At 46.0% G+C, this 67,308-nt stretch overlaps 1 protein-coding gene across 2 annotated transcripts; it reads right to left on the bottom strand.

The window, feature by feature from the left end:
- Window positions 1-18,770: 18,770 nt before the first annotated feature.
- Window positions 18,771-46,890, bottom strand: LOC115481687 (cytochrome b561). Of its 2 annotated transcripts, none has more exons than XM_030221012.1 (6): window positions 46,757-46,890; window positions 38,851-39,096; window positions 35,536-35,634; window positions 35,349-35,452; window positions 22,640-22,797; window positions 18,771-19,773 (listed from the first exon to the last, which is right to left on the bottom strand). In XM_030221012.1, exons 2-6 carry the CDS (start codon window positions 39,053-39,055, stop codon window positions 19,578-19,580), a joined length of 762 nt encoding a protein of 253 aa, XP_030076872.1. In that variant the 5' UTR covers window positions 39,056-39,096; window positions 46,757-46,890; the 3' UTR covers window positions 18,771-19,577. The 2 variants fall into 2 exon arrangements, with proteins under 2 accessions (XP_030076872.1, XP_030076871.1); XM_030221011.1 differs by having other exon boundaries at window positions 46,740-46,889.
- Between the last annotated feature and the right edge of the window lie 20,418 nt (window positions 46,891-67,308).

Here is a 67,308-nt window from a genome sequence, read left to right as displayed (position 1 = left end):
GGATCCTGTTTGAAAATACACGAGATGGATCGTTCTGACTTGGATGGCCTTTTGAAAATGCCCCTCCACATCTCCTCCTGATCTCATTTTCATTGTTCAGTAGCAAATTCTAAACAAATTTGAGGAAGTACTTTTCCATTCAATAAACAATCAAGCTGTGCTCTGAGGATGCAGTGAAGAAATCTAACATAGCCAAGATTAAAAGGGGTTTGGACAAATTTCTAGAGGAAAAGTCCATAAACAGTTATTAGCCAAGTAGACTTAGACAGCTGCCAGTGAACTGCAGCAATCGATCTGCTCTTTAGAGTCTGCCAATTACTTTCCAGTGTTGTGGACTAACCAGTGACAGAGAGAAGATTCTGGACTTCATGGATATTAGGTGTGACCTAGTATGGTGCATCTTATATTCCCATCACCATCAGACTCAAAACCAGCTATGAGGTGAGGGATAGCTGAGCATGGTATATGGGCTGGAGGAAAGGATGGTGTAAGATCAGAGGAGAGGACATAACATGGGTGGGAAGGTAATGATGACAGATTTGGTGTGGTGCATAAGCCAAAGGGGACTGGCACAGTTCTTACCTACCACTAGCTTGCTCAGTTGGGGGGAATGTGAGGGTGACAGGAGAACACGTTAGAGAGTCACCTGGGCTTGTAAGAGGGGACCATCTGGAGAGGGAGGAGTGATTTTAGGAGGGAAATACTCCTCATCCCTGTTAATTATTTTAGTCAGCTGGATTTATGTGAATTTAGGCACTAAAATGATATTTCTAAAACTAATAAGTTGCGTGTTAAGGTATGAAATTGATCTGAATATGTGCACAAGGACACGAACACAAGCTCTGTTCTCAGAGATGGCTGGCTTTTGTTGTTTTTCACCCAGGACACACAAATGTAGAAAACCTTTTAAACATTATTTTTTCACACCAATTGATGAGTTCTGCGTTTTTGAATTGTCTCTTTTTGCTGGCACCTCTCCCAGTTCTTGATACCAGGACAGCATTAAAGAGTAGGCAAACTATGCTCGTGTCTAGAAGGGGCTCTCAGATGTGCTAATTCAGTGTCTCCCAAGGCAGATTGTAACCCTAAGAGCTACCACTACCTGTAGAGGCCCGTCTGTCCTCTACCTCTTGTAGTTTGTCTTCCAGTGGGGTTTTTCATCTTCTTCTTCTTTTCTATATCTCTAATACCACCAGGTTTTTAACAGTTTACAATAAGTTTTTTTAAAAATGGCCATATATTGGGCAGAATAATACAAACCCAAATAACCGGCACTGAACTAATTCTAAACAAATCTCTTAAGATGGGTTTTCACATTTTTCTTAAATTGAGAGTAAGATGACTGTACAGAAAAACAAATATTAAAAAATCATGCCAAAATGTAAATGCATGAACTGCTAAAAATCTATCCTTAATAGTTGGAAAAAGTAAATTATGGCACATTGTTCTGTCTCTAGTTTTAGAGATAAAATCTACATGAGCTAGCAAATAGCTTGGCCATTCACCATTCAGAATTTTGTATAAAAGGCAGAACCTAATCCTTGCCTCAACAGGCCAACCAATGCAATTCAATGAGGTATAAAGAAATTTGCTCCTGCTTCTGTAAAGAAAAAAAAAATCAATCTTATTGCAATGTTCTGAATTGTTTGCACATGCCAGATAATTTGGTTAGGTACACCCAATTAGATAAAGTTGCAGTAATCCAATTTGGACAAAAGGAGCACCCGTACAACTAATCTAAACTGTTCAAATTCAAAGAACCTTCTGCATCTTAAATTTTGCTTAAGAAAGCACTCGTTGTCCGAGCATTAATTTGAGAATCAAGAGAGAACTTTTGGTGAACGTGAACCCCTAATATCTTTATGACAGGGAATAGTTTTTATTTTGACCAACTAGTATATGGTCCACTTGAGGGTCATGATTTTTGTCAAGAAGTAGAAATTTGGTCTTATCAGTATTTAACTTCAGATGGTATCGTAACATCTATGAACAGCTGATGAAATCAGTTATAGATGAATATATTGGAATCAAAACAGTGATATTGTCAAAGTAACTACCTTCTTTGGTTACCTTCAACCCCAGAGAGTGTAAAAAAAAATATATATTAAATAACGTAGATAAAAATGGGGATCCTTGTGGGACTCCACAAGGATTTGTCTAGCTACTCAATAGCTCCTTTTTTTTTCCCACTCTATACGACCTAGACACCAGAAAACCTCAAAGCCATGTCAGAACATTACCATCAATACCCATGTGACTAAGTTCAGAAAGCATAATATCATAGTCCACCAAATCAAAAGCTGATGAAAGATCAAATTGTAAAATCAGACCCTTACCATTATCTGCTGCTTCATCCTCTGGCCATTTTCTTCTGCATTCAGAATAGGTGGGGATCCCACTTGTGAGTGCTTTAAAATGTATTTGTTACAATAGGATCCCAATGTGATTGTTTGCTCAGGGTCCACCACAGAGTCAGTCCTGCCCAGCTTGATATATTAAAGCAAACGCACAGGGACAGGGCTTATGGCTTCATTAACCATTCCACTCCCAGAATCCTATCAATAAGCTGGCTGCTGGAATCCAGTATGGCTGCTGAAGGAAGGTTGAGGCCAGTATGCTAGTCACACACTGATTAGGGTAAGCCAATAGCAAGGCAGCAGATTGAATTTGAAATCTCCCCAGGGTCTGGCACCCACCATGATTTGCAGCTGCTGCCTCCCTTACCCTACCCCCCCCAACCAAGTCTACATCTTTGTGCCCAGGCAATTTACCTATATAATTAATTTTTGTGAATCGATCTGTATGTGCTGGGGGTTTATTTACAAACAAACCACAGAAACTTGAGTTCATGGCTCAGTAGCAACTTGAATGCCCCCAATATGAGGCATGTACCACCCCCTTCCCCACATACACATATCCATCTTCATGTATACTGACTCACCTCCTGAACTGGGCAGGGGCGTAGCCAGACACCTAATTTTGGGTGGGCCTGGGACCAAAATGGGTGGGCAGAGGAATCTTGCCCCATCCCACAGGTGATTTGGTCTCTCCTTCTCTCACCTGCATGCCATATGGTGTCTCAAACATCCCCCCCCCCCCCCCGCATACCTTTTAAATAGCAGATTTTCAGTCAGCGAGCAGCAGCTAATACATACTGCTCATGTTGCCCTCCACAAGCTTCCCACTGATGCAACTTCCTGTTTCCGCATAGGTGGGAATACTTCAGAGGGAAGGCTGTGGGGCCGAAGCAAGCAGTATGTATCAGTCACTGCTTGCTGCGGGCGAAGATCTGCTATTTACAAGATATGCAGGAGGGACAATTGTTGGGAGTTTTCAGTTGGTGGGGCTTGGGAATCCCTACCAGCCACATCATAGGTGTGCTACTACTGGGTGGGCCTGAATCCTAAGTGGGTGGGCTTGGGCCCACCCTTGGCTATGCCACTGGCACTGGGTGCCCAATATTAACAAATAATTTACTAAAAAGCATTAATGTGTTATTGTGGACATTAATGCTTATCCATTATTGGCAGCAGAAACACATGGTCTCTCTCTGCAGCCCTGCTAAGACCAAAGGAAGGGCATGTGGTCTGGAGGCCTCTCCCCTGCCAACAGTTCATGACTCTTCAAATGGTACCAGCTGAGTCAAGGTTCTGTGCAGGGCAAAAGGAAGCCTTAGGTCAGCTGACATTATTTAAAAAACTGGAGCATCCTGGGGAGTACCCCTATCATAAGTACATAAGTACATAAGTACATAAGTAGTGCCATACTGGGGAAAGACCAAAGGTCCATCTAGCCCAGCATCCTGTCACCGACAGTGGCCAATCCAGGTCAAGGGCACCTGGCACGCTCCCCAAACGTAAAAACATTCCAGACAAGTTATACCTAAAAATGCGGAATTTTTCCAAGTCCATTTAATAGCGGTCTATGGACTTGTCCTTTAGGAATCTATCTAACCCCTTTTTAAACTCCGTCAAGCTAACCGCCCGTACCACGTTCTCCGGCAACGAATTCCAGAGTCTAATTACACGTTGGGTGAAGAAAAATTTTCTCCGATTCGTTTTAAATTTACCACACTGTAGCTTCAACTCATGCCCTCTAGTCCTAGTATTTTTGGATAGCGTGAACAGTCGCTTCACATCCACCCGATCCATTCCACTCATTATTTTATACACTTCTATCATATCTCCCCTCAGCCGTCTCTTCTCCAAGCTGAAAAGCCCTAGCCTTCTCAGCCTCTCTTCATAGGAAAGTCGTCCCATCCCCACTATCATTTTCGTCGCCCCTTCGCTGTACCTTTTCCAATTCTACTATATCTTTTTTGAGATACGGAGACCAGTACTGAACACAATACTCCAGGTGCGGTCGCACCATGGAGCGATACAACGGCATTATAACATCCGCACACCTGGACTCCATACCCTTCCTAATAACACCCAACATTCTATTCGCTTTCCTAGCCGCAGCAGCACACTGAGCAGAAGGTTTCAGCGTATCATCGACGACGACACCCAGATCCCTTTCTTGATCCGTAACTCCTAACGCGGAACCTTGCAAGACGTAGCTATAATTCGGGTTCCTCTTACCCACATGCATCACTTTGCATTTGTCAACATTGAACTTCATCTGCCACTTGCACGCCCATTCTCCCAGTCTCGCAAGGTCCTCCTGTAATCGTTCACATTCCTCCTGCGACTTGACGACCCTGAATAATTTTGTGTCATCGGCGAATTTAATTACCTCACTAGTTATTCCCATCTCTAGGTCATTTATAAATACATTAAAAAGCAACGGACCCAGCACAGACCCCTGCGGGACCCCACTAACTACCCTCCTCCACTGAGAATACTGGCCACGCAATCCTACTCTCTGCTTCCTATCTTTCAACCAGTTCTTAATCCATAATAATACCCTACCTCCGATTCCATGACTCTGCAATTTCTTCAGGAGTCTTTCGTGCGGCACTTTGTCAAACGCCTTCTGAAAATCCAGATATACAATATCAACCGGCTCCCCATTGTCCACATGTTTGCTTACCCCCTCAAAAAATGCATTAGATTGGTGAGGCAAGACTTCCCTTCACTAAATCCGTGCTGACTTTGTCTCATCAGTCCATGTTTTTGTATATGCTCTGCAATTTTATTCTTAATAATAGCCTCCACCATCTTGCCCGGCACCGACGTCAGACTCACCGGTCTATAATTTCCCGGATCTCCTCTGGAACCCTTCTTAAAAATCGGAGTAACATTGGCTACCCTCCAGTCTTCCGGTACTACACTCGATTTTAGGGACAGATTGCATATTTCTAACAGTAGCTCCGCAAGTTCATTTTTTAGTTCTATTAATACTCTGGGATGAATACCATCAGGTCCCGGTGATTTACTACTCTTCAGCTTGCTGATCTGACCCATTACATCCTCCAAGGTTACAGAGAATTTGTTTAGTTTCTCCGACTCCCCCACTTCAAATATTCTTTCCGGCACCGGTGTCCCCCCCAAATCCTCCTCGGTGAAGACCGAAGCAAAGAATTCATTTAATTTCTCCGCTACGGCTTTGTCCTCCTTGATCGCCCCTTTAACACCATTTTCGTCCAGCGGCCCAACCGACTCTTTGGCCGGTTTCCTGCTTTTAATGTATCTAAAAAATTTTTTACTATGTATTTTTGCTTCCAACGCTAATTTCTTCTCAAAGTCCTTTTTTGCCCTCCTTATCTCCGCTTTGCATTTGGCTTGGCATTCCTTATGATCTATCCTGTTACTTTCAGTTGGTTCTCTTCTCCACTTTCTGAAGGATTGTTTTTTGGCTCTAATGATTTCCTTTATCTTACTGTTTAGCCACGCCGGCTGACGTTTAGTCTTTTTTCCCTTTTTTCTAATACGTGGAATATATTTGTCCTGAACCTCCAGGATGGTGTTTTTAAACAGCATCCACGCCTGATGCAAGTTTTTTACTCTGCGAGCTGCTCCTTTCAGTCTTTTTTTCACCATTTTTCTCATTTTGTCGTAATCACCTTTTCTATAGTTAAACGCTAGCGTACTTGATTTCCTAGTTTCACTTCCTTCAATGCCAATATCAAAACCGATCATATTATGATCACTGTTATCAAGCGGCCCTCGTATCGTTACCCCATGCACTAGATCAGGAGCACCACTAAGGACTAAGTCTAGTATTTTTCCTTCTCTTGTCGGCTCCTGAACTAGCTGTTCCATGAAGCTGTCCTTGATTTCATCAAGAAATCTTATGTCCCTTGCGTGTACAGATGTTACATTAACCCAGTCTATATGCGGGTAATTGAAATCCCCCATTATTATTGTATTGCCCAGTTTGTTTGCGTCCCTGATTTCCTTTAACATTTCCGCATCCGTCTGTTCGTCCTGGCCAGGCGGACGGTAGTACACTCCTATCACTATCCTTTTCCCCTTTGCACATGGAATTTCAATCCACAGTGATTCCAAGGAGTGTTTTGTTTCCTGCAGAATTTTCAATCTATTTGATTCAAGGCTCTCGTTAATATACAATGCTACCCCTCCACCAATCCGATTCACCCTATCACTACGATATAATTTGTACCCCGGTATGACAGTGTCCCACTGGTTATCCTCCTTCCACCAGGTCTCAGAGATGCCTATTATATCTAATTTTTCATTTAGTGCAATATATTCCAACTCCCCCATCTTATTTCTTAGGCTCCTGGCATTCGCATATAGACATTTCAAACTATGTTTGTTGTTCCTAAGTACATCATGCTTAGTACTTGACAGTATTAATTGGCAATCTTTTGTCTGATTTTTATTGTTATTTAAAGATACCCGATCTACTACAATCTCTTTTGCAACCTCACTATCAGGATACTCTATCTTCCCTGTTATGGTGATATCTTTGAAAGATACCTTATCCCGAACCATGCTCTTTTGAGCGACTGTCGGCCTTCCCCCCATTTCTAGTTTAAAAGCTGCTCTATCTCCTTCTTAAACGCCGATGCCAGCAGCCTGGTCCCACTCTGGTTAAGATGGAGCCCATCCTTTCGGAATAGGCTCCCCCTTCCCCAGAATGTTGCCCAGTTCCTAACAAATCTAAAGCCCTCCTCCCTGCACCATCGTCTCATCCACGCATTGAGACTCTGGAGCTCTGCCTGTCTCTTGGGCCCTGCGCGTGGCACAGGTAGCATTTCAGAAAATGCTACCCTGGAGGATCTGGATTTCAGCTTTCTACCTAAGAGCCTAAATTTTGCTTCCAGAACCTCTCTCCCACATTTTCCTATGTCATTAGTACCCACATGTACCAAGACAGCCGTCTCCTCCCCAGCACTATATAAAATCCTATCTAGGTGACGCGTGAGGTCCGCCACCTTCGCACCAGGCAGGCAAGTCACCAGGCGATCCTCACGTCCACCAGCCACCCAGCTATCTATATGCCTAATAATCGAATCACCAAGTACAACAGCTGTCCTAACCTTTCCCTCCCGGGCAACATTTGGAGATATATCCTCGGTGCGAAAGGATAATACATCCCCTGGTGGGCAGGTCCTGGCTACAGGAGTACTTCCTACTTCATCAGGGTGATGCTCTCCTTCTAGGAGACCTCCCTCCTCCAAGGTAGCACAGGGGCTACCTGACTGGAGGTGGGACTTCTCTACAACATCCCTGTAGGTCTCCTCTATGTACCTCTCTGTCTCCCTCAGCTCCATCAAGTCTGCTACTCTAGCCTCAAGAGAACGGACACGTTCTCTGAGAGCTAGGAGCTCTTTGCATCGGGCACACACATATGACACCTCACCAATTGGGAGATAATCATACATGTGACACTCAATGCAAAAGACTGGATAGCACCCCTCTCGCTGCTGGACTGCTGACTCCATCTTAGTGTTTTTTGAGTTTTTCCGTAATTTAAAACTTGCTAAAGTATTAAGGATATCAGCCTATCACTAACTTACAGTTCCTCCTTTAAACCCCAATCTTCAAGTTCCGAAAGCACAAGCAAAATTTGTTCACTTACCAGAGAAATATCCTCTTCTCCCAGAACTTATTAGAAGGAAAGCCCTGGGTAACTGTGGCGAAGGCCCTGGGAAGGTCGGGGTGGATTTGGGAGTCACCCCGGATGCAGCTGTGAGGATATGCAGAACGCTGCAAGTCCTCCACAGCACCTGGTAGGAGCACTGTGCACCTTGAGCAGAGGCCCCGAGTGGATCGGAACGGACCTGGGAGTCACTCCGGCGAAGGCTCCGAGGATATGCAGATGAGCTGCAAGTCCTCCACGGCACCTGAGAAGGCAACCGGTGGGAGAGCTGGGCACCTCTCAACCAAGAAAAGGCTTACCAGGGGTTAGGCCGAAGCCAGCATTCCTCCCCCTGAGGGTCACCTGATCCTGGCTAAGAAGTACCTGAAGCCAAGGTGATACTCATGGGGTTCCTTCTGTTCATGGCTGGCCCTTTAACAGACCTGGCCAGCAGAGAAGACGCAGTAGTACAGGGGTGAATTTCTCTCTCTCAAATACCACCACCTAAAAAAGTTGTAGTTAGCTTTTCATGTTAAATGAAAGGTCTGTTACTATATAGACTTTACCATATGCCCCATTACATTTAAATGGCCTGCTTACCATATATTAAGCAGCTCATTTAACTTTTAACAAGTCAATGTTATTCACATGCACAGTCAAGCAAAACAGGGCCCTTAAGAAAGAAGGTTTATCTGTCAAAAATAAGTGATGTGCAGCAACATTACCAGTGTATGATTTCCTCCCCATCCCAAGCAGAGACGCAACCACTTAGCTTACTGCTGAAAATATTTATTGTAACATCACAGAAGCATTCAGTCAACATCACAAAAATGGCTGTACTGAGAGGTGCTGTCAACTGTACAGACAGGTTCCAGCCTTGGGGGACACTTCAGGAATGAAAAGCTCACTGTGGCAACATTCTTTAGCATAAGGCCTCTAGTACTGTTTGAGAGGCAATTCATGGCTCACCGTTCACCAGGAGACTTGGCCATACTCAGGCAGAATACACAGCAAGCACTGTGTAATAAGGGCAGACAGGGCAAGGTTTCTCACCCTTACCTTGATAAGGGAAAGGGGATGGGATCTGATATACCACCTTTCTGTAGTTACAAAGCCGTCCATATATTAGATACAGATACTTATTTTGTGCCTACAGCAATGAAAGATTAAAGGGTCCTTTTCCCAAGCTGTGTGGAAAAACCGCCCTGTGCTAGTGGCAGGGCCATTTTTCCTGCGCGTTAGGGCTCTTTTTACCACAGCGGGTAGAAAAGGCCCCAGCACACATGGCCATGTCACAGGGACTGAGCTGGCAATAAGGGCTCCCATGGTAACCGGGCAGTGTATGGTGATGCCCACTTAACGCTGGGTTATCGCTACGCAAGTTGTTTCTTTTTACCCCTGAAATGGTGTGTGCTCGGGGCAGGACTACCACCGGTGGCTGCGTTGGGCTGGCGGTAATCCCAGAAGAGTGAGAAGTAAACCCTTTTACAGAGTGGCAGTAGCCTAAGTGACTTGCCCAGAGTCACAAGGAGCTGCAGTGGGAACTAAACCTCTTCCCCAGGTTCTCAGGCCACTTCTCCACTCCATTATGTCATACAAACACAGTTACAGCAACAAAGAAACAATGTAGGAAGGAACCAACAGGAAGAATCTATATATATATAAAACTCACCCTCAACGTTCTATTGTCTGCTGACGTCACTGAAGCCAAGGTTCGTATGTTCGAAGCTCTGAAGCCACGAAAATCACACTCTGGGCCCCGCCCTCGCATCAAACGTTATGACGTTGAGGGCAGAGCAGATTCTCACCTCCAACGATCTACTCAGGCCACAAACTCTGGATTTCCACACTGTAGCTCTGCTCCGCCCTCGCGTCAAAACGTGATGACGTCGAGGGCGGGGCACGAAAACCGCCACCCACACAGAGCTACAACGGAAACAGCAGCGGTGCACGCCACAAACCAGGTAAAACCGCGACGAGCCATGCAGCCATGAAACCCTTGCTAGCGCCCGTTTCATTGCGCTCAGAAACGGGCCTTTGTTTACTAGTATATAATGTTTATGATACTAAAAACAAAATGTTAAAAATAACAGGAGGTACAAATTCCACAGACCAAAATCCAGTAGTGTATCTGCAACAATTTTATTAGTCTGACATGTTTTGGCATATAACCCGAGTCAGGGGCTTAAGATAAATTTCACTTAGTTTGGACTGTTGGTCAAAGGTGGACAAAAGCCATGGGAAAAGCATGGAAATCAGGGGAAGAAAAACAATAGAAACAATTTAAAAAAGACTTTCCATGACACCAGCGCAAAGCTCTAAACTCCCTGTATAGAAACCCTAGTTTTGTAAATAATGAGCACGGGTGTGCACTTTGAAATAAGACAGAGCAAAAAGGCAAAAGGCTGATAAGCATGTGAGCCGCAGACTCATGATCTGATACGACATTCTTGCGTGCAAGCAGCCATGAGAGGGAGGCCAGTGTAAATAAACAGGAGAATGTAGATTAGCAATTTAAGGGAAAATAGATGGTGAGAACAGAATGATCTCTGAGGAAGATAAGTGCTAAAGTAATGTGAAGCATTGTTTAACATAAAAGTATATAAGCAGCTGAACCACATCATTACTTTGGAGAGACGGGTTCAGATAATACCTTTGTATAGCAGAGCCCATTCTCCCATGAGAAACTATTAATTATATCTGTACCTTTATATATCTGTACTTTGGTAAGTAAATAAAAAAGAAATTACCTTTCTCATAAGCGGCAGCCTTGGTCTTTTATCTCTACAAATTGTGGTTAACTGGTATATGAAGATTTGGAGAGCTGATAAAAAGACCTAAACATTTACAGTGAATTAATTTAGTTTCCTATCAGTTTACTATATAAAGGAACTTATAAACACTAAACTTTTAAAATGAACTCCATTACACTAAACCAGCAGAAGAAAGGAGGTGTCCATTGCCCCTGTCTAGATCATCAGTAAAGCCCCACTTAAACCACTTTGTTCAGTTTTGGCTCAGGCTCTTTGAAACAGACCAAGGACACTTGATGTGTAGCTATTTGATAGTGACTCAACAAGGTACCATGTTTCAGCACACACCTGCCTGCTTCAGGAGTCTTGGTACAAGTATCATAAAAATATTCGGCAGTGTATCTCAGGGGCGTATCTGCGTGGGGCCTGGGCCCCCGCAGATTTTGCCCTGGACCCCCCCTACCGCCATCAACCCTCCCCCGCTGCCGTTGCTTACTTTTGCTGGCGGGGGACCCCAACCCCCGCCAGCCGAGGTCCGCTTCCACCTGCCGCTGCCTTAAAAACTACTTCTTCAGCCGGCGGGGGACCCCAAACCCCCGCCGGCCGCCCCGAGGTGTTTAAAGTTCATCTTCGGCCTCTGTGGCCGTGCTGCTGTTGATAGGAGCTGTTGAATCCACTTCGGAGTCTGACATCATTGTACGTTGTACGTGCTGCGACGTCAGACTCCGAAGTGGATTCAACAGCTCCTATCAACAGCAGCATGGCCACGGAGGCCGAAGATGAACTTTAAACACCTCGGGGCGGCTGGCGGGGGTTTGGGGTCCCCCGCCGGCTGAAGAAGTAGTTTTTAAGGCAGCGGCAGGTGGAAGCGGACCTCGGCTGGCGGGGGTTGGGGCCCCCCCGCCAGCAAAGGTAAGCAACGGCAGCGGGGGAGGGTTGGTGGCGGGAGGGGGGTGGAGAGAGTCATTGGTGGCGGTGGGGGCTCTGACGATGGCGGTGGGGGGGGGGGGGGTTGGTGGCGGTGGGGGGGGGGGGCTAAAATGTGCCCCCTCCCTCTGGCTCTGGCCCCCCCTACCGCCTGAGTCCAGATACGCCCCTGGTGTATCTATAAAGTATGATCGTAACTGGTCTTATTGTAAAGAGCAGTGTCGCTTGTAGACACCACATGGTACCATGCCGAGTCACTATCAAATAAAAGTTTTTAACTACGTGTCCTTGGTCTGTTTCGAACAGCCTGAGCCTGGTCCCACTCCTTGTTTGGCTCAGCCTTCTACGTGGGACTCTGGTGTTTCTTCCACTTCTGTGGTTCAGTTTTGGAGGCCGCCTCTTAGATTTGAAATGACAGATTCAGAGGAAAGCAACTAAAATAGTATGAGGTTTGCACTGAAAGACATGAGAAGAGACTGAAGACCTGAATATGTATACCCTAGGAAAGGGGAGATATAACACAAATGTTTAAATACTTTAAAGTATTAATATACAGATTTTTTTCAGAGAGAGGGAAGCAGAAGAAGTTGAGGTTCCAGGGTTGCAGATTTACAGATAACATTAAGAACTGCTTTTTCACAGAAAGGGTGGTTGATTCCTGAAATATCCTTCTGAGGAAGGTGATGAGGACAAAAACAGTAACAATGTAGAAAGAGAATGGAACTGAAGCAAAGCTAAATGACTGACTTGGTAAATGGAATATCAGGTCATGCTAGGGAGGTAAAATTCCTTGACGAATCAAGGACTGCTTTATGGAGCAGAAGGAATAGGAGCCAAAAAGATTAGGAAAAATTCTAGACCTAGTCCTTTGTGGAGCGCATTATCTGGTGCATGAGGTAATGGTGCTGGGGCTGCTTGACAACAGTGATCATAATATGATCAGATTTGATATAGGCTTTGGAGAAATACACACAGGAAATCCAGTATGTTGGCATTGTGGAGGAGTGGCCTAGTGGTTAGGGTGGTGGACTTTGGTCCTGAGGAACTGAGTTCAATTCCCACTTCAGGCACAGGCAGCTCCTTGTGACTCTGGGCAAGTCTCTTAACCCTCCATTGCCCCAGGTACAAATAAGTACCTGTATACAATATGTAAGCCGCATTGAGCCTACCATGACTGGGAAAGCGCAGGGTACAAATGTAATAAAAATAAAATGGAGACTATGATAAAATGAGAAGAACTGTGAAAGAAAAAAAACCTAAGAGGAGCACATGCAAAGGTTAAAAATTTACATCAGGCATGGATGCTGTTCAAAAATACCAGCCTGGAAGTCCAAGCCAAATATTTTCTGTGTATTAAAGAAGGAGGAAGGAAGACCAAACGACAGCCAGCATGGTTAAAAAGTGAGGTGAAAGAAGTTATTAGAGCTAAAAGAAAATCCTTCAGAAAATGGAAGAAGTAGCCGACTGCAACTAATAAGGAACAGCATAAGGAATGGCAAGTCAAATGCAAAGTGGGACTTTGAAAAACAGATTGCGTTGGAAGCAAAAACACATAGTAAAAACTTTGTTAGGTATATTAAAAAGCAAGAAGCCGGCAAAAGAATCAGTTGGAACGCTAGATCAATGTTTCCCCAAGTCCAGTCCTGAAGTACCCCTTGCCAGTCAGGTTTTCAGGATATCCACAATGAATTGTTAGTAATATATAATTTATCTTTAAAAATCAAGCATAGTAGCGGAAGATTGGAGGGTGGCCAATGTAATGCCGATTTTTGAAAAAGGTTCCAGTGATAAGTAGTAGTAGTAGGTGATCCGGGAAATTATACAGACCAGTGAGCCTGATGTCGGTGCCAGGCAAAATGGTAGAGATCATTATAAACAAAAAAATTGCAGAGCATATTCAAAAGCATGGATTAATGAGACAAAGCCAACATGGATTTAGTGAAGGGAAATCTTGCCTCACCAAACTACTACATTTCTTTGAAGGACTGAACAAACATGGGGATAAAGGTGAGCTGGTTGATATTGTGTATCTGAACTTTCAAAAGGCGTTTGACAAAGTACCTCATGAAAGACTCCACATGAAATTGGAGAGTCATGGGATAGGAGGTAGTGTTCTACTGTGGATTAAAAACTAGTTAAACTATTGAATATAATTAAATGGTCACTATTCTCAATGGAGAAAGGTAGATAGTGGGGTTCCCCAGGGGTCTGTGCTGGGACTGCTGCTTTTTAACATATTTATAAATGATCTAGAGATGGGCGCAACTAGTGAGGTAATTAAACTTGCTAACAACACAAAAGTTGTTAAATCGCAAAAGGATTGTGAAAAATTACAAGAGGACCTTACGAGACTGGACATCCAAATGGCAGATGGCATTTAATGTGAGCAAGTGCAAAGTGATGCATGTGGGAAAGAGGAACCTGAACTATAGCTACGTAATGCAAGGTTCCACTTTAGGAGTCAACGACCAGGATAAGAATCTAGGCATCATCGTTTATGGTACATTGAAACCTGCTGCTCAGTATACAGTGGAGGCTAACAAAGCAAACAGCATGTTAAGTATAATTAGGAAAGGAATGAAAAACAAAAATGAGGACATTATAATGCCTTTGTATCGCTCTATGGTGTGACCACACTTCAAATATTTTGTACAATTCTGGTCACTGTATCTCAAAAAAAGATATAGTGACATTAGAAAAGGTACAGAGAAGGGTGACAAAAAATGATAAAGGGGCTAGGATGACTTCACTATGAGGAAAGGCTAAAGCAGCTAGGCCTCTTCAGCTTGGAGAAAAGACAGCTGAGGGGAGCTATAATAGAGGTCTATAAAATAATGACGAGTCAACGTGAATCGCTTGTTTACTCTTTCCAAAAAATACTACAAAGTAGTAAATTTAAAACTAATCAGAGAAAATATTTCTTCACTCAATGTGTAATTAAACTCTGGAATTTGTTGCTGGAGAATGTAGCAAAATCAGTTAGCTTAGCGAGGTTTTAAAAAAGGCTTGGATAGCTTCCTAAACGAAAAGTCCATAAGCCATTATTAAAATGACTTGGGGAAAATTCACTGCTTATTTCTAGGATAAACAGCATAAAATGTATTGTACTGTTTTGGGATCTTGCCTGGTATTTGTAACCTGGATTGGCCACTGTTGGAACTAGGATGCCGGGCTTGATGGACCTTCGGTCTGTCCCAGTATGGCAATACTTATGTACTTTCCAACTTTAAAACAGGGCCGAGAGGGGTGTAAGCTGCACAGAGCAGGAGGTACAAATGTTGCCACGATTAGATGTGAATTGCCAGTTATCTAAAGGCTCAAAAAAACTGTAAGAATTTGCCAGTGGAATAGCTGGCCCACATCTATTCCACTGGACTAGACAGAGGAAAAAGCATTTGCTAACCCCCAGACTTGGACAGAATGTTTGTGTGGATAGTGGAAGGCTTTAATAAAGTCACCCATTTCTGGGATCAGTGCTTTAACAGAAGTAAAATGAAAAGATGGTGTCATACAGTCCATATGTACACATTTATAACAATTCTGGGGGGAAAAAAAAGTCTTGTGTGGCTCTGATATTTATTTGCTGCATTTGTATCCCACATTTTCCCACCTATTTGCAGGCTGAATGTGGCTTACAATATGTTATAAAGATGATCACATGAATGGAATAAGAATTTCAGAATATTGTTACAAATAAGGTGCATAAGAATATCATGTAGGATTAGGAGTAGATAAATGGATAAAGCATAACATAATGAGATCAGGCAGTATATAATATTCAGTAATGAAGGTTTAATTAAAGTGAACAAATTAGAGGAGTTCCAAGTAGTTAAATCTGGTAAAGTTTAGGAATCAGTTCGTTATGGAGGATCCTTTATGTACGTCTTTTTGAACAGGTTAGTCTTCAATAATCTCCGGAAGGTTGTCAAATCGTGTGTTGTTTTTATGGTGGTCGGTAAATCATTCCATAGTTGTGTGCAGATGTATGAGAAGCTAGGTGTATGTATAGATTTGTACTTAAGTCCTCTGAAGCTGGGGTAATGGAGGTTTAAGAAGGTACGTGATGAACTTTTGTTGTTTCTCTCTGGTAAATCTATCAGGTCAGACATGTAAGATGGGGCATTTCCATAAATGATTTTATGAGCCAACGTGCAGATTTTGAATACGACTTGATCGTTTAGTGGGAGTCAATGCAATTTTTCTCTAAGGGGTCTGGCACTTTCATATTTCGCCTTTCCGAATATCAGTCTGGCTGCGGTGTTCTGGTTAGTCTGGAGTTTCTTAGTGATTTGTGCCTTGCATAGTATAGGGGTGGATATAATGGCATATTTGTTTTATAGATGTCGACTTCATGTAGCATTGTATGATTGAGCTATGCAGCACCCAAATTGTGCAGACTGGATGTTTCTGAAGTGGTCTGTCATCAACAGAGTCCAAAAGTAGCACTTCTCCTTCATATAAAGAACGGCTGTGAAAAACAGCACACTGTAGCTCTCACAATAAACAGCCCCAGAGCTCATAAATTAGCTCCTCCAGAAGAAGGAAAAGGGCTCTGCAATACCAACAACACAGATGAAGGAGGCACTTTAAACAAATTTCTTTCCTTCTCTGGCAGTGTTATTGAAGGTTTTTGTTTTGTTTCTTTTTTAAGAGAGAGGCTTGAATTGCAGAGCCCAGGGCTTCTCCCAAAGGGGTCTTGAAATGGGCAAGCTCTCCATAAAGATATCATGGGCCTTTGCTCCTGGGAGGTCAGAACTTTCTGCGGCCAGGAGATGGGATTGCAGCCACAGAAAGATAGATAAGCATTGGTTTAATCTCTATTTCTTTTTTTTTTGTTCTTTGGAGCACACATATAAAACCTGTTTTTTTTTTTACTGGACAGTAGGGTTTCTATACAAGAGGTTTTAGAGTTTTGCCTGGTGTCATGGAGTGTCTTTTTTTGATCAGGTTCAGTCTTTTTAATTGAGTTTAACAAACACAGGTACAGTGTACCGCAAAAATTAACAATGCTGAATCAAATCCCCTTTCCTCAGAGTCTACAGCCAAATTCCATATTAAGTGCAACAAACGGAAGTAGAACACTGTTCTGCAGGACTATTGCAAGAAAATTCAAAATGCAACCAATTATCAATTTTATCGTAACATATTCCTTCCTTTTGCTCCTCCCCCAACTAAGTAATATTCAACAAGTATAACAGGACTGTTGCATTCAGCTCAGTGCAGGAAATGTCTTTTTTCGATTAGTTGTTTCCTTCCTTTCCATCCCCTACTTTCTGTGTTTTCCTCATAGCTTATTTGGCTACCTTTGACCAACAGTCCAAACCAAGTTGTAAATTTCTTAAGTCCTCGACACAGGCTACATTACAAAACATGGCAGGCCGATAAACTACTTCAGATACACTCTCTACTGGATTTTGTTCCTCTGCTAGTGGGAATTTGTTTTTTTTTTATATAATAAACTTAGGGCTGTGTTTACTAAGCAGTGCTAATGGCGTGCCAGCATTTTTAGCATGTGCTAATAATTAGCACGCATTAAACGCTGAAGCCGCCCATAGAAACATATGGGCGATTCTAAAATTTAGCGTGTGCTAACAACACTAGCGCATTGTAGTAAACAGGGTCCTCAGCATCTTTCCTGCGCTGCTGCTTTGTTACTGTGTGTACATTGCAGTGGTGAGGCTACGTGGGCCCAGGGGTGCCTGGGCCCCCGTAGATTTGGCCCTGGACCCCCCTGCTGATGACCCTCTTGACCCCCCCCCCCCCTCCTGCCACCAACACGCCGTCGCCTGCCTTTGCTGGTGGGGGACCCCAACCCCCGCCAGCCGAGGTCTTCTTGTCGCAAAAGGCTTCCTTCTGTTTCTGATGTCCTGCACGTACAACGAAGCCTTGCAGATCTGTGAGTCTGACGTCCTGCACATACAATGCGCAGGACGTCAGAAACAGAAGGAAGCCTTTTGCGAGAAGAGGACCTCGGCTGGCGGGGGTTGGAGATCCCCCGTCAGCAAAGGTAGGCGGCGGCAGGGGGGGGGGGGTCGGCAATGGCGGGGGGTGGGGCTAAAATGTGCCCCCTCACCTCGGGACCCCCCTCCCGCCGAAGTCTGGCTAAGCCCCTGGTACAGTGCAGCGAGTTTTGCCTCTCTTTACTGTAGACAAGCAGATTCCACACTTTCCTCAGGGTCTGCAATCTTAGATTTTAGCCAACTATCAATTAGCAACTAGGCAAAAAAGAAAAACGGGCGTTAAGAAAAATGTTTCTGTAAAAACAGAGAACAATGGGCAGTAATTTGCTCAGCCACTATTTAATCATCATCTTGAAGCACAAAGTAGATTTTGCATCACTGCAGTCAAGTTTCTCAGCTATGAATGGAGGAAGTGGTTGAAGAGGCAAAACCACCCCTCCCCCCCCATGCACAGCTATAAAATTCTTCTATCATGGCCATTTGGTGGCTGCAGACACGAAGGAATGTTCCACCCCTAGTCATCTTACATTAACTGGCCAGTGGGTACAGTGTTCCACAAAAGTTTTGATAAATCTAACTCCCCCTCTCTGTCCCTCCACCAACAGATTTTTGACTTCAAAAACTTTGCAATTCTGGAGCAGTCAAGTGGTTACAGCAATGGCGTGAGAACCAGAGAATGAGGGTTCACTTCTCCCACTGATATTCCTTCTGACTGAGGAGGACAAGTCACTTTACCCTCTGGTGCCAGGGCTCCAAACTGTTACTGTACCCGATTGTAATTCTCCTTGCATTCAGCCTTAGAAAGTTGGGCGAAACACAGCCTGTGTCGGGTGATCATTTTATAATAAAACTTTGAACTGTATTATTGACTGCTCTGCTTTGTTTGCTTCCATGTTGGATTTTGCGGATCGTCTGCCTTCCTGTTTTTTGGGACTATCCCATTTTCATCCAGAAATGAGAGGCTAGGACACTGCACAGATTTATACTGAATCAATTACAGAGAACGTACAACTGACAGTAAGGTTTTGGCACAGTACATAAAGGAGTGAGATTCACAGCCACTATCCAGTCCCAGCATGACCAGCACTTAAAATTCCCTTTAGATACAGCAGATCTGGCTCTGAATAGCTAAAGGGATCCTAGACAACAGGATCCTAGACAAGTGTGCAGCTTTGCTCAAAAGCAATAACCTCTTCTTACTTTAATGACTATCTTCTAGGGAGGGGAGGGGGCAGGAAACAGCTTTGGGCCATGGTTTCTTACTAAACCTTCTTTCTCAGGTATGTCAAAGCAGTAAAAAAAAAAAAAGCACATTTAAGTAAATGAGGGGGGAGAGAAAGACAGACACCACAGCCTAAACACAAAAAGTACGTTGCATACCAAAAGTAAAATAAAACAGGTAAGAAAGAGGACCACAATACTTACGTATACAGTAACACAGTAGGGTGCCTCGACAGAAAAAATACAAAACACTGTCAACTCAATAACCAGCCAGGGGACTAGTAGCAAAAGGCTGAACAGGATGTAGATTCCAGCCTGAGGGAAGAACTAATAGATTAACTTGGGCCAATTATCTACTGTAGAATGAATCTGGAGATTGAAAAATAAGTAGGCTGACCTGTACGGATAACTTGAGGGAAATGAGCACTATCCTGAATTTTATCCTCTGAGCTACTGGTGGCCAACGCTGAAGACTAGAAACGTTACTGGTTTTTGACATAAGATCTATTCACGTAAGGAAACAGTTAACATGAAAGACAAGTTTACAAAACCGTGATGGCAGCTGCAGATTTAGAGCCTGTATCTCCCTTGTATAGGTTTCCCTTTTAATACTGACAGCAAAAGGGTCTACTCCTATCAGTGTCCCCCCACCCCACGTTTAAACAGTCCACAAGCCCAACCACTGCCAGACATTAACCTTTCACGAATAGAGCAGACCGAGCTATCACTGCTCACCAGGGCTCTCTGACCCCTCTGTGAGCGTCTTAAAATCCATGGAGAGTGCCTGTTCCTCAGGTAAGATGGGGCGTTTCCACTCGTCCCGTGTCACAATGAAGCCAATTGCCACACCAAAGGCGATCAGCAGCAAGCCTAGGCTGTTGGCTAGCACAGCCTCGGCTGGGAGATGAGAGTAGTCTGAGCTGTAGAGAAGGGGGAAAAAAAACAGGTCAAATAAGGGGCAGGAGACTGAGCAGCTAACAATACAACCCGCCCCCCCCCCCCCCCCCCCCCCCCCCACACACACACACTTCGAAAGGGAATCAGTAAAAGCAGGCAGAAAGTCAAGGTGCTCGTTCAAGATTTCTGCGACAGGAACAGAAGAACAAGGAGCCTCCGCACAGGTAATCCAGGCAAACAAACACAGCGAAGGAGACAAGAAGGATGATGACAAAACGAGTCTAATGGACTCAGAGTTCTCATCAAACGTTTATTGCTAAAAACTGGACTTTCAAAATGTCTCTCAGGCTCTGAAAAAGGAGGAGGGAGGGGGTGGATGACCTCACCTCTTCCTCTTGGACACTCTTTCTAAATCATACTGCGGGGGGGGGGGGGGGGGGTATGATAGTTTTTGTAGCTCTAAAAATGTTTAAACACCTTGAACTTCCTGGGAAGCTGGAGTGCAGCTTGTCCCCCTGTTGTGCTTGATCAGGTCAAAAGAAGGGGTATGACAAGGCGATGTAGTGGGTAAAGAATACACCAACTACACAGGAAGCAGAGTATGTACTGGGGAATATCACAAACGTGTACTCCCTCTCTCCACCCCACTCATGACAGAAGAAGGGTTTGTACCACAAGGCATCTACTGTGCATCAAGCACAGCTTGAAAAAAAAAAAATCAGAAAAATTAAAGAGGCAGCCTGAAGAGAATGAAAGGATGTGCAAGAACACAACCACCAATTGATGTGAGAGAAGAGAAGCTGCTGTGGATTAGGTACGAGGCTTTTTAAACAGCCCTGGCCTCACTCAGGGACTGAGGAAGATGGTGTCCTGTATCTGGATCCTCTTAGGGCCCTGTTTACTAAGGTGAGTTAATGTTTTTAGTGCGCATGCTAACCATGTAGGCGCCTATAGGGATATTGTGGTTAACACACGTATGCTGCTTAGTAAACAGAGCCCTAAGCCTGATACAACAAAAATGTAAAATTTATATCTTCAAAACACACAAAGCACCCAACACAGCAATGGTTGCAATAATCTTCAGTAGGAGTGTAACTGTGTAAATACATATATAGAAAAAAATAAAAACTCAGATATAAAAATTTAACACAAAACTGTCTTGTTCCGAGCATCTACATATTTTAAGCCTATTTATAATTATGAAGTGTGATTTATAAATTGCTGGTGGTTTGACTAAGCGTAAGGTCATTTTATATTTGGTGAGCAAAGTTTTCTTAAACTTGTTTTGATATTTTTCTCTCATTGTTTAATTTTTATAGAAAAGGTGGGAGGGGGGGGGGTTAATGTGATCCCTTTATATATTTGATTTTTTTTAAATATGTATATGTCTTACATCTCTATTTACACAGTTACACCCCAGGTGAGGATTGTTTGAAACATGGCCATTGTGAGGCAGTGACTGAGTGACACAGTGTAGACGTCCGTGGATATACTCCCTCACCTTGCAGCAGGTGGCGCTAGACCTACTGTGTCAGAGGCTATTCTGGAGAGCTACTGTAGAAGAGCCAGTGCATTGGGGGAAAGTTAGGATGCCTGGCTAGGAGGGAGTGGCTTCACAGTGCACAGGAAGCTAAAAGCCCTTGAACAGAGTCCCCAGGAGAGGAAGAACATGAACAGAGTCCCCAGGAGAGGAAGAACAGGAGCCCTAGAATGTGACCTGACTGAGTGCATCTAAGTTGCTGTGATCTGGCTGAAGTAAGCCAAGAGTACATGTAATTGTTGTGTGGCTGAAGTAAGCCACTGAACTTTTTGAACAGAACTGTGCAAGCGTGCTAGAAACATTGGTATTGTTTAATTGAACTGTGCAAGTGTGCTGCAGTCAGACCCAGCCAGCGGAGTAGAATGGAGAAGCAGGTTTGGGGCGGAGACCCCGCAACCACAGACTATTTATTCAATTGATACTAACCAGGAGAAACGTTTTATTTTGTAGCCCCGGTTCTGTGACGTAACAGGCCAAGGATTAAGTAAAATAAATACTTTATTTTGAGTTTGCACCTCTTGTCCGGCTATATTATTTCACCAATCACACCCAACCCTTGTTCGGGGTCTCATAGCCATGTTGGGTGCTTTGCAATAAAGATGTAAAATTGAAATCTTCAGTCTCTGTGTCCTGCATCTGGATCCTCTGTCTTGCCCATTTACCTGTTGTGGATCTTGACCTGGCACTTTGCTTTGCTCCTCACTTACTCCCCTCCCCCCTATTTACTAAGCTATGTGCTAATGCCGCATGGCTTAGTAAACAGGGAGGGGTCAGTTATTACCTAGAAAGAATCAGCTCGAGCCTTCTGCTACTGTTTGAAGGGCTCAACCAGGGGCGCAGCCAGACCTCGGTGTGATGGGGGGGGGGGGGCACTGTTTAGCCACCTCCAGCCGCCATTTGGACCCACCGCCACCGCAAAAACCCTCCCCCATCGCCACCACCGCCAGGTACCTTGTTTGCTGGCAGGGGTCCCCAACCCCCGCCAGCCAAACAGTCTTCTTCACCGCTGGTCGACTCTGGTGCCTTCACTGTGTGATGATCTGTTTCGAACTCCTGACGTCCTGCACCCTGCATGTCCTGTATGTAGCCCCGTGCAGGACGTAAGGCATCAGAAACAGATTATCACACAGCGAAGGTGCCGCAGTCGACCGGTACTGAAAAAGACTCTTCGGCTGCCCCCCCCCCCCCCCCCCCAGCAAACAAGGTACCTGATGCAGCAGCAGGGCGGGCGGTGGCCAGGGCTTAATCTGTGGGGGCCCATGCCCCCGTGGCCCCACGTAGCTAAACCCCTAGGCTCAACTAGGGGAGGTGCAGATGGTTTGATAACCACCTGCTCACTGATTACTTACGAAAATGTGAAGAGCAGTTTCTCCTTAATGCCCAGCAAGGAGGTTCCAATAGCCATTACAAGTAGGGTGACGCCAAAGAAGACATGGAGGGGTTTATAGTAACTCCGATGGTAAATGGAGAACCCAGGAAACAAGAAAAAGACCAAACCGATTATCCACTGTGGGAAGGAAGAGGAGGAGGATTGGTACACAGAAGACACTGTCAGAACACAATCCCACCCCTCCCTGCTGCTCTGACATACTTCAATTCACAGGTTGCTAATGTGGAACCTTTTGCGCCATCTAGTTACTGCAGTCAAATTGCCACCTGTGTGATGATGTCACAACCCGCAGATAATCTAGATTTGAAATCCCACAGTGTATGCCTTTGTTTTTAGGATACCATTCCGTAGGTATTGCTCTGCATAAAACTTTCCAGATTTCAAGTTCAGATATGCTATAGGACTCTAGAGGGCCACATTCAGGAGCAACATCAGAAAACCTCTTTTGGGAAAGGGCCGTGATTGAATGGAATGGTTTTACCCTGAAAGGTGGAGTAGGACACAATAATGAAATGCAAAACTACATGGGATGAGTGCAGCAGATCCTTGGTGGTGAGGATGTGGGCAGACTGGATGCATTTCAAGGGTCCTTTCTGTCAGTATGAAACAGTAGCACAAACAGTGGTGGGAGGTAACCTTTGCAGCACCACGCTTCACTCTCAGTACAGGAAACAAAGGCCACATAGGCATAGTTTGACTGTTTCATTTGGGGGGGGGGGGGGGGGGGGGGGGCAAAGGATGGGCGGAGCATATTAGCATATTCATTTGTGTATATACATATGCAAATGAATATGCTAATATGGAAGGAATTGAAATTTATAGGCAAAATATCACAGATGCACATTTCAAAAAGCTGACATATTTCAATTAATAAATTCTGAATAAAATACTTGTATCTACCTTTGTTGTCTGATCATTTAGTTTTTCTATTCGCTTTGGTCCCAGTGTCTTCTGTTTTATGCAGTGTCTTCTTTCCAGTAGGCTTCCCTCTGCTCCCCACCCTCCCAGTCCCATCCATCTTCTGTTCCTTCCCTCTGCTCACCATCCCTCCGTCCCATCCATCTTCTGCTCCTTCCCTCTCCTGTGCCTGACCTGTCCCAATCCCATCCATCTCCTGGTCCTTCCCTCTGCTCCCCTCCTCTCCCAGTCCCATCCATCTCTTGCTCCTTCCCTCTGCTCCCCACCCCTCCCAGTCCCATCCATCTCTTGCTCCTTCCCTCTGCTCCCCACCCCTCCCAGTTCCATCCATTTTCCTTCTGCTGCCCCCCCCCCCCCCACGAGGTCCAAGATCGTGACAACGATTACCCCCTCTCTTCCTCCCTCCCTCCGGCGTAGGCAAAAGTCTTCTTCAGCTTTTCTGTGTTCCTGGCAGCGGTAGCGATGTACACGCTGCCTTCGGTCTGCCCCGGAAGCCTTCTCTTCAAGTTCCTGTTCCCACCTATGCGGGAACAGGAACTTGAAGAGAAGGCTTCGGGGCAGAGCCAAAGGCAAGCATGTACAACGCTACCGCTGCCAGGAACGCTGGAAAAGACTGCTGCCTGTGCCGGAGGGAGGGAGGAAGAGAGAGGGGTAGACGAACACGATCCTCTCCGTCCGCTTGGCTTCCCTGCTCTCTCTGTCTGCGTCCAGCCCGAAAGGAAATGACGTCAGAGGAAGGCGGGACGTAGACAGAGAGGGCAGGAAAGCCAAGCGGACGGAGAGGAGAGCGTGCCTGCTTGTGTTGTTTTTTTTTTTTAAACTACTGGCGCGGCGGCGCCTCGTCATTGTTTGGGGGGGCATTGCCCCCCCTCGCCCCCCCCCAGTCTACGCCCATGCACATAGGCGTAATTTGGAACTATCGCCTGGATACCGTGTGGCCCAGACGGTAATCAGCATTGTATGCACGCTGATGATTACCGCCCGGTTAATGCGCAAGACCTTACCGCTAAGTCAATGGGTGGCGGTAAGGTCTGAGGCCCAAAATGGACGCGCACCAATTTTCATTTTGCCACACGCCCATTTTCGGCCCCCAAAAAAGGGAGGGGCCTTTTTTGAAGGGTGCGCTGAAAAATGAACCCACACGCATGCAATACATGTATCTACGCCCGTGCAGGCCACTTTTCAGCACACCTTAGTAAAAGGACCCCAAAGCGAGCAGCTGGGTCAGTAACAGAACCCACTGTGTCACTGGTGGTAAGATTAGGGGTGCCCAGGAACTGTCCAGCAAGGCCATCTGGGGGAGGGGGGATGGCACTGGGATGACCACACTGAGCCCGCAAATAGGTGGGAAAATGTGGGATACAAATGCAACTAAATAAATAAATAAATAAAATAAATGATGGATGATGTTGCAAAGTGCAAATTCTATATCAGTAATTATGCATATAATTGCCTCATAGAATACTAGCACAACTCCAAATTACCTGCTTGATCCTAAGTGCTCTCAGTCACGCACTTTAGAGTGTTAAGTACTGGGAAGGCCCCTCCCACGTCCACACCCCCCTTACTGTTATGAATTATAGAATCTGTGACCTAAGATTACAAATGCCAACTAAGTGCAGCTGCATGCATAACTGCAATTTGTGCCAATTAGGCCTAATATAACAATTACATTACACACGTAACTGGCGGTATTCTAGAACATGCACAAATTGTGAACCAAGCAAGAAAATGGGCATGCAAGGTTATAGAATTAGGGGAAAGGAGTTCTTATTTTACTGAGTTACTACTACTTATTTCTATAGTGCTACTAGACATACGCAGCGCTGTACACTTTAACATGAAGAGACAGTCCCTGCTCAACAGAGCTTACAATCTAATTAGGACAAACAGGACAAGAGATAAGGGAATATTAAAGTGAGGATGAGAAAATAAGGGTTCTGAACAAATGAATAAGGGTTAGGAGTTAAAAGCAGTATCAAAAAGGTGGGCTTTTAGCTTAGATTTGAAGACAGCCGGAGATGGAGCTTGACGTACCGGCTCAGGAAGTCTATTTCAGGCATGTGGTGCAGCAAGATAAAAGGAATGGAGTCTGGAGTTAGCAGTGGAGGAGAAGGGTGCAGATAAGAGAGATTTGCCCAGTGAACGGAGTTCCCAGGGAGGAATGTAGGGAGAAATCAGACTGGAGAGGTACTGAGGAGCTGCAGAGTGAATGCACTTATAGGTCAATAAGGTAAAATTATGTATCATACCTGATAATTTTCTTTCCATTAATCATAGCTGATCAATCCATAGACTGGTGGGTTGTGTCCATCTACCAGCAGGTGGAGATAGAGAGCAATCCTTTTGCCTCCCTATATGTGGTCATGTGCTGCCGGAAACTCCTCAGTATGTCTATATCAAAGCTCCATCCGCAGGACTCAGCACTTAGAGAATTACACCCACAAAGGGACACTCTGCCCAGCTCACCACCGCCGAAACGGGGGAGGGGAATTAACCCAGCTCATCCCCACACAAGTGGGGGAGGGGAATCTGTCCAGCTCATCCCCGTGGAGCGGGGGAGGGACACCACACCCGCCGATGCGGGGGGATCTGGCTTATCCTGCAACCGCGGGAGGAGCTGACTGACCCTAACACCGCCGAAGCGGGAGGGGTACAAAGCTGCCCTACAGCCGCACGAAGCGGGAGGGAGTGCCGGCAGAATTTATGTCTCAATCCAGCCCCGTAAAACGGAGGGGAGAGGAATGCAGCAGCTCACTGTTACACAAACTCGTTTCAACTCTTGTAGGATCCAAGTGAAAAAACTTGAACACGAAGTCCTCCTGAAGTAACTGAAGACTAAACTTGAACCTAAAATTCAACCAGAATATAAACAGCACAGATATCTGGGAGGGGCTATGGATTGATCAGCTATGATTAATGGAAAGAAAATTATCAGGTATGATACATAATTTTACCTTCCATATCATCAAGCTGATCAATCCATAGACTGGTGGGATGTACCGAAGCAGTACTCACCCAGGGCGGGACATTGAAATCCCTGACCGCAACACTGTGGCTCCAAACCGGGCCTCCGCCCCGAGCAGCCACAGTCAAGCGGTAATGCTTGGAGAATGTATGGGCCGATGCCCAAGTTGCCGCCTTGCATATCTCTTCCAAGGAGACGGACCCGGCCTCTGCCATCGAGGCCGCCTGAGCTCTTGTGGAGTGAGCCTTCAGCTGGATAGGCGGCATCTTCCCCGCGGCCACATAAGCCGCTGCAATGGCTTTCTTGACCCATCTTGCCACTGTAGGCTTAGCAGCCTGCAGACCCTTACGAGGACCTGCAAACAGGACAAACAGATGATCCGATTTCCGGAAATCATTGGTCACTTCCAAGTATCTGATGATGACACGTCTCACATCCAGATATTTGAGAGCAGAGAACTCCTCTGGGTAGTCCTCCCTACGAAAGGAAGGGAGACAGAGCTGCTGATTCACATGGAAGCGAGAAACAATCTTGGGCAGGAAGGAAGGCACTGTGCGAATAGACACTCCTGCCTCAGTGAACTGCAGAAAAGGCTCTCGACATGAGAGTGCCTGGAGCTCGGAAACTCTTCTGGCTGAAGTGATAGCCACCAAAAAGACTGCTTTCAACGTCAGGTCTTTCAGAGATGCCCTCGACAAGGGTTCAAAAGGCGGCTTCTGCAATGCTCTTAGCACCAGGTTGAGATTCCACGCAGGCACCACAGAGTGCAGAGGAGGGCGCAGGTGATTAACTCCTTTGAGAAAGCGCACCACATCTGGCTGAGAAGCCAGGGAAACACCCTTCAGGCGGCCCCTGAAGCAAGACAGAGCCGCTACCTGGACTTTAACGGAACTGAGCGACAGGCCTTTCTCCAGACCTTCTTGCAGGAACGCCAACACTGAAGAAATTGGAGCAGTGAAGGGAGAAAGTGAGCCTGCTTCACACCACGCTGCAAAGATACGCCAAACCCTGGCGTAAGCAGTAGAAGTAGAGCGCTTCCTCGCTCTCAGCATAGTGGCGATGACCTTGTCTGAGAAGCCCTTCTTTCTCAGACGCTGCCGCTCAATAGCCAGGCCGTAAGACCAAAGGGGGAGGGATCCTCCATCACCACGGGACCCTGATGTAACAGGCCCTGCTCCACTGGCAGTCGCAGAGGATCGTCGACTGAAAGCCTGATCAAGTCCGCATACCAGGGACGTCTGGGCCAATCCGGACCCACCAGGATTATCCGGCCCGGATGCTTTGCCACCCGGTCTAGCACCCTGCCCAGCATGGGCCAGGGCGGGAACACATAGAGAAGCTCTTGTGTCGGCCACTGTTGGAGAAGAGCATCTACTCCCAGGGATCGAGGGTCCCGTCCTCTGCTGAAAAAGCGCGGCACTTGGCAATTGGCCGATGACGCCATCAGATCTAGGCTCGGCTGGCCCCAGCGCTTTGTGATGTCCAAGAACGCCTGAGCCGATAGTTGCCACTCTCCGGGCTCCAAGGTATGGCGACTGAGAAAGTCCGCCTTGACATTCATGACTCCAGCAATGTGGGCCGCTGACAGCTGTTCCAGGTTCGCTTCCGCCCACTGGCACAGATTCATGGCCTCCTTGGCTAGAGGGGCGCTCTTGGTACCTCCCTGGTGGTTGACATAGGCCACAGCCGAGGCATTGTCCGACAGGACCCGTACTGGCTTCAAGGCCAGTACCGGGATGAACTCCAAAAGCGCCAACCGAATGGCTCTGAGTTCCAGGAGGTTGATAGACCACTTTGCCTCTGCAGGAGACCAGAGCCCCTGCGCTGTCCTTCCCAAACAGTGGGCTCCCCAGCCCGACAAAGAGGCGTCCGTCGTGACGACAATCCACTCTGGGGTCACCAGAGGCATTCCCGCAGACAACTTGTCTGTCTGCATCCACCAGCTCAGCGCCTTGCGCACTGCTGGGTCCAAGGGAAGGCGCACAGCATAATCCTCCGACATCGGAGTCCAGCGCTGCAGCAGAGAGTGTTGTAGTGGTCTCATATGAGCCCTGGCCCAGGGCACTACTTCCATCGTGGCCGTCATAGAGCCCAACAGCTGCACATAGTCCCAAGCCCGAAGAGGAGAGGCTACTAGGAACTGGTCCCCCTGAGCCTGAAGTTTGACAATCCGATTGTCTGGCAGGAACACTCTGCCCACTTGGGTGTCGAATCGAACTCCCAGATACTCCAGGGACTGAGTCGGGCGCAGCTGGCTCTTCTTCCAGTTGATGATCCATCCCAGGGAGCTCAAAAGAGCAACTACCCGGTCCACAGCTTTGCCGCACTCTGCATAAGAGGGGGCTCGGATCAACCAGTCGTCCAGATAAGGATGGACTGTACTCCTTCCTTTCGCAGGAAGGCCGCTATGACCACCATTACTTTGGAAAAGGTCCGCGGAGCAGTAGCCAACCCGAAAGGGAGGGCTCTGAACTGGAAGTGTCGTCCCAGGACTGCAAAACGCAGAAAGCGTTGGTGAGGAGGCCAGATGGGAATATGCAGGTACGCTTCCTTGATGTCCAAGGAAGCCAAGAACTCTCCTGCCTTCACTGCCGCTATAACAGAGCGGAGAGTCTCCATGCGAAAGTGCCGCACTTTCAAGGCCCGATTGACCCCTTTGAGGTCGAGGATAGGCCGGACAGAACCTCCTTTCTTGGTACCACAAAGTAAATGGAGTAGTAACGTCCCTTGCCAATCTGATTTTCTGGCACCGGAACGACCGCACCCAGGCGGATCAGGTTGTCCAAGGTCTGCTGCACTGCCACAGCTTTGACCGGAGACTTGCAGGGAGAGAGTACAAACCCGTCTCTTAAGGGTCGGCAGAACTCTAGCTTGTAGCCGTCTCTGATGACTTCCAGCACCCAAGCGTCTGAAGTTATTGTGGTCCACTCGCCCAGAAACGAGGACAGCCGTCCTCCAATCTGCACTGGGGCATGGACCAAGGCCCCGTCATTGGGTACGAGACCCTGGGGGAGGACCGGAGGGAGCACCTCCGGGACGGCGGTCTCTGCGAAAGGAATGCTGCTTGGGGGAGAAATTCCTCTTGAAGGAAGAGGAGGCAGAGGAGCCCGACCTGCCCGGGCGGTACCGACGGGCTTCCTGAAACCGTCCTCTGGAGGTACCGGGGCGAGTACTAGCCCGAGCCCTGACCTCTGGTAACTTCTTGCCCTTAGACGTGCCGAGATCGGTCACGATTTTGTCCAGCTCGACCCCAAAGAGCAGCTTGCCTTTAAAAGGCAATCTAGCCAGGCGGGATTTAGAGGCGTGGTCAGCAGACCAATGCTTCAGCCAAAGCCACCGCCGCGCAGAGATGGTCTGAGCCATGCCTTTAGCTGAGGCTCTCAAGACATCATACAGCAAGTCTGCCAAATAGGCTAAGCCCGATTCCAGGGCCGGCCAATCAGCCCTCAAGGAATTATCCGAGGGGGAAGCCCGCTGCACCATAGTCAGGCACGCCCTGGCCACATAGGAACCGCAAACTGAGGCCTGCAAACTTAAAGCAGTCGCCTCAAAGGACGACCTTAAGGCCGCCTCCAATCTTCTGTCTTGGGCGTCCTTTAGGGCCGTGCCACCTTCCACCGGCAACGCCGTTTTCTTAGTCACCGCAGTGATTAAAGAATCCACGGTAGGCCACAGATAGGCCTCACGTTCACTTTCAGGTAAAGGATAGAGGCGGGACATAGCCCTAGCCACTTTGAGGCTCGCTTCCGGGACATCCCATTGAGCCGAAATTAAGGTGTGCATGGCATCATGCACGTGGAAGGTTCTAGGCGGGCGCTTCATCCCCAGCATAATGGCAGAGCCAACAGGGGCTGAGGGAGAGACGTCCTCCGGAGAGGAAATCTTCAAAATGCACTAACAGGTTGGGCAAATCCTCTGAGCTAAAAAGCCGCGCTGCAGAGGGGTCATCTGCTCCAACCGAGCAGGGATCCGTCTCCTCCAAGGAATCCGCAAAGGACCGTTGGGAGAACTCAGATACGCTGCCCTCATCTACATCGGAGGAGACAAGGTCCTCCAAGGCCTGGGAATCAACCCGAGGGCGTTTACCTCCGGGGACCTCAACCTCTTTACCAGACGAGGGAGCAGGGGCAGCGTTTTGCATAAGGAAGGCCTGATGCAGCAGCAAAACAAACTCGGGGGAGAAACCCCCCAGACTGTGCACTTCCGCAGCCTGGGCTACAGCCCTAGACGCACCCTCAACCGGCGCTCGCAAGAGCGGGGGAGAGACATGCTGCGCATCCAAGATGGCATCCGGCGCGACACTCCGCGAAGGAGCCGCGCGGGAAGAACGGCGCTTAACTTTAGCCGTTTTGGTGCCGTCGCCCAAATTAAGGGCGTCCATGGCATTAATGTCTCCCTCAAGGGCGGCCCAAGAAGAAGCCGTCCGAGCTGCGTGGCCGGCCAAGATGGCGGAGGCGAGCAGCGGGGGATGGGCGTTTATGGCGGGAAAAACCGCCACGCCGGAGGAAGGACCGGGACACTCATCGGTCACGAAACTGTCACCCAACAAGGGCGAATCAGATTTTAAGACCCCCGCATCCCCTCTAGAAGCGCCGAAGCGATCCGGGGAGCGACCCTTTGTGCCCTCGCCCTCCGACGTCATTGCCACGTGGAGATCAATCGGGGAACCCCCTGCCCGCTATAAAAAGGTAAAAATTACCTGCTTTCCGCTCCGAGCTGTAACGACCTGGTGTCCCAGTGAGTATGCTGCAATAAACGTTTAAATAAACGTCGAAATAAACGCCTTTAAGGACGTTCAAAATTTTTTTTTTTTTTTTTTTAACGGAGCCAGCGGGAGGGGGGAGAAAAGGAGGGACCTGGCGCCACCAGGTTTGCACTTGCTCAAGAAGAGCCCTCAACCCCAGGCACTCAACAAAACCTAAAAATTAGGCTTGGAGGCCTAGCCAGAGCTGCTGCTGTGTGTGACCACCACCTGCTGAGATAAAGAACATACTGAGGAGTTTCCGGCAGCACATGACCACATATAGGGAGGCAAAAGTTTGCTCTCTATCTCCACCTGCTGGTAGATGGACACAACCCACCAGTCTATGGATTGATCAGCTTGATGATATGGAAGAGGAGTTTGAACTGTATGTGGAAATGGATAGGAAGCCAGTGAAGTGACTTGAGGAGAGGGCTAATATGAGCATAACGACACTGGCGGAATATTAGTCATGCAGCATGCTGGTAACCACTACTACTATTTAACATTTCTAGAGCGCTACCAGGGTTACGCAGCGCTATACAAAAAACAAAGAAGGACAGTCCCTGCTCAAAGGAGCTTACAATCTAAAGGACAAGGAGTGCAGACAATCAAAAATTGGAACAGTCTAGATTACCTGGGTGGAGGTACAATGGTTAGGTTCCAAAAGCGACATTGAAGAGGTGGGCTTTGAGTAAGGATTTGAAGATGGATAGGGAGGGTGCTTGGCGTATGGTCCCGGGGAGTTTATTCCAGGCTTAGGGTGAGGCGAGGCAGAAAGGGCGGAGCCTGGAGTTGGCGGTGGAGTTCTAAATTTATTTTAAAAACTTGTAATCTGCTTAAACCTAAGCGGCTGCCATAAAATCATACATAAAAGAATCACGAAATACTTATACACAAACTATATGCTACTGGTTATGAAAAAAAACTAAAAACGCTGCTATTCTCACCACTGCTGGTTCCCAAATGCCATTAACAAAAAGCAGTCTTTAATAATAATGTCTTAAACTGCACCAAATAAAACCAACATAGGCAACCCCCAAAACAACAAACCCCCACCAACCCAAACAGTTTCTCCCTGCCAAAGAGAGGCTCACACACAATATGAACAAAGAGTATAAGACTTTATAGATAACACAATTCCTCATTAGAAATGCTCCTCTGCAGCCTTCCATATCCACCATGGCAAATTAGCTGCTCCCAACCTTTCCACTGCTGCAATTTCAGATCTAGACATCGCACATAACACTTTCCAGCACATGTTTACATCATGCTGAGATAAGTTTTTCCCCACTAATTAAGAATCAATTTGTGTGTGACACAGATCAACACATCACAGATTTTGGCAGTGGTGTAGCTAAGGTTGGGCCTGGGTAGGCATAGGCCCACCCAGTGGCGGAAACCCACATCAACATCTCTCCTCCTCCATGGCACCCTGGCATCTGCCTGCCCACCACTGAACCCCATCCCTCTCTAGTGTACCTTACAGGCATCTCCGGCGCCTGTTATGATCCATTATTGCTGCCTAAGCCGGCTCCACAGGCTTCCATTGGCCAAGTCCCGCCCTTGCTGTCATCAATGCCTGCTTCCTGTCTGGCAGGATCCAGCCGATGGAAGCCTGTGGGGCTGGCACTGGCAGCAGTAATGGATCACTGCATGTAAGGTACACCGGGGAAGGATGGGGTTCAGCGACGGCCAAGCAGATGCCGAGGCGTCAAGGTGGAGGAGAGATGTTGATGAAGTAGGTGAAAAAAAACCTACATTTTTTAAAGATCTCTAGGGTGGGAAGGTGTGGAAGGGCCCATTTAACTCTGGGCCCATCCAAAATACTGGGTCTGGCTATGTCAGTGGATTTTGGCATGACTTGAAAGTCAACTTCCAGAGTTCTGGCTGGACTGAAAAAGTTGCTGTATCCCAAAGTAGCCCTTATTTTTCATCTAGGAAGACCACCAGAAAGCTGGTGCTTTAGAGTCGGCAGACAATATGGAAGAAAGGGTCCCGACAACTGTCTCAAATCACCATCAAGCTCCTTTGGAGGAGCTGAAAGTCTCCAATTTGTAGGTGTCCAGACATCCCAATGCATGATAAAATACAAGGGTTGGGTAACAGCAGCCAACAAGACTCTTAGTGGCTTATCACAAAACCAAGCCCAGTCCTTGTCTCCACTGAACTTGTAAGTCCCTTTCCCAAATACTTCCCCCCCCCCCCCCCCCCCCCACTATGCACCTTGTAGGGTACCTGTGATGCAAAGAACAACAAAAAATTAGAAGCAGTCTTGCAGGCTGCTCTCAGCTTTTTACAGGCTACTGCATGATCAGGCTTGCTCTCCAGGGATGCCAGCTTCACTCATATGGAGCAGATACAGTGCTGCAATTGTGTCCAGCAAAATACTTGGAACTGAGTAGATCAAATGACTCCTGCAGTTCCCTCAGAGGGTCTTGCGTTTACCATTTACTAAACACACCGACAAACTGTTGTCTGGTATATCTCTGAAAATTGAACTGAGCAATGGGAGCATGCTCTGACTATTGCCACGTAGTTTTGGAGATTTTCTCCAGATCTTTTAGGGTTTCACTCTAGAAAGAAGCACAGGATGCTCAGGAAGCTTAGCGGAAACAGTCATAGCAGGAAGAAAATAGATAGGGATGTTTCCACAAAGCTGCTCTTTTAACCAGAGCCAACTGGTTAATTGGTGAAACTTCAGAGAAACAGGACATGCTGGATCACAAGAGCCAGAGGTTCCAAGCCAAGAAAAACAAGAGAAAAGATAACGGGCATAATAGGGATATTTCCTATTATGGAAACAGTATGACAAGGCCCTATTCTGTAGGCTAAGGTACTTGGGCTTGGAGAACATTACTAAATAGCAATTATTCTGGACATGTTTCTAGGGGAACAGTGTACCTCTTTTTTGGCCTAAGGTTTCTGCCAGACTGACCAATGTAAGGAAAAATGCCACAAATGGGAATATAATATTTATTATAGATATAAAAATACCAATATGCAAATGCAAACCATTTACAAAAATATATATGTGCACTACAAAAATCTAGCTCATCACAAAGCGATAAAGATATCCGATAGCTAATCAGATAAACTATAAGTACGAGAATACACAACTAAAATATCTTGTACAAATTAGGCACTTAGCAGTTAATTATCCTACTGACCAGAGATCCTGAGACAAAACCAGTCATTCACAGAAAACATATTCCACCGCCCAAGACCTGGCAGATCATTTCCCCAATAAGATCCTCCAAATTAGGTCCGAACTATCGAAGGCTACTCCAACACAGGAAAATAGCCCAACCCGTAATTCAGCCTTAATCGCCAGAGATCCTACGACCGACTAAAACCAGGAATCTGAGAATATTCTCAACCACTAACAGCTGAGTATGTAAGTTCAATAATGTTGAAATGCTCCCAAGCCAACTGGTCCCTGGATCAATGCCCAAAACACCTACTCAAATCCATCCCTATAGAAGCAGTAAACTGGTTACTCAATGATCTCAATGAGCTGTTAAAAACTGGGCTCTCTTCCTTCCGATATGGGCAAAATTGTTCTCACTCCGCTACTGAAGGGATCTGGGCTACACACAAGATCGCCTGCAAACTACCGTCCAGTGGCAAGCATACCCTTTTCACTAAAGCATTAGAAACCTACATTAGTAAATAAAACTCTCTTTTTTTTTATCTGGAAAATTTTTGTATTTTATACTGGTCACAATTTGGCTTCAGATTGTCCCATAGTACGGAAACATTACTGCTAGTTCTAACTACATATCTCAAACACCTATGCAAATTTGTTGAAGTTATTTTTTTCCGTTTTATTATATTTTAATTGTACATAATTTTGATCTGTCTGGTCAGTAAAGACGGTATAAAATTCAAAATAAACCATGAACCATATATGGAACAGCTTTCTAATTCTTTAGTCTTTTTAACTTTTGTAAATCATCTTGCAACATTGCTAGAAACGGTGGTATATTAAATTGAATAAGCCATACATCACATGTCAGCCCTTCCCGTGTATGTACTTACCTGTACAAAGAATAGGGTGAAGGTAATGATACCACACCAGCTATGGAGACTGTACATATCTGTAATGTTCTGCTTCTTGTGGTAGTCAAACACAGCAATGATGCCTGGAAGAAGAGAGAGAGCATGTGTGAGAATTTACAGCCACAGACAGTGCATAATGGTGCGAGCGACACTCATCAGGACTCACCTATCAGGGCGATCACAAATGCAAAGACATGCAGGGTTCCATGCAGTATCTTGGTGACACGTTTCTTCTCATTCCTAAACACGCGATACACCAGGAGAGCTGGAAATGAAATACACATATGATATTATGCCATTCTGTACAACAGTCCACCTTCCACTCAGCACTACCACGAGGGGGACGTAACAAGTCTCTCCTTCCCCTTTGCCCAGCGCACTGGTCCTGACTCAGCGGCAAATTTCCAGCAACCCCATTCCTCACTTTTGAAAACAGAAATGCTTCCCAAAAAGTGCCAACCAGCATCAAAAAAAAAAAAGGCACAAGGTACAGGGACGTCTCTCCCCTCTCAGCACCTTCTGGGTCTTTTTCCAGCTGCTGAGGAAGCGAGGCAAGCTGCATTTGGCTCCATGCTCATTCCAGATACAAAGGACATCAAACCACCAGCACTTTGTATCTTAAATTGGCAGTAAGCAAAGCCAGTCCAGTCGCCACTGTGCATCATGGCTGAATTCACTCCAAGAAGGGACCCACACAAAGTCTTGAAGGATAACAATTCACTTAACCCTCCATTGCCCTGGGTACAAAACAGGTTGTGAGCGCACTAGGAACAGAGAAAGTGCTTTGATTGTACCACAGAAACGCTGTATATAAATAACTTAATTTAAAAAAAGAAAGATCTGGGCGAGCCTGGCACCAGGGTCGTAGCCAGACCTCGGCGGGAGGGGGGTCCAGAGCCCAAGGTGGGGGGCACATTTTAGCCCACCTCCCCCAGCCACCGACACCCCCCCCCCCCCCCCCGCCACAAGGTACCTTTGTTGGCAGGGATCCCCAACCTCTGCTAGTCTTCTTCAGCGCCGGTCTCCGGCGCTGAAGAAGACTAAGGCTGGCGGGGGTTGGGGACCCCCGCCAGCAAAAGGTACCTTGTGGCGGTGGGGGGGGGGGGCAAAGGTGGAGGGGGCCCATGCCCCCACCTAGCTATGCCCCTGCCTGGCACATGACCTGATCACTCCCCTCTACCACGGACTTAGGCAAGTCACTCTCTCCCTATGCCTCTTGCTTATGCCTGGCTCTCTATGCAAGATAAGGGACAAGTCAGCCTCTCTGTCACACTCAGCTGATCCTTCTTGCCTGAATAAAAAAAACACACCCAAGGCTATGTGTACCACGAGAAGAACAATAAGCAGTGCATGCTGTCACAGCCATCAGACAGTTTCTTGTCACTTGTGTACTTTACACAGTGTACAAACAAAACATGGGTGGATGATGACCAACCCTAAGCCAGAAGCAGGTTTCCCACTGGATATGTGCCAGGATCCTGCCACGTGCCAGCTTCTGCTGCAGCAGGGGAAAAATATATAAATGGAGGTGGGGGGGGGGGGGGGGGGGGGAGATGAGGTATGACCTTCATGCTGAATCTACTTATGAATTCGGGAGAGGTTCTGTGCCAGGAATATGCACGATTCCTCCACCCGACTTCTGCTTACTGCAGGATGGTGCAGCCTTTCGCTGGATTACCCTCTATTTTCCCCATCTCCCCCTCTATCTTTTTTTTTCTCTCTGTTGTATGTGTGCAAGAATGAATGATGGTCTTCCTTTCCTATCAAACTTTGGAGTTCATTTTCTTACTTTCTGAAAATGTTCTATTGTCAGTATTGCAAACCACCTAGATCTATTCATTAGCTAAGGTGGTATCGTAAATTCTTTCTACATAAAATATATACATTTAAATAAATTCCCTCCCACCCAGGAGCGAGATTTACTTCAGACAAAGAGGAGGGAGGGCCAATGAATCAAGAGCTGCTGTGTAACTACTGTGGTGACCTGCAAGACAAAAGCAGCTAAAGCTGAGGAACATGGAGCGGGGAGAGTCGGCTTAGGAGATTAAGAAGGCCCATACTGTGTATATGCGGGGTCGTGGGGGTCATCGTTTTCCTCACTAAAAGAAGCCAGTGAGAAAAGGATGAAAGATACAGGTAAGCTGTTGCAACCCTTGGATTCTCCCACCCAGTCATTAGAGAACACGCAACAACTGTCCTCGGCTCAGCACAGGGCATGGAAATCCCCATCCACAGCCAGGTCTGCTGCTATTCCATTACTAAGACCTTCACTCACAGCTCTGCCCATGCACCTTATTCTTGCCCTGCAGAAGTTCCCCCCCCCCCCCCCACCCAGTACAAAGATCCCTCACACACCACCCTACCAATGCAGCTCACTTCCTGCTAATCCAGACCCCTCCCACAATCACATTACTAATGCACCTCACTCCCATCCTGCAGAAGTACCCCCACACTACCAATTGCCTCACTCCTGCCCTATGGAAGTATCCCCTCACTCTTCCAGTGCTGAGACTCCTCCCATACACACATACCTCACTCCCACCCTGCAGCAGTGCTCCCTGTCCTCCCTGGGACCCCTCTCAAACATACCATTCTACCGATGCACCTCACTTCCCACCATTCCAATACAAACATCCTTCCCAATGTGCCTCACTCCCACCCTGCAGACGTACCCCCTTAACTCATCCAGTGCTGAGATCACTCCCATACACACACCGCACTACCAATGCACCTCACTCCCACCCTGCAGAAGTATCCTCCATTTAATCGGGAAGGTGGTAGAACTAGAGGACATGAATTGAGGTTGAAGGGGGGCAGACTCAGGAGTAATGTCAGGAAGTATTTTTTCATGGAAAGGGTGGTAGATACGTGGAATGCCCTCCTGCGGGAGGTGGTGGGGATGAAATTGGTAATGGAATTCAAACATGCTTGGGAGAAACACAAAGGAATCATGTTTAGAAGGAATGGATCCATGGAATCTTAGCGAAGATTGGATGAGAACGCCCGTAATTGGGAAGCAAAACCGGTGCTGGGCAGACGTCTACGGTCTACGCCCTGATCGTAACTGAATAGATATGGATGGGCTGGAGTGTAAATTTTAAGGGGCTTCAACTTTAGCTTCAGAACTTTTAGTACAAGAAGAGCGCTGGGCAGACTTCTACGGTCTGTGCCCTGAGAATGGAAAGGACAAATCAAAACTCGGGTATAAAGTATCACATACCATGTAAAATGAGTTTACCTTGTTGGGCAGACTGGATGGACCGTTCAGGTCTTTATCTGCCATCATTTACTATGTTACCAAGACCACACCCACACCCCTTTTACACTACCACTACACCTGACTCCACCCTGCAGCTCTTCTAATATTCCAGCACTAACCCTGATGAAGCAGTGCTGTCAAAGGCTGCCCAATCCTCCTGGCTGACATATCTCTTTGTGGCTGTTAAGGACAGTGTTTGGTTCCGATTTACACATTACTCACCATCCCCGCACAGGAAGACCATACCAATCACCATGCAGAGTGGATGGAGGTTGAACTGTAGATTTCCTTCCCAGGCAAACCCGCCCCGGTAATGGGCCATCCATGCCCCAGTGACGAACAGAACTGCCAGCCCCAAGACTTGCGAACCTGCCACACACCAATGGAGCCAAGCTGGGCTATGTGGCCTCCCAAGGGCATCCTCCATCTGTGAATAAGGAGACAGAGGCAGTGTTCCAGGAATTCAGCCTGTAAACAAAAAAAAAAGTGAAATTTCATTTAGTTACTTATAACCTACAAAACTGGTCAATCACCCACATCCAGGCCTATGGCAGCTCAAACGCAGATTAACAGCATAATGTAGTGGAAATGGTAAGCTGAGCACAGGATGGATGTTAGCAAAAAAAAACCATGACTAAAATGACAAATGAAATTGTTGTCACGTTTTAAAAAATGATTATGAATATAATATCCAACTGGTACTACAAGTATGCGCAGACTGAGCCCAGGCCCAATCTACCCACATCTCCTCGCTCCAGAGAGGCTCTCTCTGGCCAAAAGGATTTCTCGTACTGCGACTCAGAGGACCAGCACTTAGAACACGAGCCGAGACACCAACATGTTTGACTTATCCTGAACTGTGCTGAAGCTAATGGTCCACAAACAAAAACATGCACAGTATCAGTATAATAAACTTGAAAAAGCAAAGAGACCAAGAAATCCAAACTAAGAACCACATATGGGTAGAGAAGAGGAGGAGGTGGGAAGCTGAACTCTGCTTATGATCCAACATAACCACCCTCGCTACCACCAATTCCCCTGCGCCAGCCCGGAGGAAGGAAGGGAGTTCCTCCTCCTACTCTATTTCCAGCTCAGTTAGAACCGGTGCAACACACCTTCATTCACAACTACTCCAGAGATTTCCCCCTATTTTAATCACCCTCATCTCCAAAACAGCAGGTCTGATCAGGGCACTGATGGTTCACTCTTTCCAGGACCCCGCAAGCATCGGTCCTGAATCCAGTGCTGGGTTTCCCCTTCCCTTATATAAATAATGCAGAGATCATCAATCTACATTTCTTGGTGGGGAACAATAAAACACGCATAATAATCATATAAAAACACAAATTATAACTGACCCTGCTTTGACATCGTCATATCCATTTGCCATAACACATACACACTCCATGTTACCGGAACCATAATCAACCAATAAAGCTCATATCTAGAAGTTTGCCTAAATAAATGGCTTTAATCTAATCTAATACAATGCTTGTAATCCACGAATACCTTACAAATTCAGTGTGGATTACATACCTGGGAGAATACAAATATAATCTCATCATATAATACAATACACTAAAAAACCCCTGAAAAGGAAGTATCTTCCATGGATATATAAACAGATCTCTTTTAAATAACCAGGTTTTCAGACATTTCCAAAATAAAAGATAACTATTAAAATGTCTGAAGTCCATAATTTCTGTTGCCACAAGAAGACTAGTTAAAAAGGTTTACCAGTCTTGTGGCAACAGAAATGTGGACTTCAGACATTTTAATAGTTATCTTTAAATATTAGCAAATGCAAAATCAAAGAATGTCTTAACCTTGAGACACTGTTATAGGTTGGAAAGATTAGCAGTGAATGTATATATATTGAGAAGAGCCTGGTAAGATCTTAAAAACAGCAGCACAATCTTTAAAATAAAGCCTAGCCTGGACAGGTAGGCCAATGAGCCTTAAGTTGCTTTTGAAACTTTTCTGTCAGAAATTAATCTTCATTCCAATGGTAAGGAACACCACAGCATAGGGTCAGACACCCCAAACACAGAGCTATGATATTCTTTTAATTGGACATGGTGGAATGATGGAGCATTTAAAAGGCATTTCTCAGAGAAGCAGATCTAGTGAGCAGGGGCATTGCTACCACTGAGCAAGCTCAGCAAAATGCCCAGGGCTGCCTAATGGTAGGGGGACTGCCTGAAGTTGAGCCAACCCTCTTTCCCTGTCCCCCCTTCCCGCCAATCTTTCACACCTGCAGCGGGTTGCAGCAGTCACATATAGTAACATAGTAGATGACGGCAGAAAAAGTCCTGCATGGTCCATCCAGTCTGCCCAACAAGATAAACTCATATGTGCTACTTTTTGTGTATACCTTACCTTGATTTGTATCTGTCATTTTCAGGGCACAGACTGTATAAGTCTGCCCAGCAATATCCTCGCCTCCCAACCACCAGCCCCGCCTCCCACCACCGGCTCTGCCACCTAATCTCAGCTAAGCTTCTGAGGATCCATTCCCTCGGAACAGGATTCCTTTATGTTTATCCCACGCATGTTTGAATTCTGTTACCGTTTTCCTCTCCACCACCTCCCACGGGAGAGCATTCCAAGCATCCACCACTCTCTCTGTGAAGAAATACTTCCTGACATTTTTCTTGAGTCTGCCCCCCTTCAATCTCGTATCGTGCCCTCTAGTTCTACCGCCTTCCCATCTCCAGAAAAGGTTAGTTTGCGGATTAATACCTTTCAGATATTTGAACGTCTGTATCATATCACCCCTGTTTCTCCTTTCCTCCAGGGTATACATGTTCAGGTCAGCAAGTCTCTCCTCATACGTCTTGTAACGCAAATCCCATACCATTCTCGTAGCTTTTCTTTGCACCGCTTCAATTCTTTTTACATCCTTAGCAAGATACGGCCTCCAGAACTGAACACAATACTCCAGGTGGGGTCTCACCAATGACTTATACAGGGGCATTAAAACCTCTTTTCTTCTGCTGGTCACTCCCCTCTCTATACAGTGCTCAAACCTTCCTCTCTGGCTAGCAGGGCCTTTCTTCTACTACATCCTGCCCGCAGGACATTGCATCAGAGACAAGAGGCAGCAAAGGCTCCACCAACCAGAGGCAGCTTTCAACGCTGTGTCTGCCATGACCTGCTGTAGCGTGTTGGGGCAGGGAGAGAAGCTAGAGAGATATTGGTCCCTGGGGGGAGGAGGAGCAGATATAAGGAGAGAGAGAGAGAGACTGGACTGGATTGCAGGAGAGATGCTATACCAACAGATGGAGAAGGGAGAGAGATGCCAGACCATGGAGGGGCATGGTCTGGCATGCCCTGCCCCCCCCCCCCCCACACTATTATAGATTGTAAACCGCCTTGATGGTTTCTGGAAGGCGGGGTAGTACATTTTAATAAACTTGAAACTTGATCACCAGCTCCAGCCAACCTCTGGGGAGGAACCAAACCCATTTTCCTCCCCATAGCAGGATGGAGCACTGCCCTGAGCCATCAGATCCACTCAGTCTTATGTTTGTCACGTAAGAGCAGTGTTTATCACCCAGGTAGACTGTTGGGTCTGGAAGGTCTGTATTGAATTACGATAATAAATACAATTTTTACCAAGCGCTCTACAGCTGTGGGACACAATTACCGAAGACAGGTCATAGTCTGTGGGTCCCTGACAGCATCTGCCCCTTAATGGCAAAGTGGATTAAAATAGATGGCTGGTTCAATTAGATCTTCCTGCAGATAGTAGGTGGCCTGAGGCTGGGTACTGTGAATGTCTCTATGTTCCACTCTGACGCTCTTCCATGCTTGAAAAACAGTGCAGAACAAGAAGAGTCCTGCCTGCAAAGTCTTTAAACCGCTCAGATCATGACTGACCACAGAAGGGGGCAAGCCTAGAAAGGTTGCCCAAATCTGGCTGCTAAAATGCAGGGCACAACATGTGAATTCTATAACGCCATATAGGTGCCTGTGCATAGAGTCCCTCCTTGCAGCTCTGCACTAAGCATATAGAATACTGCCTAGAGCCCAACCAGCTCTTATGGATTCACGCATGTAACTGCCACTTACATTTAGATGCTAAGATTATAGAATTGGGGGGGGGGGGAGGGGGAAACGTCAATGTATGCAGTAGAGAATGACACGGGGACGAGGATCCACAGTAACCTTGGGGATGGGGACGGAGACGAAGCTTGCGGGGATGTGGCAGGGACAAAAACTTTGTCCCTGTGTCATTTTCTACTTTGAAGCCTGTTATTGAACTGGACTGTTATAAATGTTTGAGTGATGCAGACAATTATTTTGATATTTTGGAAAAGCAACCAAACATGCTGACCACAACTAGCAAAATTTGCATGGGGGGATCCTGTACATCCTGCTACCAGCACATCTTCTAAGAAGACATCTTCTATTGCAAGAGGGACTGTGGAAGACAGGAGAGCTAGACTGAATCCTGAGATTGTTGATAACTTTAGTCATCCACAGATTTAAAAAAATCATAACAGTGCTTCATAGGGCATATTTTTCTCCTCTAGGGCATACAGAACAGGTTGTATTTTGCACCTCTGGACATTTTAACAGGATGGATTAGGATTCTTGGGGTAGTAGAAATCAGCTATTGTTGGGATTGGAAGGGTAGAGGGTGGTGGCGAAGAGGGTTATTATAACTGGTCACTGTTATTATTGTTTTCTATTTGTAATTTATACACAATAGTTGAACAGCATATTGTTCCTTTTTATACTTTAATAAAAAGATTTAAATATAAAATAATTGTTTGAAGCTTCTGCAGATGAGGACAGAGCCCATGGGGATGGGGACAGAGCCTGCAGAGACAGGGCTTGCGGGGACAGAGTCAGAATTCACAGGGATGGGACGAGGATGGATACAGGGCTGGCGGGGACAGAGACAGAGCCTGTGGGGATGGGGCAAAGACAGAACCCACACGGATGGGGCGAGGATGGGGACAAACTTTGAGCCCGTGTCATTCTCCAGTATGCAGGGCTGCAATAAAAATAAAACAGTGTAACAGTGCTGAGACTGTTGTGTGAAAGAATATACTCAATACCAGATTCAGCCCCAGCTTTCATCACGGGATGCCCTCCCTCTTGCAAATGAGAGAAGTGCCTGTCATGTGAGCTCACCTAACCCTGCTGCTGGAGGCTCAGTAGTTATGCACTTCAGAGGTGCTCAAGGTTACAGACCAGCTGGTTGGATTGGAGGAGTAGCCCAATGGTTAGAGCAGCAGGCTAAGAACCAGGGAAACCAGGATTCAAATCCCAATGCAGATCCTTTGGACCTTGGGCAAGTCATTTAATCCTCCGGTGCCTCAGGTACAAACAGATTGTGAACCTTCTGCAGATAGGTAAATACTCATTATACTGAAGGTACACCGCTTTGTTAACTTTCAAACCTGCAAGCGGTATATAAAGAAGTTAAATATTTTTTTTTAAACATGGCTATATATGCAGTTTTTGGACAGCTCTACAGGTGACACACGGAAGACCTTGTTGTGGCACTATGCTATAAAGGCCTTTCTGAACATTTTCAGTTTATATCAGAACTATCCTGAATGTTTCATAAGCCTGAAAATTACCAGATCTCCCTCTGACATCCTGAACTAACGTAGCACAAAAAGCCTGCACCCAAGGTAGCACTAAAACAGAGCTCTGGACCACTACCCCTTACTGGCTATAGGTTTTGTGAAGGATCTCGCTTAAAGCTAAGGGAACAGAGCTAGGGCCTGCGCAGCAGCCTAACGGGGGAATAAGGTCCCTAGCTGTAAGTGACTGCTTAATATTAGCTTAGAGAGCATCTTCATAAAATCCAGTCATAAATGTTGCAATATGAGGGAACCTGGCCAGGAAGGGCGGAAAATGTAAAGGAATCAGAAAAACACCAAACAGCATTCAGGCAAAGTACAGCCCTGACTGGACTGCTCTCTCTCCCTCTTCCCCAGCACCACTGTGAATTTTTAAGAAGTACCACACCTGCTTACTAGTCTTACATCCTTTACAGTCATAGGCCCTAGTGGCTTGTAGTCTCTTATTAACATAAGATCATCACTGCACCTTGCCACATGCAAGCACTTCCAGCAGTAGCTCTGAAAGGTACATGTGTGCTGTGAAACAGTGTTTTCTCCTGTGACCGAATGAGACCCTGTTTCTTATGAAGCATCTGGGAATCCTATTTATTTCTCAAAAATAATGAGACTGGAACAGCACTAAACTCAATACACTAGCTGAATTTTTATTATTAAAAAAAAGGTGTACTCATTCACACCCTGATTCACCTTAGTGGGCAGCCTGGATAAGCCATCTGGGACTTTATCTACTGTCATTTGCAATCTTACTATAAGCTTTGTTGTAACTACCCATGTAGGCAAATTCCATGTCCCCAAGGTGAGCATTAACAACACACTGGTTTTCAAACCTGGTCAGGTTTTCAGGATACCCACAATGAATATGCATGAGAGAGATCTGCATGCAAATCTGTCTCATTAATATTCAACCTTAATGGCTGGAGTGCCTACAGGACAAGGTTTGGGAACCACTACAAGAGTGTATAATTGTGTTGGCTTTCTTCAAGGGACACCATTATGTTATGGTTAAGGTTTATAGTTGATTGATTTACAATCCTCTGGACCAAACCACAGTACAAAAAACATGCACAAATTTTGTAAAACAATAATACATATACCGTGCGAGGGGGAATCCAAAGCACACCCGAAGGAGCAACAAACCAACAAAAGCACAAGAAGCCTTCAAGGGTAGGGGCGTCAACTTATTTTATTAATCGGCCCCGACACGGTCCATATTTCAGCAAAACCACCTATCAGGGGTCTTGCAATGATCACAAAATCCAAGATTGTCAAACAATCAGTGTAGAATGTTATATCTTAATACACAGAAAAGACACCGACAAACAGGGCAGGTACAGAGATAAAAGGACCTAGCATTTCTTTGCAATTGTACAGCACGGGAGAATTTTTGACACTTATCTCTGTATTAAGATTTAACATGTATAATAATCTTGGATTTTGTGACTACTGCAAGATAAAATTAAATTTAAAAACATCTGAAATTTTACACCTTTTTTCTTCAGATCTGATATTTAAATAGATGCATTTGGAGCTACCCTCAGTGGATGCCTGGCTCTTCTTCACCTGACTATTCATCTTCTACAGGGTCAATTATAATCCACCTGCTTCCCCAAGAAGATTATGTTTGTCTAGGATAGGATGGCCAGATACACATTACGAACAGGTCTTTGCAGAGAAATGAGGGCAGAGTGAACAATATTTCCCGATATACAGATTCACATGGAGGTCTGTAATAAGCCTTTTCTCTATACACATAGCAAAAACTCTTTCTTTCCTTTCCCTGAGATTTCAAACACCAGAACTTTTTATTCCTTAAGTGACATAACGATCTCCAAGACACTGGTGTAAAAATTCTGAACAAGGTGTTGGTGACTCAAAGAAGAAAGGGCCCCAACTGCAGCAGTTATCCCAGATCTCCTGAGCTGGATTCCACTTCTTTTGGGATGTGATGTCTTAATTTGAACTTCACTGCTCCAAGAGATTGTTTTATGTTGTAAGACTCTGAAGCTGTAATTGATGCAGACAAATGCTGGAGTGTAAGACCCAACATGGGGCACGAGGGAGGAGATGGCAGTGGGTTCAAGGGGTTCCGGGACCCCTGTGATCTAGTTTTTAACCCACCCAAGCTACACGCAGCAGGATAGGGTTTATGGCTCCACATACATACATACATACATACATGCACCCCACCCTCCACCCTACCCTACAAGCCCAGGACCAGGTCGACAACATGCAATCCCTCCCCATAAGTACTCCTTAAAATCTGTAACTCCCCCCCCCCCCCCCCCCATTGCTACTCCTTCCCATATATACTCCCTAGGATTGAATGTAAAATACACCCCATATAAATCCTATCCTGGGGGTACAGATCCCCTATCTTCCCATTCCTACCTCTTCCTCCCCCGATCATAGTTGTTGCATGCACCCTCCCCCTACAAATCCGACCCTGGATGGTTTATAACACCCTTTGCTGCCACTTTTGCAGCAGGTGACGGTTCTTCCTCCTACCTCCTCTTCCAACGGACCTCTTCCTGCTTCCTGAACGGGCGGGACCCGGAGCAGCAGCAGCAGCAGCAGCAGCACCTCCCCAGAGCCAGATCCGGGATTGCTCTGATCCAGCGGGCTCTAGGTAGGTTTGGGTGGGTCTCGAGCCTGCTGCTCTCATGACGGCACGGCAGGCTGAGGCGAGGCCGGGGTTGCCATGGTGACGGGACAGCGCTGTCACCGCCCCTTTAACGCTGCAAGTGCCGACACGTCCGCGAGCGGGCAAAAGAGAAGGAACGGATAGGTCGGGATTCTCCGGGGTCGTCTCGTGAAAACTTTAAACTGACTTTTTTCTGCCTCCGTCGTACATTTCTGGACTTTTCACATTTTTTTTTCATTTAGTCCATTAGATGTCGGTAACGCTGTGACAAGTCCCCTGGATCCCCCTGCTACCACTTTAAAAGCCTCCTGCTGCTCTCGCGACCAAGGAGGTTTAATGACAGGAGACGAGAACGAGCCTATCAGGCCGTCTTTGGCCCATCTGTGTTGACGGCAGTGGGCGGAGCTTGCCGCCATACAAAACAATTGCAAATCGTAATAGCAAACTTGTGAGGTTTCTATTGTTTTGTTAAACCTCCTAGGTTTTGCATTCTCTCTGGTTATCAATAGAAATCAAACAAAATAAAACATGGAAAAGAAAATAAGATGATCCCTTTTTTATTGGACATAACTTAATACATTTCTTGATTAGCTTTCGAAGGTTGCCCTTCTTTGTCTGTTAAGACGGATATTTGAGGGGGAGGGTTGGGGACTTTTCCAGGTGTCTGTGAAGGGTGGGAGGGTTATATTAAAAATGTATTTGTCTGTTCTCCAGAGCTTGCTTTGTTATTGGCACTGCTGTATTCTGGATTTCAGTGCTTTGCTATATGCCTTTATTTTTGTTTATGATGACAATAAAGATATTTTAATATAAAAAAAACAATAGCAAACGCTTATGACTGCCTAGTGTGTGTGTTTTTGACAGCTTTTTTATTTGCTTCCCATATGAAGGGTTACCATTCCAGAGCTGCCAAGGAAGGGGGTCCCAATTTTTGAGAGGGAGATTTTTAGTACACGCCCACAGCCCCGCCCTACTCTGCCTTGGCCCCACCCACTGTGTATTGCTCTGCCCCCTGGCACACCTCAATCTGCCTTTTCAGAAAATATTTTATTTAATAGCTTAATACCCTTTTCAATTAGCTTTCAGAAGCCAAAACCTCCTGCCTCAGGTCCATATAATGCTGTTATGGTATCCTCTCCTGACCTGAGGAAGGAAGTGCTGGTTTCTGAAGGCTAATCAAAAATATTTTAAAATCAGTGAAGGTATCATCTTATTTTGAATTATGTTTTATTTGTATTTACTAATCTTTATTAACACAGCTACCACATTACTTTATCCTAAATTAAAAACAAAATTATTTTCTCTACCTTTGTTGTCTAGCCATTTACTTTTTCAAATTGTGTTGGTCCCAGTCTCTTGATTCTGCTTTCCTTTGTCTTCTTTTAACACTCTTGCTAGGGTTTTCTGTCCATTCATCATTTTTCTCTTTTACTTTGTTTTCTTCAATTTATTTTTCTGCCTCTTTCTCTGACCAGATTTAATTCATTCTTACTATCCATTCTTTAATTTCCCTCTTTTTACTTTCATCTTTTCTTCACTTTTGTTCTCCCCATGCCCATAGGCGTAGACTGGGGGGGGGCGAGTGGGGGCAATGCCCCCCCAAACGACGATGAGGCGCCGCCGCGCCATTAGTTAAAAAAAAAAAAACAACGCATGCACGCACGCGCTCCTCTCCATCCGCTTGGCTTTCCTGCTCTCTCGGTCTGCGTCCCGCCTTCCTCTGACGTCAGAGGAAGGCGGGACGCAGACCGAGAGGGCAGGGAAGCCAAGCGGAGTAGCGGACTGAGAGGAGCGTGTCCGTCTACCCCTCTCTCTTCCTCCCTCCCTCCTTCAGCCGCAGGCAGCAGTCTTTTCCAGCGTTCCTGGCAGCGGTAGCGTTGTACACGCTGCCTTTGGCTCTGCCCCGAAGCCTTCTCTCAAGTTCCTGTTCCCGCATAGGTGGGAACAGGAACTTGAAGAGAAAGCTTCCGGGGCAGACCGAAGGCAGCGTGTACATCGCTACCGCTGCCAGGAACGCTGGAAAAGCTGAAGACTGTTGCCTGCGGCGGAGGGAGGAAGAGAGGGGGTAAACGGAGTCACCATCTTGGACCTCGCGGGGGGGGGGGGAGCAGAGGGAAGATGGATGGGACTGGGAGGGGTGGGAAGCAGAGGGAAGGAGCAAGAGATGGATGGGACCGGGAGGGGTGGGAAGCAGAGGGAAGGAGCAGGAGATGAATGGGACCGGGAGGGGTGGGAAGCAGAGGGAAGGAGCAGGAGATGGATGGGACTGGGAGGGGTGGGAAGCAGAGGGAAGGAGCAGGAGATGGATGGGACCGGGAGGGGTGGGAAGCAGAGGGAAGGAGCAAGAGATGGATGGGACCGGGAGGGGTGGGAAGCAGAGGGAAGGAGCAGGAGATGAATGGGACTGGGAGGGGTGGGAAGGAGCAGGAGATGAATGGGACCGGGAGGGGTGGGAAGCAGAGGGAAGGAGCAAGAGATGGATGGGACCGGGAGGGGTGGGAAGCAGAGGGAAGGAGCAAGAGATGGATGGGACTGGGAGGGGTGGGAAGCAGAGGGAAGGAGCAGGAGATGAATGGGACTGGGAGGGGTGGGAAGCAGAGGGAAGGAGCAGGAGATGAATGGGACTGGGAGGGGTGGGAAGCAGAGAGAAGGAGCAGGAGATGGATGGGACTGGGTGGGGTGGGAAGCAGAGGGAAGGAGCAAGAGATGGATGGGACTGCGAGGGGTGGGGAGCAGAAGGAAGGAGCAAGAGATGGATGGGACTGGGAGGGGTGGGAAGCAGAAGGAAGGAGCAAGAGATGGATGGGACTGGGAGGGGTGGGAAGGAGCAGGAGATGGATGGGACTGGGTGGGGTGGGAAGCAGAGGGAAGGAGCAAGAGATGGATGGGACTGGGTGGGGTGGGGAGCAGAGGGAAGCCTACTGGAAAGAAGACACTGAATAAAACAGAAGACACTGGGACCAAAGCGAATAGAAAAACTAAATGATCAGACAACAAAGGTAGATAAAAGTATTTTATTCATAATTTATTAATTGAAATGTGTCAGCTTTTTGAAATGTGCATCTGTGATATTTTGCCTGTAAATTCAATTCCTTCCTCCACATTAGCATATTCATTTTCATATGTATATATGCAAATGATATGCTAATATGCTCCGCCCATTCTTTGCCCCCCCAAATGAAACAGTCAAACTACGCCTATGCCCATGCCCCTTCCTCTTATTCTCCAGTCTTACACTAACTCTATCCTCTCTCCCTTTCCATCCAGCATCCCTCTCTTTCTCTCCCCATCTTTCCACTCATCTCTCTCTCTCCCTCTCTCTCTCTCTCTGTACCCCTCTTCCATCCAGCATCTTCCCTCTTTCTGCCCCTCCTTCTAGCATTTGTCCTCTTTCTCTCCCTCCTTTCATCCAGCATTTCTCCTCTTTCTCTCTCCAACCAGCCAGGGTCTCCCCCTTTCTCCCCTACACTTTCCACCCAGTACCCCGTGTTTCCTTTCTCCCTCCTTATGTTGCAGCAGCGGCGCCAGCAAAAGAAGAAAAACAAGCGCGGGGCCACAGCAGTCTTCAGGCATGCACTGTCGGCTCTGCTGCCCTCTGTCCCTGCTGATGTCAATTTCCTGTCCCAGGAGCAGAGGACCAACAGAGCTGACAGCACATGCCTGAAGGCTGCTGTGGCACCGCGCTTGTTTTTCTTCTTTTGCTGCGGCTGCACCTGCAGCTGCTCAAGAGAGAAGCAATGGTGGCAGTGGTGGAGGTGGCAGTGTAGATAATGAGCACGGGTGTGCACCTTGAAACAGAGCAAAAGGGCACCCTGAAACAGGACAGGGCAAAAAGGCAAAAGTTGATAAGCATGTGAGCTGGAGACTCATGATCTGATAAGACATTCTTGTGTGCAAGCAAGCGTGGGAAAGGGGCAATTATGAACAGACAGAAAAATGTGGTTTAACGACAGAGAAAAAGCAGATGGTATTGAAAGAAAACAGAATGATCTTTGAGGAAGATAATTTGTTAAACCTATGTGAAAATAAAGGATATATAAACAGTTGAAGCTGTGCACATTACTTTGGAGAGACAGTGGCAGAGAACACTTATGTGTAGCGGTGGCTGTTCTCCCATGAGAAACTATTGATTATATCTGTACCTTTATATATCTATACTTTGGTAAGTAAATAAAAAAGATTGCTGTTCTCATACATAGCCTTCCTAGTCTTTTATCACTTCAAAATATTGTAGTTGGTACATATTTGTTTTGGGGTGGTGGTAAAAAGACTAGCATTTAAAACAGTAGCAGATCTCAGCGGGAGACTTTCCCACTTTGGCAAGAGTCCCCTGCTAAATGCGGGAGACTTGGCAGACATGCCATACATCCAGTTTCACCTGGATATTACCTCTTTTTGAGGACATGGGAGGACAACCAGGCAGGTTGTGCCAGCCTGCCCGTTTGTTCAGATTTGTGGACGAACTGGCAGGCGGGTGTCCTATCCTCCCCTCCCCTCCTTTACCTTAGTGTGGTGCCCTGCTACCCCCACCCACCCCGCACCCTGTTGCACCCTGCACCACCCCCCTGCCACACCCTGCCCTGCCCCTGTCACTTTGCCCCCCCTCAAAGAAACCAGATTCCCTTTCTCCCCCCAAGTAGATCCCCTCCCCAATTTTCCAGCCTCCCTCCACCCACATGACTCCATTCACTACCCCTTCCCTCCTTTACCTTAGTGTGGAGCCCTGGTGGTCTAGTGACCTCTCCGGGACAGGAAAAAGCCCCCTCTTTCTTGCCCGATGCATCTGCAGATTGTCTTTCTCCTGGCGCCGAAAATGGCTGCTGAGAGCCTGTAGTCTGCAGACACGCCGGGCAGGGAAAAGGGGGCTCTTTCCTGCCCCAAAGAGGTCACTAGACCATCAGGGCACCACACTAAGGTAAAAGAGAAGGTCAAAGTGACAAAGGGGCAGGGAGGGATGTGACAGGGGGCGGGGCAGGGTGCAACAGGGGGCAGGGCATGTGTCCTCTTTTTTCTTAGGGCAAATATATAACCCTACCTATAAGTAGATATATATCATGAAATACAATTGAAAATCACTTACCCCCTGTTTACTAAGCTGCGCTAATGGCATTGCTGCACAGCTTAGTAAACAAGTAAATTATTGTAGCTGGTAGAAACAACAGTAAAAAACCTTCTGTATTTTTGCTCATTTTTCTACACTATTCAATACAATACAGTAATACATGGCCAAATCTTACCCCCCCCCCCCCCCAAGTTTACTAAGCCACGCAGCAATACCAACACAGCCCATTAGCGCACTGAAATGGGGGTTAGTGAGGATATTCTGTTTCCTGATGGATTCATCTTAACTGGTTGTAATCTGCCTTGAAAAGCCTGGTGTTATTAAGATAGAATATATTGAAAGTAAATGGAAGTAAAATTAAACTCTCCTTTCATTGGGGCACATGGAATCACATCTTCACTTCATCTCTTTTGTAGAGGTTTGCATTTTAGATACGCAAATGGATTTTTCTGTTTTGAGCATAGTTCATGAACAAGTGGGTTTATAAGTGAAAATAATAAAAAGAAATATTTGGTTTCATGCAGCTGTCTCATTTTTTTGCAACATAACTAAATGGGCTATTATTCAGTCCATTGGTTTTCTGATATTTTGTTCTTGTGATGAATTATATTGTGCCAAAATTGAAAACTCTTCTCTCTTCTTTCTGGACGATAATAACATCTTGGGAGCAAGTCGATGGATATGTCTGAAACATTTAATAATGTTGAGATTAACATATTTACCAAACCAGGCATTTAAAAGTCTGTCCTTTAATGATGCTGCATATTCAGAAATTATAGCCTTAAGTACAGACAATTATTCAAACATTATCACAGGCACACACCAAAACAGGCATCCATACACACATTGCAAAAGTAAAGAACTTCAACAGAGTACATCCAAAATTTGTATTTCCTCTTTACCATCTTCCAAAATTCCAGATAGCAAATGTACAGATCAGTAGGACCCAAAGCAGTCCAAAACAAAGTCAGAAACAACACAGTTTATACCTAATTGTTCAACCATCCTTAGGTTTCACCTTTGAGTTTAAAAAGCAGTACTATGTGCATGTAAAGTCTGGATAAAACAAATTAAAACCATCAAATTTTTAAGCAAATGCCCCAAATATATAATATTTGGTAGCAATAATGAAATAGTGATGGAATATTCACTTATCAGGCAGCTGACAGCTTTATTTTCCACTGAAAATAACTAACTTTGTATGACCTTGGCAGCTAATACTGTGCTGCTTGCATTTACATCCAAACAGACTTTAAATAGAAATAAATACATACAACAGAACTGTCACATTTAAACTGACTCTGAACTTCTGCATGAAGGTACTGCTTCTAGTAATAAAAAATATCAAGTGCATTTTTATAATATACCACTGCAGTCCACAAAACAAAAGGAGCATATTCCCATATACCATCTTTCTTTTTTGATGTACGCACATTTCTATCATTATTCCGTGCCCCTTTCCCTCTCCCCCACCCCCAGCAGTGCTTAAACTCTCCTACTCCAACTGACCTATTTCACCTTGACCACTTGGTGGCGCTGTGTTCCTGCAAACTATTACTAGCAGGAACATTCACTAAAAGATGGGTCATAACTACATCTGTAATTTCTTGTTTAGAATATTAGCACAGATATAATAGCTGGTGAAGGTTTATGTGCACAACATGTTTCATTTGTTTTGTCTGTTTCGGTGTGTCCTGCCTAAAGAGTAAGCTCCATGTGCATGGACCATTTCTTAAGCGTATGTACAGTGTCAGCTGTGCACATCTGGTACTATTTTATAGAAATGACTGACAGTAGTACTCATATTAGGTGAATCTCGTTTGCACATGTAGAAACTTTGCTGAACATAGCCATTTTCACTGAGGATTTCTTGAAAGGAAGACTTGCGGTCACTGGGAGTGCTCTTAAGATTGCAGTTTCAGCACTGGGCGCCTTATAAATCGGGTTTAGCCTCTCTGGTGACTCAGACAGGGTGAGGTGTAAAACAAAAAAAATAAGAGAAAGAGAGCACAAATACCAAGGTGAGCCCAGGTAACCTCTTAAAGACCTGCTCTTGCCTTGTTCCTCTATATTTCATCTTCTGTGTGCTACGATAATCTTATTATGCCTACTTTTTTTTTGGAGGGGGGGAGAGTACAAATACAGCATTTAACAATAAGAAACATATCTAGAATCTCTTAACAGAATGTTTTATGACTTCAACACCTACCAGGGCAGACATGCCAAATCATACGCCCAGAGACGCGAAGGGAAGCCCATCCCAAAGCACTGGTTTTAGACATGGCTGGTGCCCATGTGAAAACCCTCACTCATTGGCCTTCATTCTCCAGCATAGCAGTGGTAAATCTCCAGCATAGCAGTGGTAAATCTCCAGCTTTGGGATGGGCCACCCTTGGCATTGCTGCCAGATGTAGACATAGGCAATATATGAACCTGCCTAGGGCACAAAAACGCAAACAATCCTGGGAGCAAGCCGCCCCCCCTCAAGCTGCTAAATTACCCAGGTTCAAGAGGGAGACCTTTTCACCAGTTCCAGTTTTGAACTTAGATCCTAAAGAAGTGGGGTGCTTGTAGTTCCTGATTATGTCCTTTGAAATCAGTGCTGCAGGCAGAGGTGGCTCTCTCATTAGGCAAAGTGAGGCAGTTGCTTCAGGCAGCAAATTTTTTGGAACAACAGCAAGTGCCCTGAAAACACACCCCTTTGGCGGCTGCTTTACTTCACCCATTGGTGGTAGCATCTCCCCTCCAGTCTTTGTTTCCTGCCCCACTGTGCTGTTGTCCAATATCCTCAAGCCAGTGGCCTCTGTCGTCCAGGTGCTCCTGAAAAGCCATGCTAATCCCACCCTGTAACATGAAAAGTATGCATCAGAGGGGGCGGGACTGACAAGCACCTGAATAGCTGAGGCCTTGTGCTTGTTGTATTTTCAACTGCACCCATGGCTGCTGACCTGGGGGGATAGTGCTATGGAAAGGTAGGTTTGGAAGGAAAATGTAAAATAGGGCATGGAAGGTTGGAGGAGCAATGCAGAACGACATGGCAGGGGGAATGAAAACAGACAGAAAAAACAGGACATGGGGAGGGTACTAGGGAGATAGAGGGGAGATGCTGGACCAATGAGGAGAGATGTTGGGGATGCTGGAGACAGAGGAGAGATGTTGGACATGAAAGAGTGTGGATATAGGGAGATGCTGGACACAGGGGGAGGCTAGGCAGATAGAGGGGAGATACTGGACATGTGCAAGGGCATAGGGAGATGTTAGAGAGAAGAGACAATGGATGAGGAGGTATAGGGAGATAGAGGAGAGTTGTTGGACATGGGGAGATACTGGACATGGGGGGATAGATAGAGCAATAGAGGGAGAATTAGGAGAGAGGAGATGTTGGACATGGGGATAGGGAAAGAAAGAAAGAAGGAAGGAAAGACATAGAATGGGGAAGAGAGATTGAAAGAGGGGGAGTTGCTGGATGGAGGGAGAGAGGAGGGGGAAAAGCTGGATGGAGGGGAAGGGAGAGACACTGGATGGTATGAGAGGGACAGATGCTGGAAATGAAAGGGAAAGAGAACAGGGAGAGTTAGCAAAAGACTGGGGAAGGAAAGAGATGGGAATGGAAGGGCTGGGGACTGGGTGAGGGTTGAAAAACTGCAGGAAGATGCAGTGAAAAGAGGCAAATTGAGGACTGGATAGTAAGAAGGAGAAGTGAAATCTGAGTTGATAGACAGGTAGAAAAATAAATGGAAGAAAGCTGAAAGGAAAAGATCAGTGTCTAGAAATGGATATAGGGGAGAAAGTGAAGAAGACCAGATTACAGGTCGCCTGATCAGTCCTATCATTGATCTTCTGCTCTTATGTACATCTGTTACATCTGTTAGTTCTTTCCCTACTTAGAGGTTCTCATTGATTCCCAGCTTACTTTTTTAACCCATATTTCCTCTGTTGTCAAATTTTGTTTCTTCACTCTCAGACAGCTCCGATCAGTTCGCAAATTTTTTGATCATGATACTTTCCAGTCTGATTCTCTCTCTATTCACATCCAAAATTGATTACTATGACATTATTTTTGCTGGAATCGCACAGGCTTCCATCAAGAAACTTCAGACATTACAAAACACAGCTATTTATTTATTGCACTTGTATCCCACATTTTCCCACCTCTTTGCAGGCTCTATGTGGCTTACAATACATCATGAATAATGGAAATACATGATAAGATTGATATTTAGTATTACAGACAAATCTTGGGTGACATGATTATGATAAGACAAGATAGTAGTCTAACAAGCAGATATACTAAGTCTTTTCTGGATATATGTGGAGAGGTTCACATTTGTTGGTCTTTGTGGTATGCCTTGTTAAAGAGATGGGTCTTCAGTAGTTTGCGGAAGTTAGTAAGTTCATAGTTCGTTTTTAAATTACGCAGCAGCGTGTTCCAGAATTGTGTGCTCAGGTAGGAAAAGGTTGATGCATGCGTTAGTTTGTATTTTAGACCTTTGCAGTTGGGGAAGTGAAGGTTGAGGTATTTACGGGATGATTTTTTGGCATTCCTAGGTGGTAGGTCTATCAGGTCTGACATGTAAGCTGGTGCATCCCCATAAATTATTTTGTGAACTAGGGAGCATATCTTGAACGTGATGCGTTCTTTGATTGGGAGCCATTGTAGCTTTTCTCGTAGAGGTTGAGCACTTTCATATTTTGTTTTACCGAATATGAGTCTAGCTGCAGTGTTCTGGGCTGTTTGGAGTTTCTTGATTATTTGCTCTTTGCAGCCGGTGTATAGTGCGTTGCAATAGTCTAGATGGCTGAGTACCATTGATTGCACCAGGTTACGGAAGACGGACCTTGGGAAGAAAGGTCTTACTCTTTTCAATTCCCACATTGAGTGGAACATTTTCTTGGTTGTGTTTTTCGTATGGTTCTCAAGTGTTAGGTGTCGGTCAATGGTGACTCCAAGGATTTTTAAGGTGTCTGAGATTGGAAGATTCAGTTTAGGTGTGTTAATGGTGGTGAATTTGTTCGTGTTGTGCTGAGAGGTGAGTATTAGGCATTGGGTTTTTTCTGCATTGAGTTTCAGCTGAAATGCATCCGCCCATGAGTGTATGATTTGTAGACTTTGGTTGATTTCATTGGAGATTTCCTTTAAATCTTGATTGAATGGGATGTAAATCATTATGTCATCTGCTTATATGTATGGGTTGAGATTTTGGTTTGTTAGTAGTTTGGCCAAGGGTATCATCATTAAGTTGAATAGAGTCGGTGAGAGGGGGGATCCCTGTGGGACTCCGCATTCAGGTATCCATGTGGCTGATGTGGTCGATTTGGATGTCACTTGGTATGATCTTGTGGTTAGGAACCCCTTGAACAATTTGAGAACGTTGCCTCCGATTCCGAAGTACTCAAGGATATGTAGTAGTATTCCATGGTCAACCATGTCGAAGGCGCTAGACATGTCGAATTGTAGAAGTAGTATGTTCTTGCCAGTTGCGATCATTTGTTTGAATTTAGTCATGAGAGTGACTAGTACTGTTTCTGTGCTGTGGTTTGAACGAGTTCATGACTGGGAGTCGTGTAATATTGAGAATTTGTGTAGGTAGTGTGTGAGTTGTTTAGTCACCATCCCTTCCGTTATTTTGGTTATTAAGGGAATGGATGCTACTGGTCTATAGTTGGTTATTTCACTAGCACTTTTCTTCGCATCTTTGGGTATGGGAGTAAGTAGAATGTTTCCTTTCTCTTTCGGGAAGAGTCTGTTTTGTAACATATAGTTCAAGTGATTCGTTAGGTCCGTTATAAATTGTTGAGGGGCATATGTCATAAGGTTGTTTGGGCATGTGCTTAGTTTGCAGTGAGATTTGGCAAATCTTTTGAGTGTTTGGAAGATGTTTTCCTCCGATAATGTCTCGAAGTTGGTCCAGGTTCTGTCTGCTGGGTATACACCAGGGTCTGGGTCTAGGTGGTCAAGGAGTTCGGCGTAGTCAATGGTACTGACAGGTATTTTTTTTCGCAATTGAACAATTTTCTCGTTGAAGTATTTTGCGAGGTTGTCTGCTTCTGGCGTATCTTCGTTATTGGTAGTGACTGGTGTGGTATCTAGTAGTTTGTTCATGAGTTGGAAGAGTTTGTGCGTGTCCTTGAAGTTTGGTCCAATTTCAGTTTTGTAGTATAGTCTTTTAGTTTGTCTTATGGTATATTTGTATTTTCTTTGAAATTGTTTCCAGGCGTTGAGTGTGGGTTCGTCCTTCTTTTTATACCATGCACGTTCTAATCTTCTAACTTGTGTTTTGAGTTTTTTCAGGTCTTCATTGAACCATGGTGTTGATTTTTTTCTGCGTGAAGTTCTGGTTTGAGTTGGGGCGATGTTGTCTAGTATTGATTTGCATCTATCGTCCCATTCTCATAGGAATAGGTTTGTATCTGTTTTTATTGTCCATCCATTGTGATAGATCTGTTGCCAGAATGTTACCGGGTCTATTTTTCCTCTCGTGGTGTACGTTTTTCATTCTTGTTTGTTAATAGAGTTTTTCGTGCGCCATTGGAGTGAGATGTATGCTTTGTAGTGGTCTGACCACGGTGCAGGTGTCCATTTGGTGTCTATTAATATAAGGTTTGAGTCAGGATCGAATTTATATGTGATAATGTCTAGTGTGTGTCCTTTATTGTGAGTTGGTTGCATATTTGGTTCGTGTAGATCCCATAGTTTTAGGAACTCTTTGCATTCTTGGGTGCTTGTTGAGGTAGTCTCTTCAAGATGCAGGTTGATATCTCCTATTATAATAAGATTTGAGGTTGAGATACAAGTATTTGATATAAAGTCCATAAAGTGTGTTTGGGAATCCTGCCAGTTGCCTGGCGGTCTGTAGAGTAGGACTGCGTTAAAGTGTTCCTGCAATTTTGGGTGATTGATTCTTACCGAGGCGATTTCAAGTTGTGGTAGGATGGATTCGGCTGCGGCCAGTGGTGTGCTGGAGCAGGCTCTCACAGGCTCTCGAGAGCCGTTTGTTAAGTTTTTAAGAATTTTGGGAGCTGGTTCTCCATGGCTACTTTAACAAATGGATCCCAAAATGTGGGCTTGGGCCCCTCCTGAATTCTCTTTTACTTTGCTGGCGAGAGAAAGCCCACTGTTAACAATTTACCAGCACACCCCTGGCTGCGGCTGTGATGGTGAACTCGGATTTGTATATTATGGCTATTCCTCCTCCTCTTTTTCCGTTTCTTGTCCAGTGGGTAATTTTGTATCTTGATGGGCATAAATCTAAAATTATGGGGTCTTTTAGGTCGTGGATCCAGGTTTCAGTGATGAATATGAGGTCGAGATTATCTATATTATGGAGTTCTTTTCTTGCTATTTTTAGTCTGTAAACCGCTTGGTTCTGTTTTCAGTTGCAGCAGTATAGCAAAAGTGAAAACAGAATAAAGAATAAATAAAGAGTAAGAAATGGCAATTGGACAGGAGACCTAGAAAGAGTTCGGAGAAGTCAGAGGAAAGCAGAAATCAGATGCTAGGACCATCATGATTAGAAAAATAAAAGCCCAGACAACAAAGGTAGAAAAAACTAATTTTATTTCAATTTAGTGAATGGAATATATCAGTTTTTTGGAATTTATATCTGTTACCTTTGTATTTTGCACAGTATCTCCCTAATTCTAGAAAGATGTGTGCCAGAATGGATGACTACCATGCAGATTTGTGCATGGAAGTTATAGAATAAGGTTAAGTGCGAACATAATTAAATAATGAGCTGACAATTGGTGTTAACGAGCTATAATTGGCCTGAATGGGAATGAATTGGCACTAATCAAAAGTTACACATATAACTGCTCTTAGTTGCACGCTCAAATTCCAGAATGCAGCATTCCAGGATGAAGCAGGCGCCAAGGATCCACTAGATCCAAGGCATCTGCAAAGGATTGACGTACACCCTCCTTCAGGCCGCAAATACTCATGCCCTTCATACTGGCAGAGTGGTCCATGTGAGTGTCCCAGACCAAGTTGGTGTCTCCCACCGTCACCAAGTTGTGTGGGCTACAAGAAAGAAGCCTCCTTAACAATGTTGGGTAAAAGATCTTATCAAATGGAGTAGGGCCATATAGAACCAGCAACAAAAGGGACCTCCCTTGTAATAAGACCTTAAGCAATAAATAATGCCCCTTGTCATTCTTAAACACCAGGTCTGCCTTGTAGTTCAGAGACTTGCTAAATAAGATTGCAACCCCCCCCCTTTTTTTTCTGCTGCCAGATGAGGAGTAAAAAACCTTCCCTACCCACTGTTGTTGCAATTTCAGATGTTCACTATCAGTGAAGCGGATTTCCTGGAGACAAACTATCTTCACCTCAATTTCACCACTTTGGAAACAAGGGAGGCAAATTGTTAGCTCGAGTTGCCCATACCTGGTCCCTAAGGCAGTTTGTTTCCACCCTTCTAACAGCCAGGGGCACCCGAGTGCATTGGCCAGTTGAGATAGCTCAGGTGTTCCATGATTATTTTTCCAAAATGTATGCCTCGGAACAATGGGACCCTGGTCCATCAGTTCAGGATTATTTGGAGGACTCTGGCTTACCTAGCTTATCCCAGGCAGTATGGCAACATTTAGCTGCCCCTATTATGGCCTTGGAAGTGCAACAGGTCATTCAATCCCTATCAACGGGCACGGCCCCAGGACCAGATGGCCTTTCTAATGAATATTACAAAATATTATCCCCTCCAGGTGTGTGGCCCATTAATATCTTATTATGATTAAGTAATAGAGCAGGGTTTTCTTTCTCCACACCAAAATGAGGCTTTGATAACCCTAATACCTAAGCCGGGCAGACTGCAAAACCGGCCGGAATCTTACCGGCTGATTTCATTACTAAATGTTGACCTCAAGATCTTAGCGAGAGTGTTGGCCGATTGTTTGATTCCCCCCCCCCCCCCCCATATCCCATTGCTGGTGGGAGTCCATCCAGTGGGCTTTGTTCAAGGCTGCCAGTCTGTTTTAAATGTACAAAGAGTCCTTCTTTTTATAGCTCACAGTCAACTCATCAAAGATCAAACGCTTCTGGTCAGTCTGGATGTTGAGAAAGTGTTTGATTGGGTTCACTGGGTCTACCTGTTTTGGGCTGTTTTTGGGCACATGTGGGCTTAGAGGAATGGTTTTTGCAAGCCATTGAAACCTTTTATCGGGGGCCCATGGTACGATTACTTGTCAATGGGGTTCAATAATCAATCTTTGAGGTTCAGATTGGAACTCGACAGGGGTGTCCCCTCTCCCCACTCTTATTCTTATTATATTTAGAATCCTTGCTTCGAATGATTCAACTAGACCCCAACGTTTCCGGAATGTCGTTACCAAATATTTCAGTGAAAGTGCTGACCTACGCGGATGACTTGTTCTTGACCCTCACAAATTCACAGCGGGCATTGCCCCATCTGTGAAGTATTATTGATGAATATAGTTTCTTTTCTGAATTTAGTGTAAACTTACAAACATCTATGGCTTTACTGGTCCAGTCTTCAATAAAGGACACCTGGACGGTGTTCTGTCCTTTGACAGCTGTGCCTGGTGGGGATAGATATAGAGATATATTTTATGTTTATCATAGGCCACTGTACTGTTATAAAAGCAAGGCAGTATGGGAGAGGTAGTTCACAGGTGGGGCAGTCACTCTTGTTTAAACTGTTTATGGGTGTGCTGTTGCCAGGGCTGTATCTCTCTGCCCTAGCTAGGCTCTGCCCTGATTGGTCTTCCTGACCTCACGTCCTCAGGGCTCTTGGGAGAACCCCCCCCCCCCCCTTCTCCTGTCTTAGTTCTCTCCAGTGTTGCCAGGTGGGCGGTTTTACCGCCCAATTGGGCGGGTTTTCGCCAGCGGTGGCGGGAAAATTTCGCCGGCCGCGGGATGCGGTTTTTTGGGCGGTTTTCCCGTTGCCGCTGTGCGAGTTCGGCAGTTTTTTCCAGAGCTTCTATTGGTCCAATTTGGTCCAATAGAAGCTTTTCCAGGGCTTCTATTGGTCCAATAGAAGCTTTTCCAGGGCTTCTATTGGTCCAATAGAAGCTTTTCCGGGGCTTCTATTGGTCCAAATTGGACCAATAGAAGCTCTGGAAAAAACTGCCGAACTCGCACAGCGGCAACGGGAAAACCGCCCAAAAAACCGCATCCCGCGGCCGGCGAAATTGGACCAATAGAAGCCTTTCAGGGGCGGGGTTGATGTCAGGGATGACGTGGGGGCGGGGCTAGTGATGTGGGAGGTGGGGCTAGTGACGTGGGAGGCGGGGTTAGTGACACATGGGGCAGGGTTAGGTGATGCGGGGCGGGGTTAGTGACGCGGGGCGGGGTTCGGTGACGCAGAAGACGGAGATTGGCTATGGGCGGTTTTTGGGCAGGTTTACGGCTGTTTCGGGCTGGGAAAATTTTTCCCAGCTGGCAACCCTAGTTCTCTCTGTATGACTGGCCATCTTGGCTTCCACAGCACTTGTCATCATAGATGCTGTTGAGAGAGCTCAGTTTCTTACCCTTATGTATCTCTTAGTTAGCTCACATATATCAGTTATATGGTTTATATGTATTCTCATACATATCCAGCTGTGAGAGATACTACACTGTTTACCATCCATCTATTGAGATGCCCTGCCTGTGGGAGAACTGCCTTCTCTCAGGTTTGATGTCATCTTCTGGAGCAGCTCAGAGAACACAGAGACTCAATGCTGAGTGGCAATTCCATCTGTTCATGAGTAGTTGTATTGCTCAATAAAAGACTGTTCAGATTTTGAAAGAGTCTCCAGGGAGTGTTTAAGTGCAAGGGTTAACTCATCAAGTGACTGGAGTTTGTCTGAGTAGCCAGGCTCCAGGAGAGCTTGAACAGGCGGGCCTCTTCCCTCTTCAGTGGGCAACAGATTCCGTTAAATATTTGGGAGTGTCTATCCCCTTGGACCTGACCTATTTTTATTTTATAAATGTGGAACCCTTGAAGAAACAACTGGGCGTGGTGTTATTGGGGCTGGCGGACATGCCTCTCTCATTGCTGAGCCATATAGCTTTATATAATATGATTCTTCTTCCCAAATGGGTTTACACATTCCAGATTCTCCGGCTTTTTTTAAAGCGCAGGGATGAAAGGTGGCTCCATAAGACTTTGACTGATTATTTATTGCCGGGGACGTGAGCTTGAGTGTCTATCTCACGGGTGATGCACCCTCAGAGTATAGGGGGACTACTTCTACTGCATCTCAAATTTTTCTTGGTAGCCAGCTGTATGCGCCACCTTTCTGATTGGTTCCGGTCTTCGCAATTTTTTTCTTGTACCTGCACAGAGATACAGATGCTTGGCCCTCAACACTTTGCATATTGGTTACAGGGCCCAGTTGGCAAGGGATGGTCTTTATGGCCTTTTGCTCTTATTTTTAGACCACTGCATCAGGCCTGGCGCTGCTTAGGAAAATTTCATGGGGTTAATAGCGTGGTTTCACCCTTATTACCACTACGGGGGAACGCTGCCTTTCCAGTGGGTGGAACCTCCCCAGACTTCCAACACTGGTCCGCACAGGGTATTCATTATCTATATCATGTCTTAGAAGATGGAAGCCTAAAACCAATTACAGCCCTCTGTGAAGAATTTCATTTGGGCCAGTGTGATATGTTTGCTTACATTCAGTTACAGCATTACGTTCACACTCTGCCCATAGCTCTTTTGATGGCGGAGGTCTGGGAATGCTTTAATTCAATGTTAGGCTTGGATGCGCAATTGTCTATCCTCCTAAAGTACTATCACACCCACCTGAGGGATACCATTCGGGATTATGACTATACATCTGTGACTCAGCAATGGTCCGGGTAATTAGGGGTGGAGTTACGAGCTGAGCAGTTGAAATCATGTTTGATGAAAGTCTACCGATTGACAGAGAATGCTGTCTGGTGGGAATTACATTTTTAAATTTATATTTGGGTTACACAGTTTACAATTTCAAGCTTTCAGCACCTGAAGAAGACAAAATGCTTCCATTATCTCCCTTGGAAAAGCTGGAGGGCGAAACGGGCAAATATATATTTATATATATTTGCTTTTTCTTATAAGTTTGAACCACTTCATGGTTTATATGTATGGATGAGTATAATATTATTTTCTGAGTACAAAAAAGAGCAAAAATATATTTTAGGAGGTTTTTGGCCAATGATGACATAATGGCCCGTTGAGTGCTGAAAATATGTCAGTGACAAGTTCACGAGCATCTGGATCTATTGAGGTCTTTTCCTCCTTTTGTCTTTAGACAAAAGGTTTTGAGTATAAAGAGCCTATAAGCAACTTATATCATATTCTACAGTTTTTGTTTTTGGTAGAAGTGATTCTGATATTCTGTAGAAAAGTGTATTTGTTTTGAAGTGACAATGAGAGAAGCCTGGTTCATATCCCACTGCTGCTCCTTGTGATCATGGGTAAGTCACTTAACCCCCCATTACCTCAGGTACAAACTTAGATGGTAAGCTGCTTTTGGGGACAGGGAAAGTACCTGAATATGAGAAGAAAACTGAGTTCAAGAAAGCTTGGGCAAGTACATAGGATGTCTAAGGGAGTGAAAGGGAAATTAGATGGCATGGATGGGCAGACTGGATAGGCCACATGGTCTTTATCTACCTTCATTTCTCTCTGTTTCTATGTTTCTCACCTTGAGCTATTACTGAAAAGGTGCTAGCTAATTGTAAATCTAAAAATGTTGGGCTGTTGCCTTGTGTTATGGTCCTGCGTTGCTGGAATATCCAGTGAAGAATCTGTCCTTTTATCTCTGGATTTTTATAACTGGCCACTAGAGGGCAAAAGAACCTACAGAGACGGTCAGGGATATTTTCTTGGTGACAGTAAACAATCCATAGCCGTTCAGTTTTTAATTTAAAGGGCAAATTCCCTTTAGACATCTGCATGAAAGATCTGAATTTAGTTCCAAAGGTAAACTGGGATTATCAGTTGAATCCTGGCGCTGCCAAGGACTGCTGCTCTGTTTGTTTCCCTCTGGAAGTCATAGCTAAACATCTGCAGTGCAACTGAAGCACACCTGTAACCCCTCTTTAAGGATATTAATATGAAATCATGGTGTAAGGCACTGGTTCCCAAACCTGGTCCTGAAGGCACCCCAGCCAGTCAGGTTTTCAGGATATCCACAATGAATATTCATGAGAGATTTGCAAGCACTGCCTCCTTGATATGCAAATCTCTCTCATTAATATTCATCGTGGATATCCTGAAAACCTGACTGGCTGGGGTGCCTCCATGACCAGGTTTGGGAACCGCTGGTTTAAGGGTTTGAGCAAATCTCTGGGGTGGAGTGCGAAGATAACTAGGCATCATTGCCCCTCCTAGGAGGGGTTGAGGGCCTTCTCCAACTTTCTCCTGCTAGTGGTTGGTTGCAGAGATGTCAAGTTACCCAATTCTAGGCTGGAGATTTTAGGACAGTCCTGGTTTTCAACTTACATCCCAAAGCAGTGTGGGATTTGTCGTGCCTCATCCTGCCTCTTGAAACTGATGCTGCAAATCCTATAATGCACCAGGATGCAGTGGTCAGAAATCCATGACTGTCCAAAAATCCCCAGCCTGGAACTGGGTAACTTGGTATCTCTGTAGTTGCAGTCAGTGGACAGTGACACCTGGAGCAAGAGGCCAAGGGTCTGGTCATGGGTGTATGTGGGTCAGGAGGAATTAAGAGGTAAGACAGGTGCTTTGCCTCTTTCCAATTCCTGTTCCCTTCCTGCCATGGATCCTGGTAGGACCAGGTTTACCTCTGGGCCTTCACAGGAGATCATGGGAATCCCTCTTGCAGACATTCCAAGTCACACGCATTCAGGCCCCTTCTCCAGCTCACACGCTTAAGGGGCCCAATCTTACACATTGGCTCCATAGTCCCCAGCTAGGGTTGCCAATTGGCCTTTTTTTTTTGCCACTCTAGGCTCCCTGCCTCCAAGGTCTGGCAACTCTCCCACCCTTCCCTTCCGTCAGTCCAGCAGCTCTCCCTCTTCCTCCCTTCCAACTCCAGCGGCATCTCCTTCTTCTTTCCCTCCCACCAAAGTCCTTGAAAACCAGTCACCTCTGCTTCCAGCTGCCTCAGTTCTTCTCTCTGCTTGGTCCAACCATTTTTGGTGCAAATGCATGGGGGATGCTGGTTGAACTAAGCATGTGTGGGAGGGGGGCAGTGCTGGTGTCAGGTGGTTGCAAATGGGCTGTTAACTGCCGCAAGGATGAGACTGCTTGGGGTTCTTCAGCTGGCAGGGCCCCGGAATCCCCACCAGCCAAGGTATTTCTTTTTTATGCTGTGGGGGAGAGGGCGGGGGAGTGGCAGGCACAGAAGAAATATGGGTTATGCCCACCCAGTTCACCCCCTGGCCCAATAACTGAGGTCTGGCTATGCTAGTGCCAGATAGACTCAAAACTCTTGATCCAATTTTTCTTTAACGCAGAAATCAAAACAAGGAAAAACAAGACTCACTATTGAGATGCACTAAATAAGAGTTGCTGCCTTCTGCAACCTAAGGGCAAGATGCACTAAACTTTAACGACCCTTTAACAAAGACATTTTCAACTGTAGCATGCATTAAAGGCCTTTTTCCGACGAAGCTAGCAGCTAACGAAAACGGAATACAAACGAGTAACTACCATTGTAATGTGGACGATTCGGGATGCGCTAACCATACCGAGGATTACATGGAATCATTTACCGCAAAATATTTAATGTGAGGTCAGAGCTGTTGTTAAGGCCTGAGCTGTCACTCCCCGCTTCCCCCTGCAGCATAAAAATCCAAGCTGGCATGTTTAAAAGTGAGATTAAATAAAAACGCTACCAATAAAGAACGACAAGGTGGATGCAGTACTTCATAGGCTTCCCCCTGCATTAATAGAAAAGCAAAACAAAAATTGAAAAAGGATCAGGAGGGGGCAAAGGCGCTCGTCAGGAGAGTCCTGTATGGACGGCCTTGCCACCCCCCCCCCCCCCCGCCCAAGGTCCCCACTGCTCCCCGCTTCCCCCTGCACGAAAACTCAAACTTTTAGCAGCCCCGGCCCCCCTCCCTTCTTCTCTTCCTTTCTCTCTACTCTCCCATAGCTCCGCCTCCCGCCATCCTCCGCCCCATGCCCTGCCCCCACCGCCCCCCCTGAGGTCGTCGCTGCCGAACCCCCCTCCGGGTTTCTTACGTCAGATGGGGGTGGGCCCAGGTCAGAAAAGGAGAGAGACATCCTGAAGGCTCGGCGCCGATCAGATGTTCTTCTTGCCCGTGCAGCGCCTTCACACAGAGGTGAGGCGCTGCGCGAGCCCGGTAATGCGGGGGGGCCTGGTGCGGGGGGGGTGCAGCGACGACCTCAGGGGGGGCGGGGCACTGGGCAGAGGATGGCGGGAGGCGGAGCTGTGGGAGAGTAGAG

The sequence above is a fragment of the Microcaecilia unicolor genome, chromosome 12 (genome assembly GCF_901765095.1).
Source record: "Microcaecilia unicolor chromosome 12, aMicUni1.1, whole genome shotgun sequence".
Classification (NCBI taxonomy): domain Eukaryota; kingdom Metazoa; phylum Chordata; class Amphibia; order Gymnophiona; family Siphonopidae; genus Microcaecilia; species Microcaecilia unicolor.
Note: the sequence above shows the minus strand (reverse complement) of the source record. Positions and strands in the feature narration are given on the sequence as shown.

Excerpts from the sequence above, each read along its gene's own strand:
- LOC115481687 (XM_030221012.1), bottom strand. The coding sequence starts at position 39,055 with ATGGAGGATGCCCTTGGGAGGCCACATAGCCCAGCTTGGCTCCATTGG. Across the intron at positions 35,635-38,850 it reads GGTCTTCCTGTGCGGGGATG|CTCTCCTGGTGTATCGCGTG; the intron begins GTGAGTAATGTG and ends TTTCATTTCCAG. Across the intron at positions 22,798-35,348 it reads TCACCCTATTCTTTGTACAG|TGGATAATCGGTTTGGTCTT; the intron begins GTAAGTACATAC and ends TCCTTCCCACAG.